The sequence below is a fragment of the Cyprinus carpio genome, chromosome B4 (assembly GCF_018340385.1).
Source record: "Cyprinus carpio isolate SPL01 chromosome B4, ASM1834038v1, whole genome shotgun sequence".
NCBI classification, from domain to species: Eukaryota; Metazoa; Chordata; class Actinopteri; order Cypriniformes; family Cyprinidae; genus Cyprinus; species Cyprinus carpio.
Window position 1 is genome coordinate 20,122,753 of NC_056600.1, and position 72,089 is coordinate 20,194,841.

At 37.2% G+C, this 72,089-nt stretch overlaps 6 protein-coding genes across 6 annotated transcripts in view; 3 read left to right on the plus strand and 3 right to left on the minus strand.

Moving 5' to 3' along the window:
- Positions 1-28,949: 28,949 nt before the first annotated feature.
- Positions 28,950-34,335, minus strand: LOC122137051 (cadherin EGF LAG seven-pass G-type receptor 1-like). The gene has a single exon (XM_042722355.1). It carries the CDS (start codon positions 34,125-34,127, stop codon positions 30,579-30,581), a length of 3,549 nt encoding a protein of 1,182 aa, XP_042578289.1. The 5' UTR covers positions 34,128-34,335; the 3' UTR covers positions 28,950-30,578.
- Positions 34,336-35,355: 1,020 nt separating this feature from the next.
- On the minus strand, positions 35,356-41,210 carry trmu (tRNA 5-methylaminomethyl-2-thiouridylate methyltransferase). The gene is made up of 11 exons (XM_042722357.1): positions 40,988-41,210; positions 40,456-40,621; positions 40,206-40,312; positions 39,522-39,644; positions 38,952-39,124; positions 38,735-38,788; positions 38,104-38,170; positions 37,920-38,020; positions 37,691-37,835; positions 37,159-37,241; positions 35,356-36,209 (listed from the first exon to the last, which is right to left on the minus strand). Exons 1-11 carry the CDS (start codon positions 41,067-41,069, stop codon positions 36,060-36,062), a joined length of 1,251 nt encoding a protein of 416 aa, XP_042578291.1. The 5' UTR covers positions 41,070-41,210; the 3' UTR covers positions 35,356-36,059.
- A 578-nt stretch (positions 41,211-41,788) lies between these two features.
- Positions 41,789-45,842, plus strand: srr (serine racemase). Its single transcript, XM_042722647.1, has 6 exons — positions 41,789-41,936; positions 42,360-42,573; positions 42,653-42,834; positions 42,909-43,039; positions 43,576-43,750; positions 45,052-45,842. The coding sequence occupies exons 2-6, from the start codon at positions 42,396-42,398 to the stop codon at positions 45,364-45,366; spliced, it is 981 nt and encodes a 326-aa protein (XP_042578581.1). The 5' UTR covers positions 41,789-41,936; positions 42,360-42,395; the 3' UTR covers positions 45,367-45,842.
- A 139-nt stretch (positions 45,843-45,981) lies between these two features.
- Positions 45,982-47,553, minus strand: LOC109073122 (EKC/KEOPS complex subunit TPRKB-like). Its single transcript, XM_019089297.2, has 4 exons — positions 47,305-47,553; positions 46,566-46,688; positions 46,302-46,478; positions 45,982-46,208 (listed from the first exon to the last, which is right to left on the minus strand). The coding sequence occupies exons 1-4, from the start codon at positions 47,443-47,445 to the stop codon at positions 46,122-46,124; spliced, it is 528 nt and encodes a 175-aa protein (XP_018944842.1). The 5' UTR covers positions 47,446-47,553; the 3' UTR covers positions 45,982-46,121.
- Positions 47,554-48,271: 718 nt separating this feature from the next.
- On the plus strand, positions 48,272-51,419 carry alg10 (ALG10 alpha-1,2-mannosyltransferase). Its single transcript, XM_019089122.2, has 3 exons — positions 48,272-48,634; positions 48,712-48,909; positions 50,074-51,419. Exons 1-3 carry the CDS (start codon positions 48,470-48,472, stop codon positions 51,127-51,129), a joined length of 1,419 nt encoding a protein of 472 aa, XP_018944667.2. The 5' UTR covers positions 48,272-48,469; the 3' UTR covers positions 51,130-51,419.
- Positions 51,420-70,482: 19,063 nt separating this feature from the next.
- Positions 70,483-72,089, plus strand: part of LOC122137128 — a 2,041-nt gene continuing 434 nt past the window's right edge. Inside the window, exons 1-3 of the mRNA XM_042722648.1 lie at positions 70,483-70,594; positions 70,758-70,888; positions 71,321-72,089. The exon at positions 71,321-72,089 is cut by the window's right edge and continues 434 nt beyond it. Of these exons, the coding sequence (XP_042578582.1) occupies positions 70,775-70,888; positions 71,321-72,089 (883 nt within the window). The 5' untranslated portion in view covers positions 70,483-70,594; positions 70,758-70,774. The remainder of the gene's footprint in view (positions 70,595-70,757; positions 70,889-71,320) is intronic.

The following is a 72,089-nucleotide window of genomic DNA, read 5'->3' on the forward strand; positions in this document are numbered from 1 at the left end:
ACATGTGAACTGAAAGTTAAATAATCAAGGTGTACAGAATTACTTCCAAATTACAGGCAGGTGGGTTACACAAGGGGCTTTTGCACATCGTAGTTCTAGGAACTCAGTTCTAGGAACTAGCCAGCAGGATGGTTCCCAGAAAACCAATTTCCCTCTCAGGCCATTTTCCTGGTTGCATCTGCACTGGCAGCAGGAACTATTTATAGGAAGTAGGTGATATGTTTATGCGCGGCATTTATTTACATCATCAACAATCAGTGAATAGAGGATGCCATGATCGGAGCTGTTTTTGTTATGTGTCATGGGATTTGTGATAACGATGGAATGTAAATGCACAATTAACGTTAAAAATCTGACTAAATTTCCTATGACAACTTGCAGTATAACTTATCATCGAGGCTGAGAAAATACACAACTCTGCAGACAACAGATAGCTGTTTTCCATGTTCGTGGAGTAAATATGTTTACATTGCTTTTTAAAAAATGCCATGTATAGCCGATGTTTTGTATGCGTTTGGCCAATCAGCGTACACTTACGTCACTGTTTAACACGCCAAAAAGTGGATACTTTCGCCAATAGTTCTAAGAACTATGAAAAGGTTCCTCCGGTGTTGTGGAATCTTTTGTTGGTAATTTATTCTGGAGGATGGTGGTGCAGGACTGGATTTTAAGGACCCTGCTATACTGGCCTTATTTCAAAGTTTCAGCCCTGACTTAGTCTCAGCTTTCCATACGGAAGCACTTGACAATCCAAGAGTTCCTCTATGGCACCACCAATTCCGTTACAGAAGATGGACACACAGCTCATGCAGTGTTATATATCAGCCATTATCCAGACAAGATCTGGACAAAGGGTGTTTATGTGTGGCGGGGGAACAGGATGGCAGTCCCTGTGCCTGTAATGACCCCTGATTTCCTTGGGATAATCTTTCTCTTGAAGGGAAATAGACAGATCGAATTCCCTCTAATGTGAGAAAGCCAGAAAAGGATAGATGTTTAGAGACAGGCTGTCAACGCCATCATAATGGATGCAGAATATCTGGAGTTGAACTGTGACCTTTAAAGTACTTAGGGAGATGATTAGAGGGGTAATTGGCCTTGATAAAGAAGGGGGAGGTGGTCAGGAATGGCCGAGGAGCCTCTGAATTGGACGCTGATCAGATATAGTCATCACTGTGCAAGTCCTTCATGTTATATTTTGTCATTTAGACACAAACTTTATTTGACATGGTCAGATCTTTGCTCAAGACTTAATAAGTCTTTCACAGGTGGACACACCATTCCACTTGTTTGTCCACCTGTGACATAGACAACCTTACTGTTGGTTCTGAAGGCAGTGACTCTGGTGGTTCCCATATTTGTGGTTTACCCTAAATGACTGACAGGTCTATTCTCTGGTTCCCTCAGCATTCCTTCAGCTCCTGACAAAACACTGCTCCCTAACCGCAAACCACTCTACCCACTGTAAGTGTACAGACTAAACACACAAATGCAAAAAAACAGTGGTGCTCAATCCTGTTCCTGGAGATCTACCTTCCTGTAGAGTTCCATTCCAACCCTGATTGTACACTCCTGTCTGTAGTCATCAAATGTTTTTAAGATCTTAATTAGCTGATTTGGTTGTGTTTGATCAGGGTTGGAGCTGAACTTTACAGGAAGGTAGATCTCCAGGAACAGGAGTGGGCCCCACTGCCATAAAATGTTTTGCAAACTCACCTGTAAAGTCCTCTAGACACTCGCAGGTGTACCCTCCCTCTCGGCTGCGGCAGCGGCCGTTGTTGCGGCATGGACCTGAGTAGCACAGGTCAATTTCAGTCTCACAGTAGTCGCCGGTAAAACCGGCCGGACAACGGCAGCGCAGGCCATTAATTGGATGGATGGGTCTGAAGAGAACAGTATCAGAGGCTATGAAAGGTGGAGAGCTATCAAACTTTAATACAGAGACGCATTTCATGTAGTTCTCGCAAGGTTCCCGCAGGCAGATGTTGTCATCAAATGGAAGGACATTTTGGCTGGAGATTTTCTGTAACAGAGTTCGGTTCAGGTAGATTTGCTCCTGAAGTTCTTCCGAAGGGAAGTAGCGATCAGGAGCTCCTCCAGGAAGCAAGGCTGAGAAGGTGACATTGAGGATGTTTCCACTGACATCTGTGTTGTTCTGGACGTTGAAGATAAAAACTCCTTCTCGACTAGTTGAGAGGACCGCAGCCACACCTTCAGCAAACAGAGAGAGTAGCGGTGATAGGAAGCGTTCCTGGGACATGTTTTCCAGACGGACAGTGATGCTGTTCGTTAGCATCTCGTCAGTGATGATGGTCACACGGAGGGTTAAGGAGGGCGTTAATTTGTTGGTTACATTTTAAAATTTAAAACCAACCACCTGTTAATAAATCAGTTTTACATTCCATGACAACACAACCTGCCTCTAGTCTTAGAATGCTGGAATTTTGAAATGCTTCAGGTGGAAGTCAGCTGCTTCCGGAAGATAACCGTATTCTCTTTTCACACTAAAAAAGTCTAAATACTGTTTTGGGTTGGAGAAGAAAGCATGTTAACAGACAGGATTACTACAAAGTTGCACCACAATTAGACAGATCATTGGTATCTTGCTTCAGGAAACAAACTCATCTGCTCTGTTGGAACTAATGCTAGAAAAACCTCAGTAATGATGGAAACTTGACAACCGTAAAACACTGTAAATGCTTTCTGCCTCAAAAGTACAAAAAGGTTTGGAATACTTATTATGGGATTGTACATGACTTTAACTGCTGAGTTTCACACTCAATGACAATGTTTAGCAAGTATACGCTTTCAGGATAGGACAGTTGCTTCCACACTGTTGATTTAAAGCGTATATCACTGCGGTCAATGGGCAGCTGAATTGCTTAGCAAAAGACAACAATCCTTTATGCAACACTGGCCATACTTTTGCTACACTTTCAGCAAAAGTGCACAAAAGATTATGTATTTTCTTATTTTGCTTGTAACATAACACTGTAAAACTCACTAATTTCCAAAACAAAGTTAAAGTGATAGTATTCAACCTCGTGTAATTTCAAACCTAAATTACTTTCTTCTGTAAAATAAATAAATAAATAAATAAATAATGTTTCAACTGTTTTTTTTTCTTCACAAAGTGCAGAAATATAATACACAGAATATTAAAGTAATAACATTGCACTACATTACAAAGTTGCCTGGAGTACTGCCTGTGATAATATAGTATATATAAAATAGTCAAGGTCCTATTAAAAGCAGTCTTAAGTTGCATAGCCATACATCTGATCTGAATCTCATAATTTTCACGTGAAGAGGATGGATTTGACAGGAAGCTCCCACAAGTACCACACTGGCTGTTCTGTTTTGCCAAGGGAACAACTGCATAACAGGTGGTATATCCAATTAATACCCCCGGCAAAACAATGTGGCTAAGACCTTTCAAATATGGAGGTGTCGTGTGTCTTTTGGGCTGAGTTATATGCCTCTAAATTATATCACCGCCATAAATCACAAGAGAAGGGGGTGTGGGATAGTCTCCATTCCCAGTAAATGGGTCACATTCCCAACTCTGTCTGGTATGTAGTCCACTGACTGTAGCAAGATGACATAAGCACACTGCACTGACTAGAAGTTGTAGGCTGAACCTTATACAGTTTGTTCATTGATTACATGCCATTTCTAATTCAATCAGATTTATGATTAATGCTAATGCAAGCTTCTGCTGGCACCCAGCCTAACCATACAGTAATATCATATTTACTAGTTTTTGTGCTTTTTTGAGATGAAAGATGGATATAACAAATAGGTCTTTTCTCTCAGGGTGGGGGAATGTGTTTTTAAACAATGTATTATCATCGACATCACCAGCAGCTCTTGCTCTGATTCCAAACTACACAAAAATAATTCACTGTCATCAGAAATTTTCACTAGATTTCTTCTAAAGTATGTTTATCTTCTTACTTAGTTTAACCCACTCGCTACATTAAAATATCCTGTCAGTATTCACAATTTTTGCACAAAAGTACAAAAAAGGAATGTGTTTTTCCTGACTTCTTTTTTTTCCCACCTGACATTGCAGAGTGGTATATATTTAGTCTGTCAGCTGTTCACTTAGTATCAATGTAAAGTTCTGTTGCTGTCAGTAACCAGGCAAAGGCCTGGTTGACTTTAAATGTGATTAAATAACACACTAGATAAACTTTACGGTAGTAAATAAATAAAAATAAGTGTACTTCTTTACAGCATGACAATGTATATTTCTTCATCGTTTATTCTGTCAACTGGTTAATCACAATTAAATCACAGTCTATAAAAGTACTATACATCATTAAACATGATAACACAAATCGAAAATAAGCACTGATTAGTTTATTAACTTTAGGAGGCTGCCTCAGTATGATAACCTTTATTATTATACACACATATCCACAAACATTCAGATAAGCAAAATGAATTTTATTTAATAGTGTTAGTGTGGTGTATGTTGATGTTTAACTTGAAGTTGTTAAGTGCGCAATATGCCTCACACTTCATCTTATCACTGATATTGGATAAAAGCCATGAATATCCCTGCATGCCCGCTGTTGTCAAAATGATTAACAATGGTTTCTTCCTCTTGGACCGGTGTCTTGTGTAACTCAAGCTGACTAATGTAATTACTCGAAGAACATGGGATAACAAACTCTGCCATTAGCATTCCCAGTCATTATCCACACCAGTCAAAAAGCCATGATCTGACACAAACAGGACAGAGGGGCAGTGCAGTGTGTTTCAGAGTGAGTCAGGGGTAGGCTGGCATGAAATGAGTTTTCCTCTTTTGGTAAAGGATGACTAAACAACTGGTATGCAAGATAAGAAAACCCCATTGCTCATCCTAAAAAGCGTTGCTTGATTTGTGGTTTAAAATCGTTCAAAATCAGGGATATTTCTATAGATGTTCCTGTCTTAAATTAGGCATACAAGCAAACAAACGCGGTCTTTCATTACAAGATGCTGCCCAGGGCAACAATGTTAAAAACAAGTCTTTAAACGAGTGTCGCTGTAGCTGTAGTAGCTGAGGTACACATCTTCAGGAGCCAATGAAAATCAGTTTCTGTGCCAATGTGACGTTAGCATTCTACAGCCCTCCCTCAAGTTCAAATGTTTGAATCATAACAAAGGAAGCAAGACTGAGCCAATAACACTTGAGGATCCCGCCCATGAATCCCTCCCATCTCTACAACTCAGTGACCTGTTTTAGGTACGATGAGGCAAAACCATGTGACTTTCTATTGTCTTGCTCTAATATATACACACACACACTCAAACTCAGGGTGTGAATTGTTATGTATCCTGGTGTATGAAATTACAATACTTTTTGTTATTATCTGTTTTATGTGTAATACAATACACCAGTAAATCAATATTTCAATTCACTGCCATGTCTCTGCAATTTTATATAAGATTTATATACATGATTTTTATGTAACACTGCTTGCAAATCGAGATGTTTAAATGTGCAGTCATACGACAATAAATTTTACCATGGTTTTTGTGCCACTGCATATGCTGAGATAACATTGACACTTTTATCAAGCTGTAAAATGAAATGTGCTACAATGCAAAGACAGGCTAGATCAGAGCGGAAGAAAGACATATGGAAAGTATAAGAAATGTTATTTACAGTATGTATGTATTTATTTCATTCTATATATTTTTGTGTAATGACCACTGTTGTCCCAAACAATATTACCTAATTAGCTGAGGTTTTTGCAGACACAAAATCTGACATTTCATGACATGGCACATTATGAGAATTCCTACACTGGAATATTAATTGCTTTCATTAATATAAAAATAGTACCGTTAACAATGAAACAGTGATTTCCAGAAAAGTGGAGAATGTGAGGTGACTTGAAAGATGGTATATAAGATCAGTCTGGACGCAGGTGTGAACAGGTGAAATGCTGACGGTGATCTCCATACGGGCCCCTCAGACTGATCTAAACACCTGCATCTGTCTCTACATACACCGCTGGCATGAGAATCACAATGAGCTATGGGAAACTTTAAACTGATGAATATCTATAAGGTTGTATTCAATGAAGTACTAAGAAAAAGCTAATATTTACTACACAAAGATTGTGCATCCATACTAAAATGTATGTTAAATTATAGTCAAAATGGCCCTTACAGAGACGTACAATTGGGACAGTTGCTAGGCGTAGTAAGTGTGGTAAGGGTTCTCAGTGGTATAAAGCCATGAATGAGACTTGCATGTTTTTCTGTTGGTACTTTGCACAGTATATAGGTGTTTCAAATAAAAACATGCCTCAGAGTCATTGATTAACTTGAATAATGACACTGAGAGAGGGGACAAAACATTCTTGGCCTTCCAGAAAACGACCCTGGCTGTAATTTTCTTTGTCAAGAAAAATTAATCAGTTTTTTGTGATAAGGACTTCACTTGTCATTGCCAAACTTCTATTGACAAAGGGTTAGATGGATGAGGTTGCTTTTAAGCAAGGTTTTTAGGGCCATGTTCAAACATGTTTGTGGTTGTTGTGTTTGGGGTGGTTCTTTCTAACTCACACACACACACACACACACACACACACACTCTCTCTCTCTCTCACACACAGAAACACACACACACAAAACCTTCAATTTCACACCTTAACCCGTCTCTGAACCCCTCTGGCCCTCACTGCAGGGAATATGAGAGCGAGACGTTGTTAGATGTACTCTGTGTTTCCATCGGCCAGATGGGACCAGGCGTTTAATGAATGGGTAAAATGAGATTACAACTCGTTGACATCATCACCACCTCCTCTTGCTTCAAAACCAACAGATGGAGCAGAGTGGAGGACGAATGCATTGAGAATCAAAAGGCTATTGATCGTTGGTGGAGACGCATCTGGAAGTTACAGAGCAATTATAGGACGGTGCATCTCTCAATTGTTCTACAGGCAGTTGTCGGAGAAGTGTGAATGCATTCATTCCAACTAAATTCATGATTCGAATGATCATGAGGCTGTGAATGACACAAGTGCAGTCCATTTATAGGGCCAGATTTGTGAAACATAAGAGGTAAAATTTTTTTTAGTAAATCCTTTGTAAAGTCATTGTTAAATGAACAGCTTCCACAGGAAGCATTTTAAAGTAATTCTGCAATAATTTATCTAACGGTCACTATTTACTATGATTTGTTTTTTACATTTAAATCTTAATTTATTCTGAAACAATTTTCATTAAAATAGTCTTACTAACAATTAATTTAGATTTTTTTTTTCTGTAAGTATGGATTTGCAAACAGTTTACATAGAAACAATGCATTCTAAAATTGTATATAATTTTGGGCTTACGAACTATCTATAACAATTTATATTAACAATTTATTCTGTATTCTGGACTTAATCTAAAAAAAACAGCACTGCACGAGCTTGCAGCACTATCTGCTTGTTAGCCATTGTTCAAACTCCAAAGCACGAGGAAAATCTGTGTTTAAACAGTGATACTATTCAGTACAGCTCACTTTTATGAATTTTTTACAAGGCATGTGAAAACACGATACGTGCGACAAACATCTTCACAAAAATTTGTAATGAGAAACATTTATACAAAAAAAAAAAAAACTTTGAAGCACTTTTTCTTTGAAAAGCAAGACAAAACAGTAAAACAATTTTTGGATAAGTGAAAAACCATGTTCAGTATTCGGCCTTTGGCCCAGTGTTTCATTTTGTTTGGTTTTGGCTTTGGCTAAGAATATTCATTTCAGTGCATCCCTTAAATTTATGCAGTTTATGTTTTACAACAACTGCTTGTCTTTTCTTAAATAAAGCTTAAAATGGTGTAATGTTGTGTGCCAATGTAGTGTTAGTCTTTCAAAAGGTGAAACAGTGAAACATGTTCCAAAAAAATCTAAAATTCAAAAAAAAAAAAAAATAATAAAATAAAAAAAGAAAACATTTTTAAAACATAAACTGTGCAATTTCAGTTGTTCATTTGCATCTCCCTAAACATTTAAGAACCGCTGCCATTTAACATATCAGGGTAATCCAGCACCGATAAGGGCGTCTGGGTGTAGATGTCTGCTATGACAGCTCTAAGGAGAGAGGGATGAAAGATAGACAGTGGAGGAAAGAGATGATGAGCCAGAATAAAGTGCAGGCGCCTACAGTAGCCACAAGCAGGCTCAGTTCCCAGAGAGGCACACTTGAGTTTTGAGAGAGTGCTTCACGCTGACTTTGAAAACTCTCTTGTTTGTACATCAAGAGTGGGTGATAGTAGGCACACATTGCTGCCAAAGGTAGTCTTGTCCAACTCAACATCCTCGAAACACAGCAAGGGCAGCTGGAGTCATGGTGTCTTTTCCTGTTCCACTCACCACTGAAAGCGATGCATGCCTTTGCTTGGCTTGCTGGGATTAGTCAGCTCTCACATGGACACACTTTAGAGAAGGGCCGCATACACACAAAAGACTTTATTCATCTTATGGAAGAGGGAGGAGGTGGGCAGACTGCAGGGGTACATCTCTCCAGCCTGTAACAGGTGGAATTACAATACAGAGGCGCAGTGGGAACAGTCCTGGAGTGCAGGGGGTGGGCTGATTTCAAAGTAGACTCTGTTTACTGTACATACTACTTAAATGGATTTTCCCTAGTTAGTCTAGTGTTCAGATTGCTAACTGGATTTTCAGTAGTTAACAGTGTTCAGAATACTAAACTAAATTTTATTAACAAGGTATGTGTTCAGACTGCTTAAACCGCTTCAGTATTTAATTTAGCATTCAGAATACTGACATAATTTTTCCGTAATTAAACTAGGGTTCAGTGAAATTTATATTTAGTAGTTAGATTTCAGATTACTGAAATTAATTTTTACTGGTTATTGTTCAAACTACTAAGATGGATTTTCAGTTTAGACTACAAAAAGAAGTTTTACTGAAATTAATTTTGCAATATAGTTGTCAGACTGAACTGAATTTTCAGTAGTTAATCCAGTTCCCAGACTACTAAAAATAGATTTTTACTTGTTAGCCTATTGTACAAACATGTAGTTATCTTGACATTTAGATGATAAAAGTAATTTTCAGTAGTTTGCTGTGCCTTCAGACTACTGAAACTGGTTCAATACTTCAGTGGTCAGAAATAAATTTTCAGTACTTAATCTAGCATTCAGTTTTGCTGCCAGATTACTGAAATTGATTTCCACCAGTTAGTCTAGTGTTCAGACTACTAAACTAAATTTTAGTAGCTAGTTACATGTACAGACTGCTATATCTTATTCAGTATTCAATTTAGCATTCAGAATATTGACATTAACCTAGGGTTCAGTTAAATTTATATTTAGTAGTTAATTTAGCTTTCAAACTGCTGAAATTAAAATTTTCAGGTTTTATTCTAATGTTCAGTTCTGCAGACTGACTATTGAAATGGATTTTGGATGAACTGAATCTTTAGTAGTTGGTATACATTTTTTTCTTAATTTTCAGTATTCTGTCTAGAGTTAGTTAAGCTTTCAGACTTCTGAAGTTGATTTAGTAGTTAATTTAGTATTCAGACTGCTAAACTGAATTTTAACCTGAACTGATTTTTTTTTAGTAGTCACTTTAGCTTCCAAACTACTGAAATGGATTTGTAGTCTGACAGACAACTGGAATGGGTTTTCAGTAGTCAGTCTATCTTTGAAACAGGCTCATTATACTTATGGTACACTGAACCAACCTGTTTTGTTTTCAACATGTTCAGCATGTTATGACAACACGATACAACCCTTCAGATAAGTATTTCTCACGGAATAACGTTACTCATTCCCAAAAAAGACAATCAAACAGCACTTCACTTTTTACACTTTTTTCACTTTCACAGACAACTTTTACTGCTCCTGTTAAACTGCAGTCAGATTCTCAGTCTCTTTAAGCATGCAATGAGAAGATGAAAGGTACTGCTGGGTCCCATTTAATGGGTCACTTTAAGGAACCAATAGTTTGATTGCTTCTAGATTCTTCATCTGTCCCTGTGTCATTGTTGACAGACTGTGCTTACTGAGCTGTTCCTCTGGACAACAGATCACATCAAGAGGCGCACAGTGCTGCCCTTTGTGCATTAGTGGAAAGGTTTTAGAGGACTGGGAATTGGAAATGCCATCTTTATTGAGTTAACAGAGAGTGTCATGTTCATTTTCTATTGAATCAGACCAAGTTTGATGGTGAGCGGCATACAGTCTTCATCTAATGAGGGCTGAACAACAGTCCCGATCCATATTATAGATATATTTTAAATGATTCATTCTCTAAACACATCACAAAATCAGATGGAGAAAAATAATCAAAATTCGCATCAAGAGACAAATGCATGAAAAAATGTGAATGAAATGTTCAGTGAGACCCAAACTAAACATAATAATGTAATACACAATTAAATGTTTGAATTAACATTGAATCCAGTAACAGTGCTGTCTTGGTCAAGCAATTGTATTCTATCCATTAACATCTTGTCACTTCCAATTCAGAGGTATCTACAAAAAAGTTATTTTCACCTAACCAAGCAGAACAAACTCGGATTAAAAAGGGCCAGAGGTCAACGACCAGCAACATGATAATAGTCACCGGAGACTGATTCCAGTAAGAAACTATATGCCATTTTCATATATACCATCTTATTCAGCTCTTAAGTATCAAGAACTATCCTGACTCATTTTACTGCTAAAACATTATCTCCAAATCACGCCAACACAGTCACCTACCATGAACACATTGCTCCTGCAAGTTTCCTGTTATAATCTTCTGGCCTCTGCTCAGGCAAAGAACCCTACAGATTACTGGAATGCTGACGGTGATTTGAAATCAGATATTGAAAAATCAAATACGCAGCTGGCCTGTTGAAACGCTCAGCAGGTGATACAGTAGGCTGGCATGCATTGATACAAACATGCCCTCAGGCAATAAAGTCATCGATGTGACACTGAGGTAAAAGCACCAGACTGAATCATAACAACGCAACACATATGTCAACATAAAAGCGTCAGTGAGGCCTATCAGTATTTCAGTAAGGGAAATACGCTTTCTGGGACTGGAAACAAGATAAGACATAAACTAAGTCAAGTAATGAGAGCTTTTTTTGCCTATTGTAAAGTTGTAAACATTGGCAATAATAATTTCCATTATACTATATAGGGGAAAAGTGATACAGAGGGATTCTCATGTCTAAATGTTATTTAGCAGCCAGGTACTTGTGTTTATCAGAGCGTCCGTCTGCAGTCGAGTGCTCAGACACTGACAGGGCTCTGGCTCAGTCTGCAATGGACATGAACACGCTTCTTTGTTCCTGTGAGCTCTGTGGGCAGGTAACCGATAATAACCCATGTATCATGGGATGCTTACGAGAGTTTGAGTAAGGAATATGCAAAAGATGAAAATGACAATGTCAGAAGAAACCAGCAACTGTAATTCAAATTACAACAAAAATATATTACTGTACAACATGATCAAATATTGAGACGTGATATGAAGACCTGCATACTAAAATATAATTATTATGCCAATAATTAGGGTCAAACGTATTAGTACTGCAGTACCAAATGGATACTAAAATAAATAAAATAAAATAAAAGTTATTTTACTAAAAGGTTTTTTTTTTTTTTTACTTGGCTTGGCTTGGCTAGCAAGTTTAATTGCCATTTTCAGCTTTTGGCTGAAAGACAAACAAGGTGAGATGAAGAGCTGCTATAATATCCATTAACTTGTCAGTTTTTATATCTATAGAGTAGGCTATAGATAGATGTGAGCCTAGATCTCTGTGAAGTTGTTTAGAAAAACGTTTCTTATATTTACAGTATGCTCTGCAGTATTGAAATCTACTGCCAAAGACACTCCTTTGTTAAGCAAGGGGGTTTTTGCACAGTAAATCTTTAACCTGCAAAGAGTTGGCGGTGATAACTGCAATAACTGTGAGAAGATTTCTTGTCGTTTTAGTTCACACCCAATGTCTTCAGGAAATTCATTCGCTCCCATTTGAAGAAACTCCTCACACAGGTAGAAGACAACATGTGGCAACACGGCCCAACTTCAAGAGCATTTTACAATGAACAGAGGCAATAATTCACCTCAAAAGAAATTCACCGTCTTTTTGTCTTTCAGTGCTTTACTATGAAGTGACAGAGCAAAAGTCTTCAAACCTTAACTGGGCCAAACACTTGAGTGATTTATAGCACTACTCAAAGAATCCACCAGTTAAAGAGAAGGTAGAAAGGAGTGTATTAGAAGTGTAAGGAATGCTCTCATCTTCCTGGTCCTCAACAGAGAGCGGTGCCCCTAATAAGAACAAAAGCCAGACAGACCTCATAAATGAGTGAATGATGGCAAGTTCCTGATGGATTTTTGTGATACTTCCTGAATTCTTTCTTCAATTAAGAAAAGCAACAGTTCTCCTGCCTTAGGGAGAAGAAGTACGGGAGCCTTGGATATCTTTGCTCCTGCTACGCTGAACTGATTCACTTTTACACAGCAATAAAGCATTTTACAAGCATCATATCATCGTTTGTTTGTGTATTTAAGTGCTACTTTAAAACTAAAATTGTAGTTGTAACTGTAGTCGTCCAAAAAATGTTCCTTTTGCCAATCTAATTTTGCCCATTTAATCGTCTTTAAAATCCCTGTTTCCATCTGGTATTAAGATGTGTTTTCATTAATCCAATCACAAGTAATAAGGGCTGCATACTGTTTCTACCCGGTATTAAAATGCACTTCAAATGCATCTTCTGTGACCACTTCTGTTTGGATTTACTCCCCTCTTAAGCCCAAAGCATACTATGTTTTTTATGCATATGCTATGGTATGTGTACAGTGTCCAGCATGACAAAATTTAGCAACACTGCCAGAAACCAATTAGAAAAACAACAACAACAAATTACTGGTGATGACAACAACAATAGATGACTATGTTGATGTTTGTGAGCGTTTGGGAAAGAAAGTGAATTAAAAGTATAAAAAACAGCAGTGTAAATTTCAATTACTTGTGGAATCGCATGGTGAATTGTTTACAGTCCAACCAAAATTTATTCAGACACCTTCAACATTTCTCACATTATCAGTTTATTCGCTATAGTTTAGAAAATGATGATAAAATATGACAAGATCATAGAGTTCAACTGTGTCAGAACAAATTCATCTTGATAATGTCAGATAACTTCTATAGAAAGGTATGTAATGAATTAGTCTGAATAGCTTTCAGCTGTTAAATTTAAGTACACAAATAGATAAAAATTTAGGTCAACCAATTACCAAGCAATGCTTAATTTTGTTCAGTTTGTGGTGTAAAAAGGTCACATTAGAAAAATTAAAGAAAAAACACTTAAGTAAAACAATGGTCAGGTCAAAGTGTCTGAATAATTTTTGGTCCCAAATTTGGATCAATTTTACTGGTAGTCCACTGTATGAAATCAATTACAGTGTCCTGCACCCACTAGTAAAAAAAATATAAAAATGATATCTGGTGTCTGAATATTTTTTTGGTCTTAAAAGGGCTAGTAAGAAGGCAACTACATAAATTCTTGCTTTTTATTACTGAAATCACAAATCACCCTCCAGTGCCTCCAACATGTCACTACTGGGCCTAATTAACAAGCTAGTCTTCCAGTAAAAGCATCCAACTGGCCCAATAAATTCTCAGGAACGAGCAGCATATGTATGCAAGCAAAGAATCTTTAGCACTTCACTGTGGTCTGGTGAAAAATAAAATGCACCTGGCTTGCCCTGCAGAGCCTCTTCTTGGCCTTAATCCCCCCAGATCCCCCCACTCGAAACCACTGTGTTGAAATCTTTGTTCTCCTCTCAGAGGGGTGGTAAAACTACGGGTGTGGGGGGCTCAGATGGATGTCTGCTGCCATGATGGTGAATTGGGTTTACGGCTCGCACCACATGAGTAAAGCACCAGATAAAATAGAGAAAGAGGCCAAGCCAAAACTCAATTAAAACATCAAAACCTGAAAGTGAGCCGCAGGACAATAGTTATAAGACCACTTCTGGGACTTTTTCAGATATCTGATAAATATACATTCAAAGAAGAATATGCACACAAAAATATAAAAAAGTCTGTTTTGGAATTATTAATGATGTTCATTACTTGTAAAAACCATTAATTATTAGGTAAACAGATATGACATAGGCCTACTTCAAATTGTGTGTGTGTGTGTGTGTGTAATGAGAAGAGATGGCCTATTACTTTTCTAAGCAATTATATGTATATGGCTAGGTATTGATAAAGACTCCGCAAAGCCCTAGCAGCAATTACTAACACTGTGTCTACTTCGGATGCGTGACAAAATCAAAGAAACCCATTATAATCAGTAGTACTCTCTACACCGGATGTGGCACAGTGCAACACATCAAGACATAAACAGTAAACTGATGCCCCGTTGTATTTCTGATGCACTCCACATGCTTGTGCTACTTCCGACAACAGTACAAATGGATTTGGAACTTTCGCTTTGACACTTTCAGTGTAGACAGCCTCAAGCTGTTGTTGCATGGTCCGATGAATTCTGATGTATTTCCTGATTGCTACATTTAGATATTTCAGCTCAATCCCTGCCTAGACAAAATAAAACGTTTGCAGCAGAAACTCAGAAGTAGGGAGAAGTCTTCTAATTGCGGGTATGCGAACAGTGGTAACTGCTGATGCTGTGACTAATTCGGCATGAAAACTATTATGAACACACTCATGCAGTCAGTGGTTCATATTTTACATAGTTCCGAGGAGGACAACAGATGTTATGTAAGGAATGAGAGGTATATAAAGTTACTTCTGCATCTAGACCAAAAAGAACAAATTATACATAGCACAACAAGCCCAAATCATGATATTCTGTAAGCATATTCATCAGAAACAACCAATAACACTGAATGTCTCTCATGGCAGCACTCCCACTGCTTCTAATAAAGAAGTCAGCTGTGGATGAAGTACATCATTAAACAGTTTATGGGCGGTGTTTTTCACAACAGGCCGAGGGGCAAGCGAATAACAGAGAGCCAATAATAATCGTGTGCTCGTAACGGCTATGGAAATGTCTCCACATTGCCTACTGATTCGGCTGCGTTTTTTCAAATGTACACAAGTTCCTGCTTTCCCCTGGCAACGCTTTTTTCTCCTTTTGAAAAGAGCCAACCATCCGGGGGCTGGTAACTAAGCACCCTGTTTATCAGTAACCAGGCTTAACAATGTCCGTAACCAAACACCACTGTGGCAAGAGAGAGAGAATTTGAAAGAGAAAAGGAGAGAGAGAGAGAGAGAGAGAGAGATCTTATGACATCGCAACCGATACACTTGGCACTAAGAGTCATGAGGAGGTACATGGGTGGGTGACTTTGAAGACGAAACTTAACTATCTGTAAACTACTAGGCAGGAAATGTTCTATATGTACACTACACATCAACATATTGTAATGTAAGCAAAATCCCAAAGTACACACTTGTGCGTTTTTTAGTTACGGTGGTGGTAATAAACTTAAATACTCAAGGAGGCAATAGATTTATCTTGTATATCAAATATCTGTGCCATTATAACATTGTTATTATTATTCAGGTATATAGCTTAGTATTTAGCTAGCTATTATTGTGTTTCTTAACTAACTTAACTAACTTGTTCAGAAAGATTATTCTCAAACTGTTGACTGTAGTTGACCTAGATCTCTTTCTATTTGTAGCTCTCCCAATTGTAAGTCGCTTTGGATAAAAGCGTCTGCAAAAACTATATGCAAATGTAAATGTTTCTCAAACTGTTGACTGTAGCTGACCTAGATCTCTAAAATTAGTCATTAATGTCTCATGTCGCAAAAAAAACTCATCTTCGGAACACAAATGTATTTTAGATTTAGTGACCTGATGAACGTTATACTGTCCACGTCCATAAAAGAGGGTGTTACTTTTTTGAAGCAAAAAGTACATTTTGCAAGTATTCAGCACCCCTGTGTGGTCACATCCGGTTCGCCAAACGAATCACTGAGTAAATGAACCAACCACACGAAATGAACGTTTGTGTAGCATTTCCACAAATGACTTAAGCAATCTGACACACTGAGTTCAGTAAAAAAAGTATGCGGTATAGCACCCCTTGTGGTAATTGTGGGATTTGTGTAGTTACTGTTTCGAAAATTTGTTTAATGTGCCTCTTTTCTATCGCACTGTGAATAAAACTGGGCAACCGATAAGGATCGTGCTTCTGCTCATGTTCCTGGAGACCCTGCTACTGCATAAAAACTATGCTTTGGTGGCGCTCTACTATTACTATATTACTATTACTATTTTGCTGCGCGACTTGAATTAGCAGAGGGAAAACCCGAACCTGGCTGTCTTTCTCTGTACTCTTGTATTTACCATTGCTTTATGATAAAAAAAGAAGAAGAATGTTCTGTAACAGTTTGTATGTAGTATTTTATTTGTTGTTTTGTTTTTGATGTTGATTTGTGGTAATATAAGAAGAAGAATGTTATCTAAACAATAATGAAAAACGATCAGGCACGGGTTTGTCAACGTAATTAATTACGTGAAAACCCGATCTGAAAGAACAGGAAAGGAGGACTAAGAAGTTCTGTTTCAAATGCCTCTTTTTCTATCGCCACTGTGAAATAAAAACTGGCAGTGCTTTCATGTTCCTGCTACAAGTGCCTGCACTATATTCATAGTCCAGTGAATTCCATCTATCGCTGTTCTTCTCCATACCGTTGAGAAAGAAGTTGACAACAGGATGTGATTACAGATTTTATGTTGGTAACACAGTGTTAATAAATGGAATGGCGTGTGAAAGAACGGAAAGGGGACTTTTTCGTACGCGTTTGGCCAAATCAATGTCTACTTACGTCACGTTGGTAGTACACAGTTTTAAATATTGGCTGGTTAGACGCGTTGGCCAATCCTCTTACGTCACGGGTAGTACCAGTTGGGCTGGTTAGACCCTCGATAAAGGCAGTCCGTACTAAATCGCACCCAGTTCCGGTGGTGTGAAAATGCCAAAAAGTGGGTAGTTCCACAATTAGTTCTGGTACTATGAAAAGGTTCCCGTCGTGCGAAAAGCCCTACTGTACTACTCTGAGTGGGTGCTTTGGTTTGGGCCATATGAGTGTAGCGTCATAGTGACCATGTGGTCACAGTTCACCAATGCTAACTTCTACTGAATGAGCAGGTTAACTCCTTCCCTGCTGCCCTCTCCTCCTTAGGGATCTAATATCCCTCCATACCCTCATTCACTGCTCACCCTCACCCGATCTCTTTCTATTTTTATCCCATACGACAGGAATAACCGGATTTCCACATGAATATAACTCACTTGTATTTGTTGTATTCCAGTTTTCCTGCAAGAAAATTTTACATGACAGAGTTTACTGGGATAAAAATAGATCGGTGTAAATTATGTTTAGTTGATAAAGCTGGAATAAACACATTTGCACTTAACATAACCAATAGAGAACTAAAAATATCAACATCATTTAAAACAGTGATAAACAGACAGATTTAACCAAACGTGTGCATGGATATCTTGACAGATGTGACAGATAATATAAAGTTTAGCAATTTAGACAGTGTGGCAGATATAACAAGATAGGCCTAGAAGCTAGATATGCATCAGCAAAAAGCCATTTCAATCGAATTCTTTAAATCTGTTTATTAAAACAAAATTTCCACATAAACCAGTTGACTAAAACAAACTAGCTTCCAACACTTGATTACAAGAACACAGGTTCACATAAATCCTTATGAGTCAATGTAACATTTTCTCACAACAGATAGTGAGTTAACCGTTGACACTTTCTGTTGTCAAGAACTGCATGGCAACATTTTTACTTCAGTGTGTTACAGAGCCAACACAGAGCCACTGAGCCAAATGACTATGAGAGCACAGCAGTCACCATGACACTGTCCCGAGAGTCAGTGTGTGTGTGTGTGGGCGGGTTTGTAATAAGGATAACAGGATGCTGACACATGCTACTTTTAGTTTAGGGAAGAACAACAAAGACAAGCTTATGGTATGCAGTATTCAGTGCTGTCATCACAGTAATAATAGTGTAGTTATACTTGCGTATATCTAAATAATAATAATAAAAAAAAAATGTTAAGCATCAATTACACATAAGCACACACCGCAATCGCACCCAAAAAGATCTGAATAAACCCACAGACAACTCCAAGACTTGCGGTAAACAGGAACATAACATGAATGTAAATACATAAAAAAGACATAAGACCAAAGTCCACTGGTGTATTGTGGGTAAATAATCCCAAGACAAACAGCACACCCTCTGCTCAAACAGAGTTTCTCCCATGCTGTGACACTGTGGCATCCCGTATGAAAGGAAAAGGACCCTTTGCTTGCAACAATGAGTAAATCTGTTGCCCACAATGATGTCTGAGAGACAGTCTCACAGGAAAGAAAATCACAAATGAGATCTCTTAAATATCTCAATGGCTTCTGCAACACATCAATTAGATTAAATGGAGTACAAAAGGGGTCTTCTGCTTCTCAGATGTTTCACTTGAGAAAAAAAAACTGTGATCTTACATGTCTCCTACAATAATAGATGTCAACAATGTATCAAACCATGCTCAAAATGATAATATGTAATATGCACTCAGAATTCTTGCATCAAATTCTTTCAAAACTAAATGGTTTGAGTATATCCACTTTATTTCTTATACTATTCTTGTATCTCAACAATGGACTTTTGGATTTTTATTTCTTTATAGGAATTTTGGTGGAAAAACTTGAGACATACAGATGACACATACAGTAAATAATACAACTGAGAACGCTGAGTCTCCAGAAAAAAAGAATGCATTCATGTAGAAAACATGTTTAGAATGCATCTGTTGCATCTGTCCCTGAACAGAAAACGAATTCCCAACATCACAGAGATGACTGAGAGGGCTGTTAAACCTCTCCGACTGACCAGACATGGGGACACATGCTATAGGCATCTGCTTGTGGTAAAGGGCAGGATAAAGAAAGTACACAGATATAACATCTGAAAGAACATCTATGGCAGTATTCAGACGACACAAAAAAAGAAAAAGTTTTTGTGTGGAGAATATTGTGCACTGAATGATTGTGTGCAATAGGACCAGACAATTAGAAAATAAATAAAGTACATTTAATTTCCTGTTGACCTTAACAGGCATAAAGACATCTGTCAGTCTTGAGCCCAAACTGCATAGTTCACATTAAACCTAACATTTAACAACAAATGATTAACAACAAACAGTGATTCTATTTAACATACGAAAGGAGAACCTGCAGACAGTCAACAAAACTTCCGACACCCCAAAGTTCATGGCCAATTTAAATGTACCAGGACCACAGAAACCCTCGCGGGCTGATGCTTTGTCTGTCAGTCCATTAAAGGCTTTGTGAACTGAGACACCCTGACGAATCCGAAACACCTAGGACCAGTGTTTACAATGGGTCGGACCCTTACACTAGCGCTGACGACGCCACATTCATTCAAGAGAAGCCTTTTGACATGGAAAACCCCCTTGAACCTCCCCCTCTCCTTTTTATAGGAGTATTTGCATTGAAGAGAAGCCCAAGGGACACTTCCGTAACGTGAACACAGAATTGTAAATAAAAAAATTGGCAAAGGTAAAACAGCACAACCAAGAAGGAGCTTAACTGGACAGTTAATGAGAAATAGAGACTAATATAGTAATGAAAATCATAAAGTCTAAATTTAATTCAATACAATACAACAAATACCGCTATGACGTATAAATACTTCACAATTCAAAATTATATATAATAATAACTTGTACAGTACAGTAACTTATTGGAGTACATTTTTTCTGACTTTTTTTTTTTTAAGTAATTCAAATTAGGGGTTAAATTTGTTGTGATAACTGTGATAAACACAACACTTTTTAATGCCTTAAAAATAGGGTTTATTTTATTTATGCACAATTTCATATTTGAATATTGTTTTTAGGGTTAAATATGACCTGGATAATGTATTTTTATGAACATATCTTTATTTTTTAACTTAAGAAACTGTAGTCATTATATTATTTTTTTTTTCATTTCCTATTTATTCTCATTTTCACTTTCATTCAGATGCTGTTATTGCCATGCTAGTTGTTTTTTTTACAATTTATGTGCTTAATTTTTCAGTTTTATATTCTGACCAGTAAACCTAATTTTAATGTATGAAAGGTGCCATGCAACTAAAACGGATTATTATTTTTTACAGGTTTTTGTAAGAATCATTATTTTAATATAAAAGCTACAATTAATAGGGGGGAAACATTCAAAGTGTAAATGTTTTGCTTTTATTCAAGATTTCTTCACTTTTTTGAGCAAACAGTGTGTGTGTGTGTGTGTGTGTGTGTGTGTGTGTGTGTGTGTGTGTGTGTGTGTGTGTGTGTGTGTGTGTGTGTTCTGAAAGCACAGATGACCTCTCTTAAGAGCTTGAGTGTCAGTACTGATAAGGCTCTACACTGGCACTATAGTCATTAAACTGAACTGGTCAAGCCAGATGTGACCTTCTGACCTTTTTAAGTAAATGTCATTGAGCAGAAAGGAGATTATTACCCATGATCTGTTTAACCCAAAAACCCTAAAGCAGACCCAGAGCATAAATCACATAAACAGCACACCACTAGGAAACAAGTAAGGATGACAGATCTGTAATATGCAGGACGTCCTGTTACAACACATCCATCTGACTACAAAAATAAATAAATCAAAAAGTAAATTATTAAAACTGAAAGACTACAGAAATATGTTTATAATGTAATGTAATAACTTTCTTTACTGCTGATATAACAGATGGCGTGTTTGTTGGACATAATAATGACAACCAACAATATTATAGCCTAACACCCACATTTTTATCTATAGAAATGTCATCATAAGTTACATTAGTTGCAAACAGAAATGCATATGTTTTGGTTCAGATATAATAGTAATTATATATATATATATATATATATATATCTATATATATATATATATATATATATATAATATAATATATATATATATAGATATATAATGAGATAAAACTATTATTAATTATCTTTTATTTTTATTGCAAATTTAATTTTTAATAAATAATATTTAATATATTTAATATAATGATATATAATGATAATATTTAATAATATTTAATATTCTCCTGCAGCCCCCGCTAAACTTCAAGCTTACTAAATCCGCTTATCATTAGGGACAAGAGATAAATAAAATACTGAGCCTGGCCAAGGTTACCGTGGCACACAGATCATTTTTCCAAATAACACAGATTATGAACAGAACAGAGAATAGCATTGTGTGAGAATATCTGCCTCCATCATGAAACAGAACCTGCTTTAATGTAAATGTAATTTGAGAGGACATCCTAATGTTAAGCTGTGAAAATTCAGCTTTGTTTTTAAGCGTCGTTGTGAGGTGATAAAGGTTGTGAATGAAATGGTTATATTGGTTAGATAATCAGGGGGAGGTGAAACCATTCCCCCTGAAAGAAGTGACACCATTTTTAAAACATAGGCTTGACACCTCTAAACGACAGGACAAATTCAGTATATCTAAGTTAGTTAAGCTTGGCCTGAAGGTTCAAAAAGTACAAAGTGCATCTCAAAATGAAGACTAAAAAATGCAAAACGCCCTGCAAGCCTCTCGTGACTTTGGTTAACCAACAACTTTCTCTTGTTAGTGGTCACATTTTCTGTAGGCATATTCAAGTACTCCCATGTTGTCTTGCCCAGATTTTTGTCAGGCTGACAACATTTAATTTGACATGGACGAAAAGGAGGCTATGAATGTTAGTTGTACTGTCTGTTCGATGCTTTGTACAGTTGTACACATTGGTATTGATCATTAAAGGGATACTCCACCCCAAAATAAAAATTTTGTCATTAATCACTTATCCCCATGTCGTTCCAAACCCGTAAAAGCTTCGTTCGTCTTCAGAACACAATTTAAAATATTTTGGATGAAAACCGGGAGGCTTGTGACTGTCCCATAGACTGCCAAGTGAAATACACTGTCGAGGTCCAGAAAAATATGAAAAGCATCATCAGAATAGTCCATCTGCCATCAGTGGTTCAACTGTTATGTTATGAAGCCACGACAATACTTTCTGTATGTGAATAAAACAAAAATAACGACTTTAGTGGCTGACACAGAAGAATCAGATTCACCAAAGGCTGACGTCAGATTCACCATAGGGCTACATTGATGTGGAGTGACACAGATGAGACCAATTGTTGAAGTCGTTATTTTTGTTTTATTCGCATACAAAAAGTATTGTTGTCGCTTCAGAATGTTACGGTTAAACCACTGATGGCAGATGGAGTATTCTGACGATGTCTTTCATACTTTTCTGGACATTGATAGTGTAACTTACTTGGCAGTCTATGGGACATTCACAATCCTCCCTGTTTTCATCCAAAATATCTTAAATTGTGTTTAGACGAACAAAGCTTTTACGGGTTTGGAACGACATGGGGGTAAGTGATTAACGACAACATTTTCATTTTGGGGTGGAGTATCCCTTTAAGCCAACAAAACACAAAAATATGTACAACATACTGGTTCAAGTGTCCAAATTAACTTCATTGCTTATACGCCAAAAGCGGTTGGTAGAATTTGACCAACCAGTTTGAATTTTTACGTCATTTTTTGGGCTGCATTTTTACGACAAATAAACAACAATGTAAGCAAGTTGTACTATTTATGAAATATAATTACTTTCTAAAATAATCATATTACAGATACATAAAAATTTTATTTTTAAGAACACAGGCTATACATTTGGCGATTTCTTGACAACACGTATGTTTATCGGAGTAATGTAATATACCCCACAATGCACAGCTTAAAACATGTTGGATAGCCACCCGGGTATCGCATTTCTCGACGACCAAAACACCCCAACAGCAAAAGCATGTCGCTCAAGAACAGCCAAGACGCAAGTATTTGTTATCAAACACATGCTTCTATTATATAGTGGCATTGTCATACATCAGTATTGATAATAATATTAAATTACAGACCAGCCATTATAGAAAAGCATGTGCTAGTTCATGCATGCTGAGCGAAAACAGGAAAGTCTTTGAAAGCAAAAGTGGCTTTAATTTCCCTCATAATTCCTAAATGCTGTGCATTGATGGCATTTGGAGTATATTTCTCCAAACGCGGAGTCGGTCACCACTGGACACATGTAATGTCACACTTTTTGGCCGTTGGCTGAAATAGATGCTTTTCTAGCTCCTTAGTGTTAAGGACAAAGACATCTTTTATGTACGGCAGAATAGGGTCGGGATAGAGCGGAAAATGTGTCATGTTACACGCAAACAGGTTCCCCTTCCGACTTCCAGCCAGGGGAATCACAGATCTGGATTACGTCTGAAAGTCTGGACTAAATCTAGCCCCTGAGAATGGGACCTCCAATTCACCCGAGCTCACAGGTCAGGCCTACACAGTTAAAAAACGCACCTTGATGACTACCCAACCTGAGATCTGTCTTAACAAACCGCCATTTAATCCTGGGTAAGAGTTCATGGTATTCTTAAAGAGGCTTAGAAAATCTACAAAGAGGCGGACAGTTTATATATCGTTCTTCACTGAATGCCGCCATTCAGAGATTCTATGCTTTGTAGGATTTCCTGCCACTTCAGGAGCGCTTCATATTTCTGTTGAGTTAGAGGAAGTTGTTTTTAAGATTGAATGAAGACTATTAATTTTCTGGATGGGCAAAAGTTCATCTTCACAGAAGGTATTCAATGTAAAGGGCTGTAGAACATCATCAAACATCTCTTGACATTTCTGGAGACCACAGGTGCAGTGAACTGTGGTTCAGATCTCAGTAGTGTTGCCTAAGGGAGATGCCATTTTCAGAAGCACCCAGAAAGCGGTTCTTGAAAAAAGGCCTGTAATTTATTTTCCAAGTTGTCTCCACTGGGGTAAAAACCAGGTATTTGATTTGTACATATTTTGATTTATATGCACAATATGTTTAAGAACACCAAAAAGGGGCATAACTATCCACAAAGTACTGTTTACATTAAGCAAACTCCACCCAAATGAATTGTGTTCAGAACAGCCCAGAACAGTATAGTCCCACTGCTACCAGGACGATTTAAACAACTTTATAGATTAAATAACACACGTTTTTGCTCTTCAGCAGAAATATGGGCTGCATATTTTGCTTTAAGTCCCTTGGAATGACTTACACTTCCATTTTAAGTAACTGTAAACATAACTTTTGTTTTGAAAATCAGAGCGAGTGAAAAATGTTTTCTGTGGCAGAGCAACCAGAAAATTCCTTTAAAATTTACAAAAAAGGGTAAGAATATTCATTATCATTTCCCAGCAGTCAAGGGCAAATGAGGCCTGAAAACTTTATAGCTCAAACAAAACTATTTAAAGGCGCACAAAGGCTCTTCTTTAAACACAATGCTGACCCATATTTTCATGTAAACTACCCTCGAATGACCCAAAGCTTGAGCGGTTATTGTTTGCCCCTCTTGGCACTGGTTGGAGACCACATCACTGTCTCTGTCTTCTCTCTCCACCTTCAAATGAGTTTGCAAGATTAAACATGAATCAAATGCCTTTCCTGCTCTTTTAACAGAGATGCAGACAGCTCGCACTGTTATTTTAGCTTAATTAATGTTCAGGTTTCCCTGGTCTCAGGCTGTATTCTGCTTTTAGAGTGCAGGAATTTGAGGAGGAGGATGATCTTCATCCTTTTATCAATACATTTTCATCAATAAATTTTGTAGATTTTTACCATTAGAAATTCTAAAGAATTATGCGGTTAACCAAAATCGCTAGTATCAAATACAGTAGAGGTCATTTGTCTGTCTGTTAATAACGAACAATGTTCAAGAGGAACTGCACCAAATAAAGACTGGTAAGAAAAGAGTGCTGACACTGTTTGCCTTAAGTAATCTAATAAGAGAGTTTCAACAGACACTGGGGACGGATATAGCAATGAAAGTAAACTTTCAATAAAGTTTCAATAAAACTAAGTTTGTTTAGAGTACACAGACCTTGAGTCTTTTTTGTTATGTCTACCAAACTTCAGCAATGGAGCAGTGTTTGCGTCTAGAGACACTCTCTCACAGCAGTTTTACCTTTTGGTGAATTTGTTTAAATTTGTACAATCACATTAGTTTAGGGGTGGACTCTTATGCTTATTTCTAAAAACTGTATGTTTTCACTCATACGAGTTCATACAAAATCCCCACCAATTCACCAAAATGTAAAACAGTTTTATTTTCTCATGACATCAGGTTGGAATATTAAAGATTTTGGGTGGTGGACTTAGGGAACTGAATAACCACCCAAACCAGTGTTACTAATATCATGAGCTAAATGAAATCAATTTCATAAATCTTAGAAGTACTAAAGAATATTTTTTTGTATATTAAGTACAAAACTGGTGTGTGAAAATAGAGCACTTTTAAGTATTTTTAAGGATCACACCTTCTTCATAAAACACTGTAAAAGTATTGGTACGGATTATTTCACCCCACTTTCTTTCACTATTTTCAGTCCTATTTACGAACTATATTCCGGTTGAGTGAGATTGGTCATTTTAAACAAAGGATGTTTAACAGAGTGACACCCACAGCATATGTCTGTGATGTCAGAGGTCAGAGGGTCATGTGTAGACGAGGTAGAAGGACAGTCACACCTGGACTGAAGATCTCCTCTGTTAATGACATGCAGATGACAGGGGACAGGCAGTGCAGGGCTCAGGGCAGTTTCACAGTGATTAAAGTCTCTGTCTGTCTCTGTTACAGCTGCTGTGTGCATGTCAGAAAGCAGATCTGAGGACACAGCTGGCCAGCCCTAGCCTGACCCACACACAAAACAGCTTCTATAACTTAAGACAATTCACAGTCTTTCTAGTAAACAGTTTATCCTTGTGAAAAAAAAAAAGGTTTTCGGCCACATTATTTATAATACCAGCTCTATGAGGTAGTTCAAAGGGTTTTACATTTAACCTACATACTGTATCATGGCATAACATTCATAACAGTCATTAACAAATAACTCGGCTCATTACTCCATTGACTCATAGGTAGACCCGAGGGGAATCTACAGCTGCAGAGCTCCACAGATACAGAAATCCATATCACTCACTGAAAGACTTTGAGTTCTACACATCCGCTGCCTCTCATTTTGTCGTTTCAAAATATTTGATCGACACATTTAATTTAATTCAAAAAGTCAGAATGTTACAGATGCCTCCTTTATAGGGCAGAAGTAGGATTATGATTTTATCCAACTATATCTTAAATAAGAGCACACCTCAAATTAGCAATGATATAAATTGTGACACTGCCTGTGAAAACCCAGCTAAACCCTTTTTTTTATTTATTTACTTTTTTTATACATAAAATCATCCATCATAATGTAAAGTACATTCTGTGAAAATGGAACCTTGATATGTTTAATATTGACTTTAATATTGACCATGGCAAAGATTAAAATCATAGTGAAATGAATGTTTGGTTATCTCTTAATTCGATTTTTAGACTTTAGTCGTGGATTTTATAGACAGGGTCACATTTATTTTATAGTGATTATTAATATGGTATTGAACAGTTTCCCCTTTATATTGTGCTTATTATTTTAGTTGTCAGGAATTAAATAAGTTTAGGACAAAATCTATGAAGTATCTATGTTATTGTTGTAAAGGCTTATTATGTTTCACTGGTTTTTATTTTTTATTATTTTTATTTGTGGACTTTGAATTATTGACAGCATAGTTTAGTCCCGCCCCCGGAATTTTTTGTTTTTTTTTTTTTTTTTTTTTGTTTTTGGATTTTTGATTATTTATTGCGAGTTCTTTCACAATTCTGACATTTTTCTTAGAATTGCGAGTTTATTTCGCAATTCTGAGTTTTTTTTCTCGCAATTGCTACTTTATATCTCGCATTTCTGAATTTCTTTTTTCTTACAGTTGTGAATTCATATCTCACAATTCCGACTTTTTTTTCTCAGTATTGTGAGTAATAAAGTCAGAATTGCGAGATATGAACTCACAATTCTGAGAAATAAAATCAGAACTGTGAGATAAAAAGTCGCAATTACCTTGTTTTATTTTTTATTAAGTGGCAGAAATGGGCTTTCATAGCATTGTGTATGTCAGCTGGCTTAAAACTTTATTAAAAACAGTAATTGGACTCATGGACTTCTGTGCATTCTTACCGATGCACCGTGACGATCCCAACTAAACCAAACCAGTCCAAAAATCATACTTAATTAATAATTAATATACTTTGGTCAATTGATATATTTCTGTAGTCTTTAGCTACATATTTAGATGAAATTGTGTTCATTACACATTTTTAACTTAGTAACAAATTAACAATTATAATTTTAAATTTGGCGTGTTTTAGCTGCCCTCAGTCTCTTATATAAGTTTTGCAGAATTGGAGTACTTTTAACAAGAAGATACTATTTCTTTCTACAATTTCAAAGTAAATTGTTTCAGTGAAAAAAATAAAGTGTAATTTCCATGTGGAATCATTTATCTATAAACTTCAATCACCTGACAATTAGAAGATCTTTTTGAAAGATATGAAGCTATGTCTTCAAGTCCCAACTGAAATACAAGTTCAGAGAGTTTGGTAATGCAATGTAGAACAGTGCAGGTATGTGAGTCCTGCAGCACTGAGTGGGCTACAGTCAAGTACATGAGACAGAGACGCAGTGGCTCACGGGCAGAAGCTCAACCTGCTTAAAAAGTCTGCATGTATTGGCAGGCTCATTTGCTGACAGCAGGGGTAAAAAATGAAGAAAATGGCTAGAAGTGATTAATTACCTCCCCTCTTCTCTTTAGATGTGACATGGATCAAAATCAAAAGATGAAGACATCAAATAAGTGCAATTTCACCAGTATAAATGATGGCTGGCTCCATCTTTCTTGAGGCTTCGACAGATGGCTTATCACCCGTATTGATCCGGCGAAACAAAGCACAAAGGTGCAGGGCTAAAAAAGCGGCATCATTTTGCGGAGGACACCCCTCAAATCAGGAAAAGGCTTGTTGAATGTTAGCAGACATAGATAAGAGAGATTAGGTTACTGTTCAAACACACAGCCCTCACTGTTGTGTTTGCTGTGCAAACCGGTGTTGTTTTAGGCTAGAATGGCCTTTGTTTTGACTAGAATGTTAACTCGTTTTATCAGGGACATATCTGGGACTTCTTGTGTGTCCCCAAGTACTTATATAAATAATTAAAGCTAAGTCGATAAGAAAAACACCTGTTGAGGAGCGAAAGATAACAGTGTCTTCATAGTGTTCCATTTGTGAGCTAAAAATGTGAGCCATGTGGTAACACTTAAAGAACCAGGTTTTATAGTAGTCTAATATATTGTTGTTTGTCATTTATTGCTGTGAACTGATTATTGTATTTCTGTTTTTATTATAGAAACCACACACACATTTACAAACCCAAACACAATCATAGCTGCATTGTATAGAAGCCCGTTTCTGCAATTGAATACATGACCGCCTTAAGATGAGATTTTTGAGGGTGGGATCAGGTAGGAAATTATAACAAATGGCACATTTTCACTTTTTTCGCAGTCTCAAATATGAATAATAATGTTTTATTGCTTTGCATTTAAGTGTGGAGTATGGTACATTTGAAATTAAATGAAAAGGAATATTGCTTAAAAACTGAAGAAATCAGGTAAAAAAATAAATAAAATAAAAATGTATTAAAGTATATTTTTACATTTGGTGAAGACAATGTGAGTGGTGCTAGCCCAAACAAAACTCACCACCGTGATTATAGTTAGCGATGCACAATAAATATCGGCATGATATTAATGCGCATCTCATCAGTAAAGACGGTTCTGTAATCAGCGGTAAATCTCTACACGTGCGTGCTTTCACGTGGAGCAGCATTTACTACACAGAGCCGTTGTTCACTGACAAGCTGCGCAAAACATGCGCAAAATATGATCAATATGATTTACCGCTGATTACAGAACCGGCTTCACTGACGAGATGCGCATTAATATTGTGCCGATATTTATCGTGCATCTCTAATTATAGTAGGTGGCTCAGTGGTGGTTGCTAGTGCGCTACTATGCATTTGTTTTGACTGGGTTTTAACATGTTGCTATGTGGTTTCTAGGGTGTTCTGTGTGGCTGCTTTCAGCCCCAAATCAAAAGAGCCTATCACCAAGTCTCTATGATATTTTGGTTCCTAGATGTGGCTCAGGCCACTCGGGTTGAATATTTAATTAATTTTGCATTATTTTGCCTGTTTTATTGTTTGCCAGGTTAAAATGATAAGTCAGATTAGTTAAAAGTAAGATCAGTTTTAAATACTTAGGTTTGATGGTTTAAACAAAACCCCTAACCTTAAGTATAACCAATATAAACAGCAAATAGTAATGCATTTATGCAGTTTCTAAATGTATTTAACTTAATATAGCAAATACCTGATGGAAAACAAAACAATTGAACTTAATTATTTCTGTCTAATCGATCTTCTTTCAGCTCTGCTAAGACTCAAAAATTGCATGATCAAAAAACATTAGCTACATTTTAGAGGAAGGCTGAATTTGAGACACCTCATTAGCAGTTAAAAGCATTAAATTCACTCACAGACCAGTGTAGACATTAAAATCTAGCTAAGAGCTCTGTCACATGTTTTCCTTTTAGGTGCTGTTTCCTTCTCCCTGGGCTGGAGGTGAAGAGGTCACATTAGCAGTGTTAATGGTTACCTAACATCTGACATGTGGGTATGTCCAAGGAATAAAATGTATTAGTTTATCAGACCAAAAAGAAAGGGTATAAAAGAGGGTGGGAAGTAAAATGGCAATGGAAACCAATGTGTCTTTGTCATGAATGAGAGAGCATGGCATGAATGCAGCTCATTACAACCCCAACAATGACCATGAGCATGCACATTCAGATGAGGACCGGCAATCAGACCAACAAAGACATAGCCATAAAGCCACAAAGTACAGACAAGAGAGCTGTATTCTGTGTAATGTATTTGAATTGCAAGTTGCAAATTAACAGGAAAAGCGGTATGTGGGAGGAAAAGAGAGATAGGAAAGGAGGACAGAAACAGGGAAGGAAAAGCATGAGATATGAGAAGCTGATGCTATTTGAAAAGGCAGGTTGCATTTGTGAGCACCAGATCACTTTTGTGATCTTAAAAAGATAAACTGAGTGATCTGGCAGTAAGGAGTAAGTCTCCAAAAGTTCATAGTAATTACAATACAAATATAATATGTTGCTCATCTCAAACATATCATAACAGAACACTGGCGGGGATTTCGATTTAACAGAAGTTAAATAATCCTCTAAAAGTGAACCGAGACTTCATTCTCACGCACAAACGGTTCTTGGCTTCGTCAACATTTCTCACAAACACTTCATAAGCAGAAGAACAGGATTGTGGTTCAGCCTGCAGCAAACAGCCTGAAATCATGCAGCCCTTCAGAGCAGCAGATCCATCATTGACATTGACAAACCAACATATTCAAATTAATCATATTTTTATACGCTGATTTTTTTTTTCTGCTTACCCTACACTGCAAAATCTCAAATTTAGAGACATTTCAAGCAAATACAGATCATTCAAGAGATACAGAGAAAAGTTAACTGACCTGTGACAGAAACTTTCATGGTGGCCTCCAGAGGTCTGTTGTTGTCCAGATCTTTGCCGAGTTTGAGCTCTCCGGTATTTGGGTTAAGAATTAGCAAATTCAGCTCATTTCCTTCAATGAAACTATACTTGAGCTTATCTGACACGTCTGGGTCATAGGCAGGTACCTTTCCTATAATCCCAGACGGAAAACTGTTGGATTTGTTGGTGACGTAGTTATTGAAGATAATCTCGAAATTCTGCAGGACAGGATCGTTGTCATTGACATCAATCAGACGAATGTGGACGGTTGCTCTGCTGACCAAAGGTGCGGAAGTGGCCTGTACGACTAGGACGTACTCCATTTTGGTCTCGTAGTCCAAATCCACGAGTGCTTTTAAGTCTCCAGTGAATATATCCAAATCAAAGACCTCTGGGATATTTCCTTCCACAATCTGGTACAATATCTGAGCGTTGGTTCCTTCATCGGGATCCATGGCGTTGATCCGGGCAACCACTGAATCGACAGGACTGTTTTCTTTGATGTAGATAAACAGCTCATCCTTCTCAAAAACAGGAGCATTGTCATTGATGTCCAGCACAGAAATCTGGATCTCCACCGCTGCTTTGAGAGGAGGAACTCCTCTATCTACTGCATAGGCCTTCAGGTTATACACTGGAACGTTCTCTCTGTCCAGCTTCCTTTGTGTTCTTATAATTCCAGAGGATTGTTCAATCATGAAGTCTCCTTCCCCGTCATCGCCACCTTGAAAGGTGTAGCTCACACGCCCATTAGACCCCGAGTCCCTGTCTGAAGCAGATATCTGGAGCACACTGGTGAACACAGGTGCGTCTTCAAACACAGTGCCCTGATATTTGTCCCTCCCAAACTGTGGCACATTATCATTGGCATCCAGGACAATGATTTCCACATAAGTAGTGTCAGACTTCTGAGGGATTCCATTGTCACGAGCAATGATGGCCAACGTGTAGGAGGCTTGATCTTCATAGTCAATCTCCATCTGCGTGGTGATGGCACCTGTGTCCGGATCAATCTTGAACTGTGGAACATTGTCCTCCATGATATAGGTAATACGTGCGTTCTCACCTGTGTCTTCATCTGTGGCACTGATTACCACAACAGTTGATCCAATGGGTCGGTCCTCGCTGAAGGTCTGATGGTAGCTGGCGCTCTGGAACACGGGTCTGTGAGTGTTAGCATCAGTTACATTGATGAACACCTGCGCGGTGTCGAAGCGTGTACCATCCGAGGCGGTGACAGTCAGAACGTACTGGCGTTCCTGTTTGTAATCTAAAGGCAGTGCCAGCGTGATGAGTCCACCTCCGCTTTGACTATTGATGGCAAATCGGTTCCGCGTATTACCACTAGAGATCTGATAGGTGACCACACTGTTTACATCACAGTCCAGAGCTGTAACAGTTAACACACTGGTCCCTACAACAGCATCTTCATTGATTTTTAGTGAGTATAGCTTTTCGGTGAAAGTAGGGATGTTGTCATTCACATCTAGGACGGTGATGCTAACGCTAGCTGAGGACGACATAACCGGAACACCATTGTCTCTGGCTTCTACTCCAAAGGTGTAATATTCAGTGGTTTCCCTGTCCAGCTCAGTACTGACAGTTATCCATCCAGTGCTGTTATTGATGGTGAAGGGAAAGCCTGGAGTGGTGTCTGTGAGGCTGTAATCCAAACGAGCATTTTCTCCAGAATCAGAATCAATGGCCTGAATGTGAATCACGGAATATCCAATAGGTACATTCTCTAAAACTGTGGCTTGGAAAGGAGTGCTTACAAACATAGGAGCATTGTCGTTCACATCCACAACTTGGATGACAACAATGCCTGTTCCGTTAATGAGAGGAGGCCTGCCTCCATCCTGTGCCTTTATGCGCAGGTTATATTCTCTGATCATTTCGTAGTCTAGAGGGTTTATGACATCAATGGCTCCGGTTGGGGTGTGAATGAAGAACTGACCTTTTACATTGCCGCTGATTATGCTGTAATGAACCTTAGCGTTATTGCCCTCATCTCGGTCAGTGGCTTCTACCTGAGCCACTTTAGTGTTAACAGCCACATTTTCTGGCACCTGAACTACATATCTTTTCTCACTAAACTGAGGATAATTGTCATTTTCATCTTCAACTGTGATGTGCAGTGTCGCGGTAGCACTGCGGGGCCCAGGGTCCCTTCCTTGGTCATTGGCCTCTACTATCAGCTGATACTGTGTCATAGTTTCTCTATCTGGACGCACACGTATCTTGACCAGTCCGTTCCGAGAATCAATTTCAAACCCAGAATTAACACCCTCGCCATTCACAATCTTGTATATCATGTTTGCATTGGATTGTGCATCTCCATCTGTCGCCCGGACGGTAATCACCTCAAAACCAACTTCCACATTTTCTCGTATCCTTAACCTGTATTCATTCTGTTCAAAAACGGGACCGTGGTCGTTGGTGTCACTGACTGTAACTGTAAGTAACGACGTGGCAGTGCGTCGCGGTGCGCCATTATCAGTTGCTGTGACTTTAAATACGTGCGTGTCTTTAACTTCTCTGTCTAAGGGCTGGACAGTCTCAATGCTGCCGGTTTGAGGGTCTATCCGGAAGAAGTCGTTAGAACGTCTGTCGAGTAACGCTTCCATGCCATACTCGATCTTCCCCGCCTCTCCAGGGTCGCTGTCAGTCGCTTTGAGGGTGATGACTCTCGTACCCTCGGGCTCGTTTTCTGGAACAGCAACCTGGTAGTTTGGTAACTGAAACTGAGGCGCTGAATTCACGGCTCGCTGTATTCTCGGTTTCCATTGATTTGATACGTGTTGAGCAGAATGTAATAATGATGTTTGGACTGAGGCGAATCGTAATTTGAGGCACAGAGAAAGGGGCTCACCGTTTGAATCATGGAACGAACACCGGATAGTCTCTTTGAAGTCCGTCTCCAAACAGTACGCGTCCTTCACGAGTAATGTCCCGTTACGCACAAACACATTCAGGTGGTCTGAGGTGCAAGAAGTAATAAAAACACCAGAGTTTCTTGTGAAGACAGGCAAATAGTCCTTAAAACTAATGAGTAAATCACCTGGAGAAAAGCAGGAAGTTAGTCCTAAATTATAAATGCAATCCACGCTGATATCAGGCTTTGTCACTCTCTTCCTTTTATATTTGAACACGCAATTTCGTCCGTGCACAAATACATTGAAATGTGCGTTAACTAGTCCTTCGGTTGTTAATGATTGGATTTTAAAATAAAGAGGCAGCGCGCTGTGAGGGGCGCGCGCACAATCCACCTTTCCATTTAAACGCACTACTCCATCTCTCCAGTCCACTTTAATAAAGTTGCCAATGTACTCTGAAGTTAAAGCCCTGTCTATTTTATACGTCCAACCTGGTCCCAGTGACAAATTGGCCAAAACAGCTCCAGAACGTAAAGTCTCCGAGAGGTGCAAGTCGAAACATCCCATGAGAGGAGCGCAGAGGAGAAGGTGAACCCATAATAACCAACACATTACAAGATCCATGGTGTGAAACTCCACAAAACATGCAGAAAAACAGGTCAACTCTCCTTCTGCCGGCACGTCGACTTTCTTTTATCCTTCATTGTAGCTTTTTAGCAGGAGAAAAAACAGTTTATCAGGCTGGTATCCATGGAACCAAGTGACATTACCCACGTTAAGTTTAAAGTGAGGACAAAATGGCTCCGTGCGTGCGCGTCTCTCCCCAAGCACACACACACACACACACATACACACACACACAGTCATTAACATAAACCTGCACGCACCTCCTCTCAGGACTAAAGAGTAACTCTCATGGAAATTCAACTATTGTTATTCACATCTGCATTTATTCTTTGGTTCTTTTGGCGACTTTTACACCCTAACGCGAGCGACGCGGCGCGTCAAACTTGAAAAAAATGAAGCTACGAGATTTAAGTTTCACGCAACTCTCCGCATGCAGATTTCTGGACATAAATGCTTCCATTATAAATAAACGCCTTTCATTTATTATAATATGCCCGTTCTAGTTAGGCTATGGATAAAGTTTTCTGCTTTTTGTCTCCTAAAGTGACATGAAAGCGCAACACGTGTTTAAATCTCTGTTTACAGCGGCTGTAAAGTAATAAAGAGTTATCAATACTGGATTCCCGAACTGTTATTCGCTATGAGTGGAGTAAAACTAAATTTTAGCCTTCATTATTATTTATTCTCTATACAAACAATTACAAAAATACCATGCTAGCCATTATTTACAGGGGGAAAATTTTATTAAACAGTGGTAACAGCTAGTCAGTGAAAATTACGGAAATATTTTGAAACTTTTTTTAGCCCCTTGAGACCTTGCAAAATGTGTTTAAGCATTAAAATTTGGTTTGGTGCAAAAAATCATTACGAGGATGTTTTTACTTATCTTTGGAAATAGAAAGCTTGAGTTTTGAGTTCTTTTTAAATTTATTTTCATATACTTATAGGCCTACTTCTTTTTTATCGTGTATTTATAGGAACTTGTATTACTATAATTGTAAGTGAGAACAAAACGGTTTTATAGGATATAAACATATGTGGATTTCTTTTACGTTCAATTAGTGTCTCCTCAACAGAGTCACTATGTTCCTAATATAAGACATAAAAAACAATGGATTTCTTGTGGGAAAAAAAAATCTTTGAAAATATTTTTTTCTTAAGAAGTTTATCTACAAACAAATATATATAATACGAATTATATTTACAAAGCAATACACCTACACTCTTACAAACAAAGGTTCTTTATTGGCATTGGTGAGGAACCTTTAACAATCATTTCCAATACACAAGAGGTTCTTAAAAATGGATGAAGGTTATTCCGAAGTTATTTTAGAGACTGTTCGCTGAAAGGTTCTTTAAGGAACCAAAAGAGTTCTATGTCATAGCTTACAACCCATCAACCCATCTAAACCCCAATGTCTTAACATGTTATATTTTAATTGTCTAACTATATATAATTTAAATAAGTTAATATACTATTGTGTATAACATAGTTGTCATTAATTGAAATTGAGGAAGATGTCCAAAGGCACTATAGACATACAGTCAGTGATGCACTCCCGCCCTCTACTGGCAGAGAAAGGAACTCAGTAACGGTACTCAAGAAGAACAACCTGTGAACCTGTAGCTTAATATTTGTCTGAAAGATTGCATAGGTCAGGATCGGTGCACCATAAAGGCACTATAACCGCTTACATTTATAAAATCTTTACAAAATAAAAGCAATACAGCAATCACTACGTATACATATATTACAAATAAATTACAATTCCCAAGTTAATTACAATTAAGAAAAAACACAGAAAACATACAACTCACATTAAGGATTCCCTCATCCTAAATGTCTGTGAATACTAAGAGCCTCCTAAGTTCTTGTTATTGTCCCTTAAATAAAACACAAGAGGTGTGCTGGTTTGTGCTGCATGTGTCTCAGCTGAAAGGCTCTGGATGTTGTTGGTTTGTGTCTTTAGGTGGGCAGCTCAGGCAGTCTTGACCTTTCTGAAGAGTGAATTTTGTGGGTCCCAGACGAATGATCTTCCCACTTCCCAAACACTCATCTCCCTTATATAGGACAGCAAACTGCAGTGCAAACACAATGTAGTCAGGTTTGAATGAAAAATCAAAAAGAAGTCACAGAAGGTCATAATACCTGATTTTAACACCGTAATACAGTTCATTAATCTAACTATGGGCCAATCAACCTAGCAAGCTTGAAATGTGCATCTGAATTTTTTTGTTTTATAATACTACTTAAAGGGATACTCCCCCCAAAATGAAAATGTTGTATTAATCACTTACCCCCATGTCGTTCCAAACCCATAAAAGCTCTGTTCGTCTTCAGAACACAATTTAAGATTTTTTGGATGAAAACCAGGAGGCTTGTGACTGTCCCATAGACTGCCAAGTAAATAACAGTGTCAAGGTCCATAAAAGGGATGAAAGGCGCCACAAAGATACACTGTTTCTACGTGTATTTAGCTTTGATTTGAAAGAAAACAGCACATCCTTGTAGCACGTCTGATACAGAAGAGCATACACAGCATACGGTGATATGGAGAGACACAGAGGAGACTGCTGACAAAGGAATTGTTGAATAGTCATTATTTTTGTTTTCTTTCATTACAAAAAGTGTTCCCATCGCTTCATATAACCCAGATTGCACATCTGATGGCAGATGGAGTATTCTGATGATGACTTTCATACCTTTTATGGACCTTGACACTGCTATTTACTTGGCAGTCTATGGAACAGTCACAATCCTCCCAGTTTTCATCCAAAATATCTTAAATTGTGTTCTGAAGACAAACGAAGCTTTTACGGGTTTGGAACGACATGGGGGTACGTGATTAATGACAAAATTTTCATTTTGGGGTGAAGTATCCCTTTAAAAAGGAGAATACCTCTAGTAAAAGGTTTCTGAAGTCCATTTCCCCCCAAAGTCAAGTGTAAATGATTTATAATGACACATCAGGAATTTAGTTAAACATTCAAGATACATTCTTCAGCGGTGCAGATATTTCTGGATTACCTGCCCAGGTGTCAATGCTCTTATTGGCTCTCTCAACATTACCCACACTGACCCATCTAGATTCAAGGTTACAGTGCATGGAGCTGAAAGAAATGAGAAGTTGATATCAGGACTGTTTACAACAGAACAATTTTGTAGACTAGTCTTAATATTGTTAACTAAAACTGAAAATAAAACTATTATTAAATAAAACTATTCAAAAAAAAAAATTATTTGAATATTACACTTCAAAAAAAGAACATTTTGACAGTTGAATTTTAGCATTTTTGAATTTTAGTTGAAGTACTAAAATGACTAAACTGAAAAAAAAAAAAAAATACAGCTAAACAGAAATACAACAAAAAAATTAATTAAAATGACAAACGAAAAAGAAAATTGAAATAAATGCTTATTCAAAATTCCAATAAAATCCTATAATAATAATAAAATATAAATAATGCTAAAATAAACTATTGTAGACAAAACAGAAAAAAGATCAACTGACCTGTTCTCTAACAATTTCCAGCTAAAATGGGAAACAAAGAAAACTTACTTAAAGGCATCCGGTTATTGAAACGGAAGAGACATTCCATCATCTGAGTTCGGACAAGTTCAGCAGGCGGGTCTTCGGCTATCCAGTGGAAGCGGTCCGTCTGGATCGTGTCTCGGAACAGAGCTGGGTGGTTAGTGGTTGGACCCTACAAGAGATGCCATATTTTATAAATCAATCGACCTGAAAAGTCATTTGTGGCTTTTTTAGTTCAATAAATGATGTAACTCACCACAAATACATCACCAGTTGTGATATCTTTATCAACTACAAACCAGGGATCTACCTGTCCTCCGATTCTAGCCCTCTGACCCAGTGTTAAAGTGAACCAGCCTGGGACAAAACACAGTAATTAGTCTTACATTATCACAGACACTACGGAGGAGAATAGGAACAATTATTAAATTAATAGCCACCTTTATGCTGCCCCATGATCTTCCCGTCTTCAATGGAGACAAAGTTTCCCGGTTTGGGCTCTATGTACTTTAATAAATTTGACATAGAATTGAAACAGTGCTAAATTAAGAGACTGCAGTATATATTGAATAATGACCAAAACACAGTCTGAAAATTAGGCTTTTAACTTGCAAAAAAAAGTTGATCAATTATATGATGTTTGGCAATTTCTGCAACCCTGTTATCAAAATGTGAAATACAGTTTATATATCCGAGTAAAAATATATAAATAAAATATCAGAATAGGTAACAGGGTTGCAAATTGAATCTATAGGCAGGGATGGATAGTTTAGGGCCAAATGTTGGTTTGTTGTTGATGATCTAATATTTATAAAAGAGTTTGATCATTTTATTTCTTACAATATCCTTGGTAACAGGGTTGAGCTTTTGATATATATAGCCTATATATTTTAAACCTGCTAAATTCAGTCAACAATTCAATTTGTGCGACACTTGAAAAACTTATAATAATAACATTTTGTTTAACATTTAAAAAAGCTTTCAGTTTTCAAAAGAAAGAAGATGATATTTGTTTTTATTGCTTTAAAAAAAAATAACAGGACACCAGTTTGTACCCTGCATCATACATACCTCAAGGATAAAGTTCTCAAAATCTCTCTCTCCAATGAAACAGATCCCCATGCTCTTTCAGAGAAAAGATTGCATTTACATTAGATTTAGTCAATGACTAAACACTTTTGTATCAATTAATTAGTGGAATATGTTACATGTTAATATGTTAATAGTGTCACATTTCTTATGCCAAAAATATTGGGTCTTGTGTAAAAGACTTTGCTTAATTTAGTACCTCTTTTTTCTTTAGAACATGCTGGAAGCCGGCTTCAGCAGCTATTTTCTTCACAAAGTCTTTGGTCAGCCCAGCTAGGGGAAATATTGTGTGTCGCAGAGCATCCTGGGAAATCTGACTGAGAAAGAATGTCTGGTCCTTCAAGCGATCAGCACCCTGATAGAGCCGCGCAGCTAACGAAATCCAGAAGAAGAGAAAAGGTCAACATACAAACAAATCCCAGAAGGAACATCATTTGAAATCTCTTAAACCTCACAAAAACTGCCAAGAGAGGTCCATGTCCATATTTCAACCCAAAGAAGAAAAAATAACATATTTTCATTTTAACCCAAAAAAATTCAAAACAATGAATATAACATATTTTGACCCAAAAAAATTCAAAACAATGAATATAACGTATTTTGTATGAAGAAAAACATGTATATATATATATATGTGTCTTCACGATTTTCATTACTTGTTCAGATATTTTGATTTGGTACTGAAAATTATATATTATATATATAATCCTCCTGTAAACACAATTTATTTTCCTGTCATCTACGTTGCATGGACAGATGTTATACGTACGCTTTCTTATTTCAAACCGATCTCTGAAGAGGGTTCTGGGAGGTGGAACGTGCTTCTGTTGAAAAACCTCTTCGTCCTCCTGGGACGTCCGGGCATAGTGTCCCGTTGCCATGGCATCAGCACCTGTTTTCAAATAAGACTGTGATGATGCTAAATATGCAAGACACCACATACAAACATTATATATATATATATATATGTGTGTGTGTGTATATGTAAAACTTTCTTTTTTCTAAACTTTCTTTAATTTGTTTTAATGTCAGTTGTATCTGTGGTTTGTTTCTAAATTGATCTTTACTCTTTTTCTGAATCTTAGAACTTGTTTTTGCTCAACAAGCCCTAAAGAGAGATTCCGAAGTAAAACCGTCGTCTAGTTGCATTAAAAATCTACACAGTAATAAAAGCACACAAATAAGAGCTTTAAACTGTATTTATTTAAATAGAGTTGTAAAATCACAGCTCATGCAATATTTCATTTTAACCTTTCAAAAGTGGACAAATAACATTTTCAGCATTTTAAGTTGTGGACCCTTAAACACAATTAACACTATAACAAATAGGCAAATTTCTGCACCTCCTTTCACTTATTATTTGTTTAAAAACATAAAAAAGTATGAGTCAAGTCCTGTTTTGTATGTCTTTTCCTGGAAAACACTACAAGTTCATCAATCCCACTTAACTTACCTAAAGTATTAACTGCATACTGATAGAAGTGCTTAAACTTGATGTGTTTGTTACACATTATGTCTGGATTTGGTGTTCTGCCCTTCTCATATTCCCTAAGAAGATTACTGCAAGCGAAAGAAAGAAAGAAAGAAAGAAAGAAAGAAAGAAAGAAAGAAAGAAAGAAAGAAAGAAAGAAAGAATATGAGCAAATTGTGTACAACCTTTTGAATTCCATGATCTTTCAAATATTAACTACTGTAACATTTACCTAAATACTTCATGCCAGTATTCTTTAACATATGAGACCTGGTGGAAAGGCATATCCAGCCTCTTACAGACTTTATAAGCATCCTCACAGTCTCTCTCTGATGAACAGACCCCTCTCTCATCCTGAGAGTCCCAGTTCTTCATGAACACACCAGTCACGTGATAGCCTGACAGCAGAGAAACACATATCGTATCTTCAAACCAATGATTCAATTTAAAACAAAAAGTTGACCTGACATTCATACATAGGTCACAGTGATTTAAGTTTCCAAATACTTTATTGTTGTTGCAATACAATCTAGAATTGAGTATAATAAACACATTATAGTATTTAATAAACAACTTGTACATTACATTAGGCTATAATTATATTAATATATAATATTATAGTATAGAATTATAGCATGCTATTTTATACATTCACACAAAGCACAACGGAGTTTATGTGCCCAGTGAATGGGACTGTTAATTCATAAGTTAATTTCATAAAAATGTGTAAAATTGTAATGAATTTTAAGTACACTATATCTTACCCATTCTTTTGAGTAACAGTGCACTGACAGAACTGTCAACCCCTCCAGACATGGCACACACAACATGTCTAACTACACCCATGACATCTGTTTTAATATGCGCTCCGATACATTTATTCAGACAATTAAAGAGAAATTAAGAGCCATTTCACGCCTCCGCTATGAAGGTCGCCATAATTACAGTTCTTTTCAAAATATTGACCGATCGGAAACAAAAGACCAGCACTGACGAAAGAATGGTTCCGGGCATTGCTCTTGGTGGAACTCCTTAAACGGTAACACTGCGAGAAGTGTGGCGTTTAAAGTCCACAGAAATATAATAAGCAGTAGAATGGTAATCAGAATAAAAAAAAAAAAAAAAAAAAAAAGATTAAATAGGCGTGACTTTAAGATCCGAAGGTTATTTCCAATTGGTTTGCGAAACCATATTATTATCTTGTTTTCATTTAAATTAAACATTGAATGTTTTGTATGAAGGTTAATTTATATATTAATAAATCTAACATCTGACAAATGATATCGCATAACAAATTATGTATAAAAGCTGCCGAACTTTGTATTTATTCGATTTTCAATTATTATACATTAGCGAAAAGTTCCAAATACATCAAGTATTAAACAGCACGTAGGCCTACCTATCAGCATGATATATATTAAATGATAAAGTATTTATTTATATAATACTATATTTGTTGCATAAATTAAGTCCAGACTGGATTCTTTTTTCTTTTCTTTTTTTCTGAGCCATCGAGCTCCCCCTGCAGGAATAAACGGGTTATGCCTCATAACGATTATTACTGACTGGTAATCTGCCACCAAATGATTTTCATATTCATCAGCGGGTCTTTCACCGTTGCTTGGTCGTGATAACCACAAATGAAGTTGCTTGCTTAATTTGGAAAAGCAGCTTTCTAATATAATTTTGGATCGCGCTTTCGGTTTTACGGTAAAACTATCATCCAGAAATATTGTTTGTTAAAGCAGCAGTAAAGTGCAACTGAAAACTTTCGGGCTGTTATGTAGAAGTTTTATGGTTGGGATATACCAAAATAAACTATTATTTGGCACCATTCGTTTCTGAAAATCTACATTAATGTTGTATAGTAAGATTTGTTTATTTATTTATTTTTTTCCTTTAGCCACCTCATACAAGACCATGTTCAGTGCATTAATCAAAACTAGTTTAGTTACATTTGTTAATGACAACAACAAGACACAATAATTATTTATAATAATTTTGAATAATTATAAAACATTATAAAATATAAAAATAATAATAAAATAAATATAACTATAAATATATTTAATCACAGCTACTTATATTTATAACATTAAATTTATATGTATCTTTTATTTTTATTTTTATTTTTTTTTCATCTAACAAAGTTTCACTGATTGAGCGAGAACGATGGGAGATGTCTCAGCAGACAGCATTACTATCGAGATGCTCAGAGAGGCACGTGGGACTGTGAGATGCAGTCCTCTGGATGTGATCAACACACCAATGATCCCATGGTCCCAAACCACACTTCCACTCAACAGCTCCTGCAACATTCACATCAAACTGGAAAACATGCAGCGGACCGGTCAGTTTGTGTTCATTCTGTTTGCTCTGGTTATGCAGTGTATTATATCTTGATTCGTTTTCTTTGCCTCTGCCACCAGGTTCATTTAAGATAAGAGGTGTTGCAAACCAGTTTGCCCGGAGACTCAAAGGGGGCTATTTTGTGACCATTTCTGCTGGGAATTATGGAAAGTCTTTTGCATATGCATGTAAGCATTATGGATCCAAAGGCAAAGTGGTGATGCCAGAAACCGCCCCCATCTCCAGATCTGTTCTGATACAAGTATGACACTCTCACGCTGATACGGTTACATGTCGTAATTAAATGTTTTAACAAAATGTGCCAACCCTTTGTAGAGTTTGGGAGTTGAGGTTGAAAGAGCGCCGACTCCTCGTCTCATGGATGTTGTTAACCGAAGTGTTCAAGAGCACAGCATGACTTTCCTTCATCCCTTTGATGATCCGGATCTTATCGCTGGACATGCCAGGTTTAAGTATATGTCTGGGATAGATCACCCAAAGCAAGGAAACCCTGTCATTATTTACTCACCCTCATGTCGTTCCAATCCTGCGTGACAGGAGATATTTTGAAGAATGCTCACATGATTTTGCTCATATAATGAAAGTGAATTGTGACTGTTTAGCTCCTAAAAGAACATAAAGCACTTTAAAGGCATTGTAAATGTAGTGCAAATTTTCTTGCAAAAACATACAACTTCAAATAACATTAAAGTTGGTAAATGACAATAGAATTTTCATTTTGGGTGAAATATTCCTTTAAAAATGGACTCATCAACACGCCCTGAACCTCCAAAAAAGGAAAAGAATCTGTCACTAGGGGAGTTGTCTTTCAAAAGGTACACTTTTGCACCGTATTTAGCCCCAAAGCTTATATATTAGTACCCTGAAGGTAATAGTAGTATCTTTTTTTTTGGCTCGTAGTGCATCATCAATTTAACTTATGCATCAGTAATGGAATGTATTATAATTGGTTGACTCATACCAGTGTCTTTTGGAATGGTAGCTTAGGTTTTGAGATCCTGGAAGTTGTACCCTATCCAGATGTTGTGGTTGTTTGCTGTGGTGGAGGAGGGTTACTTGCTGGTGTGGCAGCTGCCATCAAACTGTCTGGTTGTGAGAACACAAAGATCTATGGAGTGGAACCAGAAGGAGGTGAATATTCAAATTCTTTTTGTACAGTAAGGTCTAATTTGGTACATTAGTTGTCAATGAGCAATGTATTTCTTACAACATTCATTAATTGTTGTCAGTGCTAGATAATAAAAATGCAATTGTTCATTGTTTATTAATGTTAGTTAAAAGATACAACCATAAGTAAAAAACTAACAGCATTTAGTAATCTTAGTTAATGTTAACTAATGTAGTTAACCAATAAATGGATCTCTCTTGTAAAGTGTTCCTGAAAAAGGTTAACAAAGAACCTTCATATTAAGGGAATTATGAAGAGCAGAATTAAACTTTCATTTCACTTCACTGTGTCTCGTGATTTGTGCCAGGAACAAAATACATAATGGAAGATAATGAGTTTGACAAAGCTGATATAATTGCACCATAAAAGATGGAAGCTAAAATTTACTTGTTTGAACCATGTGGTTATTTTGTATCGTGTCACACCCTTAATTATGATGTCAGATCAAATCATTATATGTAAGATTGAATTTCACAGCATGACAGGGTTGAACAGAAAGTGCTGACAAATCATTTTAGCAAAAAAAAAAAGAAAATTATATAAACTGTGAAAGCATGTTTTAACCATAGACTGTATAAAAACATGGACGTAGTGTCCGTGACGTCACCCGTAGATTCCTGAAAAGCGTTTTTGAAGCGCAAAATGGGCGGAGTGGGCCGTCGCCATCTTGGCCACTCGTCACTGCGCGTGTTTCGTGTTTAATGGATAATGGGAAATGGGGAGGGAGGTGGTTGCTGATTGCTGAGGCCACCTAGCACAACGGCAGTCAGCAGCGGCAATCCACCTGTCACTCAAGTGGCCACGCCCTTAATTATGCAGGACTTTAAATTTAAACAGATTAGTTATAAAAAAAATTCACCCCCCTCAAAGTTGTCATGAAGGGCAAAATTAGCAATATAGACCAAAATAATTTTTTGTACCAGGCCGTAAATGTTTTTTTATTGCTGTAAAGCATTTTAACATGGGGAGTCTATGGGATTGACTCCCTTTTGGAGCCAGCCTCATGCGGACAGTCAGTGAATTGCAGTTTTAGTCACTTCCTTGTTGGCTTCATGAGAGAGAGCGGGAGGTTGCCGCTCGGTTTTAACTCGGCCTCATGTTGTTCCAAACCCGTAAGACTTTAACTCATCATAAAAACACAAATGAAGATATTTTTATTATTCTCTCATCATTTTTGTGCATCCATAGGTAATCAACGTGGACTAACTCATTAATGGTGAATAATGAGTAATAGATTTTCTGACAAAAAGTAAATGTGGGATCAGGTATGAATTCTATTTTGAATAAAACTTTACGGAAGTGTTCATTATAACTTTACATTATTTGTGCTTCTTGAAACTTGTATATTGGGATTCACCCTCAGGTTCTTTGCCATATGAGCTGTGTCAGAAGTATGTGGAGAACATTGCGCTGGTGACCGACGAGGAGATCAAATCTGCAGTTTCCATACTTTACAGAGCTGGACTCGTGGTTGAACCTTCAGGCACTGCGGCTTTCGCTGCCGTCACGAATAACAAAATCCCAGATATCAATGGCAAGAATGTGGTGGTCATCCTCAGCGGAGGAAACATTGGCAAAGATGAGCTAAGCAACTTTCCTGACTAAGTTAATTGCTTATTTAGATAATAATAACAATAAATAATGTTTCTATACAGTCAAAGCATATATGGGTTGTGAAGTTCCATAAAATAACGCGATAACTAAATTTTGCCAAGTTTTTTTATGGGTTTATATATATTTAGTCATAATCTCTAGTTTTTATGACTTAATTGTAAAACACTAAAATGATAATGTATCCTTTTTAGAAGTGAAAATACTTTAAATAAATAAAGTTATGAAACATCTCAACAGCCCTGCTGCTTTAAATGTGCCATTCAACAAAAAATAGGCCTACACAGATTGTGTTGTTTGTTAGGTGACTAACATAACAGCTGTGCTAAACTGTACACTACTGCAACTTGTTTTAATTATATAAATGTTGAGGACACTATTTTCTTTTCAACATTCATTACATTATTCATATTGACTACAGTCTTGCATATTTCTCATGCTGGAGAGCTGGGTGATTTTGCAACTTATTCAAACCTTCCAGAGGGAAATCTAGATATGTTCAGACTGCAGGCAAATTGGATATTTCTGCACTATTAATTGCAAGTGAATTTCCATTGGAAATCTGACCCTAGTTGAAAACTGTAAAAACACTGAATACACATCACAAGATCCTATTTTTATTTTATTTGTTTATAAAAAAGTGGGATATATATACAATATTTTTTCACATGTTCCACTATAGGAGATCTGACAAGTAGAAATAAACTGTGGGTTTATTTAAAATAGAAACATATCAACGTATTGATTAGCTATGCGACATCTTTCATGGCCATCCTGCAAACAACAGCATCCAAAAAACTGCCACACTCTTCCTCCTGTGGTGCGACTTTGTAAAGCTGTAATGAGAGACAGATGTATTTTTCAAACAAATGCAAAAAACGAGAGACCCTGAATTGTTCTTCATCAGTACTGTGTAAAAAGAGACATGCCTTTTTAATCTTGGCGACATCGGTGAAATCAGACACTCGATCAACGGCAACCTGTTGTCCGTCCACCTTTGAGATGATGTCATCGACGCTGAGGGTCTCGTCTTTGTTGTGTACTAACACAATGAGAACCGCACTGTCACTGTCTGAGATCCCAAACCTTTTGAATGCTTCAGATATCTGCCAGACATTAAACTCTGTTAAAACGGCACACTGTAAACAAATAAAGATTTCGGCTGTGTTCCTGTACTGAAATATATAACTCACATTGTTTGTGGGTGAAAGATTAAAAATGATTTCCGAGTAAAGGCTTCGGGTTTTCATTTTTCCAGTTTTATGTAGGTGAACTGCTTTATTTGCTGCCACCAAGATCTGGAATGCATCTACAACCTTTAAAGGGAAAATGAAACTAGTAAATATATGGCAAATATGGAAAGACCATTACAGTTTTCCAAAGAAACCACTTAATTTATTTGAGTCATAATGGTTTCTACTGGTGTCCAGTAGATACCACTAGAAGTTTCCAAAGGTGTTCTGTTGGTCCTTAATGGTATCCAATAGACAATACATGCCACCAATAGAAGAAAGCAAATTACCAATAGAGACCAACAGAGACCATTACAGTGTCCATTAAAACCATTAGAATTCCCACTTAGAACCATTAAAACCATTACAAATTCTGTAATGGTTTCTATTGTTTTTTTCAGCAGGGTGATTAAACTAGTAAATATATGGCAAATAAATTATATTTTAAAATACATTAACGCTTACAATATTACTGCGTTTATGGTAATATCATATAAATGCAGCCTTGGTGAGCATTAGAGACTTCTTTCAAAACATTTAAAAACTTTATTATTTATAACTTTTGACAGGTAACGTTAGTGTGTGTACATCCAAAGCAGGGTATTACCATGGTACTTTTTTACTAGGGATGTAGAATTTCTGTATATATAGTATATAGCCATAAATGAGTTTGTACATGATTTGATGAGTGCTCTCTTACCATTGATGGATTGATCAAGGCGCCTTTTATTTCGCCATTCACTGCCATTTTTCTCAACTCCGTCGCATTTTTTACGTCTTTGAAGAGCAGCTGAATCACCGTGTATTCGGGAAACAGTTCTAAGTCTTGCGTAAGATGCATTATTAATACTTTAAAGTCCTCAGTACAACATGAACTTTATCTAGACAGCATGCGGTACCCAGTGTGCCCACACACGGAACAATAATAATGTGACACCTCATTTGCTGAAAGGAATGTTCCGACTTGACACATTTTAGTCGATGAAATTGTGTAGGTGATATTAAATTTAATACAAAGCCCTACATTAAATAATATACAGTCATGTTTTAGTTTATAAAGTATATGAAAACTACAGAAACAAATAACTCGCGCAGTGGTTATTATGCGACAGTTGTCTGAAATGGGCGGGGCTTATCGGCTCAGAAGTCGTTTCTGATTGGTCGACAAGCTATGATCGACGTACATAATAATACTTGTTTTTTTTTTAAACTCCTTTTTGTGTATTTTTAATTCAGTACATGTTTTTTGGAGGGCACTTAACAGATGACAAATTTAGTAAATTAATTAATATACTTGTAAAGTTGAAGTAGATTGCATGGGCACATCGCTTCTGTTACTTTCTGTTATTTATTAATTTATTTCTTTTAAATTCCGTTGATTTGAGATTGCAGGGTCGGATTTATGTGCCAGGCACTAATCTTTGTACATGATGTTTTTACATGGTTATGTAATTATTCTTACTAGAGAAGAAATCATTATGATTTTTTAAATAAAGAATTTTCTAAGGAACATATCATAGTATAGGTGATGTGCGTATTTCAATCTGACTACATTATTACTTACAGCAGATTTATTACTATTTTAATAGTCTGAGACAACATCGGGGTGGAACTGATTGTTCACGCTTTCGGTTTAGACACGGACGCTAGTATGTGACGCACCGATAAGCTGTCAAAAAAAAAAAATCAAAACTTAAAAATGCGCTTTTTGCAAATTTGAGATTGTGCACATTTTTGACACTCTGAAGCAAGCTCGATTACAAGGAATGAATGCGTCGCATACTATCTTACTCATCCTCGTATATCATTCATTTCCATAAGTGTATTATCAAAGATCGAGTGTTTTTGTGTTTCTTCGAATAAGGATGGAGAGATTTGAGGTTTATATCTTCACTGCTCTGTGCAGCATTAACTTTCTCATATCCTGCCTTCTGTTCTCCAAAATCACACGGGAGCAGAGAGATCCGTACATGGATGAGATATTCCATGTTCCTCAAGCCCAGAAGTACTGTGAGGGGAAGTTTCATGAGGTAGGATTGTTAATGATGATTGAATTTCTCAGTGTGTGTGTTTTTGGACATTAATGCCCATGTGTCGATTTCCACAGTGGGATCCGATGATCACCACTCTTCCCGGGTTGTATCTGGCATCAGTGGGTCTGATCAGGCCGGTGGTGTGGCTGGCGGATCTGAAGGGCAGTGTGGTCTGCTCTACTGCCATGCTGAGATTCATCAATCTGCTCTTTAACAGTGGGAATCTCTACATACTCTATCTGATCATCTGCAGACTGCACATGAAAGATAAGGTTTCTGATTTATTTGATTTTTCTTTAAGTTTAGTTGGGATTTTCCATTACAGGCTCATAATTTAATTGCCTTTTTAAAAAATATTGAAAAATGCCCTAAATAATCTGGTTGATCAAAGTGTAAAATGTGTCGTTTTCATATTGTTTGCGATGTTAATGACGTTTTATAACAATTTATAACGTAATGTTTATAAAAAGGGTTGTTATCATGGTAATAACAGCCGATTTGACTAAATTTCTAATTAAAAATCAAATTTTCTTGATTTTAATGCGCTTCACAATAATAATAATTTATTATTGAGGGGATGTGTGTGTAGGAGGCAAGCCAAAAACATAGAAAAACTGACAATTTTATTATTATTTAATCTTATCACACTAGTAGGCATGGAACAAGTTTTTTTTTGTAAATGTAACATAGAAAAAAAAATGTGTGTGTGTATATATACACACACACACACACACACACATTTTTTGTACTTTTTTATGTATATTAATAGTAAATCTATTTTTTCACCGATTATCTGAAGTAACGGTGACTGTTATTTACTGATTTACAACTCATAATTGTTGGGTGTTGGTGGTTGCTAAGATGTGAAGTTATGTAAAAAAAAAATAAAAAAAAAAAAAAAAAAAATAAGCATAATAATTTTATTATATATTAAAAAAAAAAAGATAAACCATAACCAAATCATTTGTTACAGTTATATAATATATAATACATATATAAGCATATATAATATATTATATACACACATATATATATATTAATTATATATATACACACACACACACACACACACACACACAGATATATATATATATATATAATTACCATACAGGACAGAATTTTCAATAAATATAATAGTCATTTCATAGTAAATACACAGTAACTAAATATTGTCATTAACCATAGAAACTGTTGCTTGCACATTTTTTATGTGGTTGCTAAGATTGGGTTGGATTGCAGTCTATTTTATTTTTAGCCTTTTTTTAATTGTCCACCAGGTGAAAATTAGAAAATGCAGAGCTTCAACAAAGGCACCTGGCAACCACCCAAAACAACTTAGCAATTGTATAGTCTTGTATTTAAGTTGAGTGACGCCTTCAGATCAACTGTAAAGTGTAATATACTATGGTGTTATATTTCCCTCTTTCCCTCTCTAGTCCCGTTCTGCCGCTCGTCGAATATTCTCTGCCCTGGCCCTGTCCACGTTTCCAGTGCTGTACTTTTTCACCTTCCTGTATTACACTGACGCTGGCTCCACATTCTTCACCCTCTTCATGTATCTCATGACGCTGTATGGAAGCCACAAAGCAGCGGCGCTTCTCGGCGTCTGCGCAGTCCTCTTCCGCCAGACCAACATCATCTGGGTGGCGTTCTGCGCTGGCACCATGGTGGCTCAAAAAATGGACGAGAGCTGGCGGACTGAATCGAAGAAGCGAGACGAAAAATCACCTTCTCAGGTCCCTCTAACCATCAATGGGGCAATGAGAGTGATGCGTTTCCTGTTGGAATTCTTCAAAACGCCCAGTAATATAAAAGCAGTGGTCTTGTCGACATGGCCATATATTGCCGTAGCTGTTGTTTTTGCAGTTTTCGTCGTGTTGAACGATGGAATTGTGGTTGGAGATCGTAGTAGTCACGAAGCATGTCTGAACTTTCCTCAGATTTTCTATTTCCTGTCATTTACTCTTCTATTTTCTCTTCCTACCTCACTGAGTTACCAAAGAGTAGTCAGGTTTCTGCAGTCTTTAAGAAAGCAGCCTTTAATTTATGCCGTACTGATGATGTTCTCCCTGTTTTTAGTCTGGAAATTCACATTTGTTCACAAATACCTGCTTGCAGACAACAGACACTTTCCATTTTATGTATGGAAGAGGATTTTCCAGAGACACGAGTTTGTCCGTTTCCTGTTAGTCCCTGGATACGTGTTTGCAGCATGGAACTTTCTTGATACTTTGAGGTCCAAGTCGTTGTTCTGGTTCCTGTGTTTCGCCGTGTGTCTGGTGGCGGCTACTGTTCCACAGAAACTCCTGGAGTTCCGATATTTTATCCTTCCGTATCTGTTGTATCGCGTCCACATCCCTGTACCGTCTTTACCCAGACTTCTGCTTGAGTTCGGCCTCTTCACCGCAGTTAACGCAGCTACAGTTTACATATTCATCTATAAAACATTTCAGTGGCCCTACAGTACGGCTGCACAAAGATTCATGTGGTGACAGAAATATGAATTACAATTCTTATACTCACGTTTTCTATCCACAGAGGAAAAGTAGCGATGTTTTCACTATTTACCAATTTAAATGTGATCCCACGACTTTGAAATACCATTGAGCCATGCTCCAGCTTTGTTTTGCTGTTATTGTTATGTTAATTAGTTTGTTATAAACCACTGATGATATTATTTGTAAATGTATAAGCAGGATTTCGTTTTCGTTTACTGTATGCTATAATACATATATGTGTATGCAGTTACTGTTAAATTAAACCATTCCACTGACCAACCCAATCAGAATTCATTTTTGTTGTGATTTTGCCTAATATTATGTTATGTTTGTTTATTAAATGCTGTTTGAGTTCATTTAATTAGGATAATGATTATGGTGGCTGTTGTTGATTGTGTTCATTGTTGTGTAATTTTATTTTGTCTTATTTTTTATGGTAGACATCAGGTTTCACATTTTTGAATGTTAATTTCTCATTGTAATTGATTTGTGTCTGTGTTTTTCAAATTCTTATTTGTCTTTCCTCTCATTCTTTGTTTGGGATATTAAAGTCATTTTGATACATAAACATGGCTAAATACATTCATTATCTCCGTAACTTTAAGTTTTTTATTAGGATTTCTGGTTTAGTAAAGCCTGCAACTGATGCAATGATGCATTAATAAAATGATAATATTGTTTGAATTAATGACGATTTGAGAGAAGAGAGTTACACATTACCTAACAGTTTTATTCATTAGCCCAGAGACACATTGAACAAACTGTAACTTGTAAATTTACTCTTGGTGCCCCTGATCCAGTCTCATATTCTTGAAAATACAGAGATGTTTTACTTTCATAAAAACATTTAGGAAAGCTAGCACTGAAGCAGTTGGATGATAGCCCATATGACGATTCACAATAACTTTAACTGTGTTTAAATCACTCATGGGTAGGTTTATCTAAGATATAATAAAGTATTCATTGCTTTATATTAGATTTAATTATTCTCAGCAATGTCACTGCATTGAAATGTACTTCTAAATAATAGTATATTATAATGTTGTAGCGTATCAGACCCGAACCAGACAAATTAAAGATTCGATCAGGACCATGGTTGAAACATGAGGAGCCAAATTCCTCAGAAAGGCAACAGGATGTTGTAAATCAATTCCTAGTGCAACAAGTCAGAAGCAAGTCCACTAACCAGCCAACTCTTTCACAGAACAGCTTTCAACATTAACACCATTAGAACAATTATTGACAATTTAAATTCGGAAAAGAGATTGTCAAATTTGGGGCAAGTAATCAAGATTGATGGTCAAAGAGATGCACAGCCTGACCATCACATGTAAACCCATGAGAGTAGACAAGATCGTTGGATTGACTTCCCCCCACCTAGCAGAACCAGACTGAAATTCCTAAGGGGACCCTTTTAACCCTCTGGGAGTCTGAGGGTATTTTTGGGGCCTGGAGAAGTTTTGTCATGCCCTGACATTTGTGCTTTTTTCAGTTTCTTATAAATATCTAAATGGCTAAAGTCTAATCTCACTGTAATCAGCACAAACTAGGCTATAATAATATGTGAGCAGCATGTATGTACATGATTGTGTTTTTTGAGAAAAAAAATGTTATGCGTGGTTAGTGAAAACTAAAAATGTTAAATCACTTGAATAAGGCAATAAAACACATACAGAAAATTGGTTCCCGGGAATTTTGAGAACTGGAGCTTGTAGCCTAGAATTTTTTTTTTTCTAAATGTTGTGAAAATCATCTTGTTTACTCACTTCCATATATTGTTTTAATTTTCTAAGACACTTTTTGTTGGTAAAAGTCATATGCGAGTAGGCGTCAATTATCATGAATTCACACCTGAGAAGACAAAGACCTGCATAATGAGCTGCATAATGAGCCATTCAGTCAGCTGTGTCACTGAGAGGGATGAGTTACAAGAAAGAATCTGAGGACAAAATAAATGTACATAATTTTATGTTTGTAGTTTATTTAGAATATATTTAATTATCCCACAACATAATTTAATATTCACTTGTGAGTGCAGTTAAACAGTTTATTAGGAAAAATCAAAGCTGACTTTCAAACTGAATTTCTTGCATCATTACTCCAGTCACACAATCCTTCAGAAATCCTTTTAACAATCTTATTTTCTACAAAAAACATTTATTGTTATTATTATCATTATTATTATTATTATTATTATTATTATTAATGTTGAAAAGAGCTGAGAATATTTTTTTTAGGTTTTTTAGGGGGGATAATTGAAAGAACAGCAATGATTTTTTTATTTATATTATTTACATCAAGCTTTTGAATGGTATAGTAGTGTATATTGTTATTGAAACTTAATAATATTTCACTTGATTATACATTTAGTCAGGAATTATAGTTTTGGAAAAAGTCTTTGGAAAAAGTCTAACTAGTAAAATGTTTACACGTTATGTGAAAACTAGTACAAGTATATAAATAAATAAAAAGAGACTTACTCATGTTTATGATCTCTGCTGAATAAAGTGCTTTATTCTTTTTTCTGAGGAAATCCAAATCTCAAATCCTCAACCACATCACATCTTTTTGCGGTGAATCATGTCTTATTCCTCTCATCGCGAAGCAAACAGTAAAATAAAAAAAAACTTCAGGCACAATCTTGCTGCGTTGTCTTCTGTTGTGTGGGCGTATTCAAAAGCCGCGCGCTTCAGTGAAACATTTGAATCTCAATAGCGCGCTCGGCGCGGAGGCGTGGTCGCATTAGAAGATAATGAAGGCAGACGTGAAAAACGGACATCGCGTTGTTTTCATATGGATTACTTTATCACAGAATATTTGTTTTCAGCAGCACTTGTTTAGTTTAAAAGTAGACATGTCAGGCTTTCTATAGATATCTCTCTCATGTCTCTTCGTTGAGTATTCACTGAGTTACAGTTCATTTTAATGACGCATTTGTAACTGAAGATCAGCGCAGACAAAGGCTGCAGACAGCACTCCTTGTTTGTTATCTTTATTTTATAAGTGCACAAAGTTTTGTTGTTTATTATGTCTGTATACAAAAAAAAGTAGACCCTTTACAGATTCGATTGATGTATTGCTCTTATCTGTACGATCAAAACTGAAAGTGTAATTTAAGTTCTTTTCGGGGTTATCAGGAGAAAATACCCCAAAACGCGTATACGCGTTAATCGACTTCAGAGGGTTAACCTGTGCTCTCCACAGAACATCCTTATGTCAAAGAAAAGCAGAGAAACTGTCTTTAACAGATGAACACAAAAAGACTTCTAAAGGAATATCAGTCCATTGCTTAACTCCATATCATTAATGAAACCCACACATTTGACTATCATGTTTCTAATCACTTATTGTGTATGTCTTTTTAATAACTATTGAATAGCTTAAGTATTCATATTCATGTTTAGTATGTGTGTGTTCGAATCTTCTTGCTTGAAACGTTTCTGACCATCAGTTATATGTCAAATGTATCATATTCTTATCAAAGGAATCATGTCCAAAATTATATCCTGCAAGAGCGGGAAAATTCGGACCACGTGATTGATAAGATAACATATGATTTATGAATGGGTAGGACAAAAATCGCAACACCCCGAGCAAAGACAATATCTAATTGGTCAAGACAACATTTGAGGTGTGGCCAAATGGCCAGTTTAAATACTCAGGACACCATCAAATTTAGCTTTTTAGCCTGCTTTTAGCTATGGCTTTTCAGCTGATGCTTTTAGTCATCACTTTTAGCGTTCTTTGAGCACTGTTCCAGTGTGCTTCGGCCTGCACGTCTGCTGCTACTTAGCCACGATGAGAAGAAACACCACCTAGTCTTGTCAAACTTTACTTCTATTCTTTTACTTTAGTTATTTTTCTTTTCCGTTTGAGAGTTTCGTGTCGGCCGTGTCTCCGAGTCTGACCTCGAGTGTCCGTTCAACTTCAACCAGCCATGTGGTTCTTTAGATGTCACGTTTAAGACTACTGAACTTCCAGCCAATCAGCAACCTCGGGAAACCCCCTTTTCAAGGACAACAAAGGGAACCCCCTTTACACAGGCAACACAAGTAACGTGCCTCCAGACTAAGCTGAACTGGTGTATCTAATATAATTTTAACCTCATTGAGGAACTCAGTGCGAGGGTTAATTAAGTGATTAATGGCTGTTCATGTCTATGCAATTTCACGTATTGCTGTAAACTTGGGATTTCACATTTTCATTCTTAAACCCACTCTTTCCTAACTTTCTATCTTCCTGCAACTTGTGTGAATGTGAGTGCGTATGCTTATGTGTTAGATTAGTTTATATGTCTTAGATTTATCTAATAAAGCCTTATTCATATTGAAAAAAGAAGTATCTTGTGTTTTGTGCTTACAAGTTAATGTCTTAAACTGCCGATCTTGTTACTGTGCTAATTAAGTGTTTTCACTATACTTTGGATATTAATATCTATTGCAGAGTTGATGTTATACGGCTTGTCCAACGAATCGCTGGCCGTTTCAGTGATCAGCCGTGAAACAGTGATTCTGTTCAAATTCCCTTTAAAATCTTAAATGATTCCCTTTGAGCTAAATTGACCTGTTTCCCTTACAATGTTATTATATGATGGAATGCTAGTATTTGTCACATATCACATGTTAGAGGAGGAGCACTTCTCTCTTCTATAAAACGTCTGCTGGCTTCATCTGTAACCTGAGATCCTGCAAACAAGGATAAAGTAAGTAAAACCTTCAGTTTTTTTCCCCTTACCAATATGATTTTTTTTTAAAAAAGCTAGTTTTCTACTTCATAATTCACATAATATTTGATATTGAAGGTGTTTAATCATTTGAGAATATCTGAAAAAAGATTTTTTAAACCTAATACGCAATTCTAAAATTTCCAGACTTTTCTCAGACTACAATGACAACGTCTGAAAACCATTCGCACAAAGAGTAGAAAGCAGAATGCTCTGCTATCAAGAAACAATCTGGGATGGAGAATGAGGAGGAAAAAAGGAGCCAGGAAATTCCAGCCTTGACCAGCTTGAAACTGAGATCAGTAAACTCAGCATTAAGGTAATGGTAGAACAATGCATACTCTATGGTTGTAACAAGTAGACTCAGAGACAGAAGGTCAGTATAAACTGGAACGTTTTATTATCACAGGTGAGCTCAGAGAAGATATGAGAGGTAAACAGGTGAGCAGATCCGTGAATGATATAATTACTTTGAGGTGGAATGGGTGAGTGACGATCTCTTCTCTCTTACAGGAGTATAGGATGAATGACTGGTAGAACGGGAGGAGCACACACCTCAGTGGAGACGCTGGACCTTTCCTTGGAAGGATAACGGAGGAGATATTCGCTGGAGAAGGGGAGAGGAGGTAAGTAGACAGGTAAGGTGTGTGCTTATGTATGGTGGCTGAGTGGTGAGTGGATTACGATCAGGTGCCGGTGATTAATACTCGGGAGATGGGGTGTGCTGGGATTGGCTGGGGAATGAGCCTGACCGATCTGTGACAGTACCCCCTCCTCCACGGCCCGCTCCTGAGGGCCGAATACCCCGAAGACGTGGTGGTCTTCCTCTACCCCGCGGGGCTGGATGATCGGGATGTGTCGTGTGGAACTCTTCCAGAAGTACGGGGTCTAGGATATCGTCTCTGGGGACCCAGGAGCGTTCTTCGGGGCCATAGCCTTCCTAGTCGACTAAGTATTCCAATCTACCACCACGGCGCCGGGATTCCAGAATTTCCTTGACCTTATAAACCGATCCTTCTTCCAGGAGCAATGGGAGAGGGTTTTCCTCTGTCTGGTTAGGCTCTGTGGACACAGAAGAATGAAAGGGTTTAAGGAGTGATACGTGAAAGGTGGGGTGAATTTTATATTGTGGTGGGAGTTGCAGTTTGTAAGTGACTGGATTGATCTGTTCCAGGATGGTGAAGGGACCGACAAATCTGGGACTTAACTTCTTGCAGGGCAGACGCAGTCTGATGTCACGGGTGGACAGCCAGACCTTCTGACCTGGCTGGTAAGTGGGGGCTGTGGCTCTGCGAAGGTTGGCTGTCATCTTCTGCCTGCACACTGCCTGTTGTAGGTGGTAGTGAGCATCGTCCCAGACTCTCTCGCTCTCCCGGAACCAGTAATCAACGGCGGGAACGTCGGAGGGCTCTCCTGACCAGGGAAATAGTGGGGGCTGGTAACCGAGCACACACTGGAATGGCGTCAGACCAGTTGATGGTTGACGTAGAGAGTTCTGGGCGTACTCAGCCCAGCCCAGGAACTGGTTCCAGGAGTCTTGGTGGCCATGGCAGAAGGTTCGTAGGAAACGTCCAACTTCTTGTATCTTTCGTTCGGTTTGTCCATTAGATTGGGGATGATAGCCGAAGGAGAGACTTACTGACCGTAGGAGCTTGAAGAAGGATTTCCATACTCTGGATATAAATTGTGGACCATGATCTGACACGATGTCCTCTGGAATGCCATACTGTCTGAAGACCCAGTTGAATAGGAGTTCTGCTGTCTCCAGAGCTGTAGGTAGACCCTTGAGGGGAATGAGGCGACAGAACTTGGAGAATCGATCGATTATGACTAGAATGCAGGTGTTACCGTCAGAGGGGGGGGGGGCGGTAATGAAGTCAACTCCAAGGTGTGACCATGGATGGTTAGGTATGGGTAACAGGAACAATTTGCCGGCAGGGAGGTGACGGGAACTTTTGGAGATGGCACACTCTGGACAACCTTGCACGAACCTTCTCACATCCTTTGCCATGTTGGGCCACCAGAAGCGGTCTTTTAGCAGTGAGAGAGTGGCGTCAGCCCCGGGGTGGCCAGTGCCCAAGGAGGAGTGCGTGGTGTGGATGAGAGGAGTGTGCTTTGTCTGTGGTACATATCGGTGTCCTGGGGGGCAGCCCGGCGGAGTGGCGGGAGCATCTTTGGTGGTGACTGGAGGAGTTATCCACTGGATGGGACTGGAAATGAGATTAGTGGGGATTATTTTTTCTGGTTCCTCAACTGCATCCTCTGAGGCATGGTTACAGGACAAGGCGTCGGTTTTGATATTACTGGGACCTGGTCTATAGGAAATAGTGAACTTGAACCTGGTGAAGAACAAGGCCCACCTGGCCTGGCGGGGATTCAAGCGTTTTGCGTCACGGAGGTATTGTAGAGTCTTGTGATCAGTTAATACTAAAAAAGGATGAGCCGCTCCCTCCAACCAATGTCTCCGTTTTTCTAGAGCCAGTTTGATTGCCAATAGTTCTCAGTTGCTGATGTCATAAGTCTTCTCCACCGGGCTGAGCTTAATTGAGAAGAAGGCACATGGGTGGAGTTTCGGTGGATTCCCCTGCCGCTGGGAGAGAACAGCTCCCACTCCTGTTGTAGAGGCATCAACTTCGACCACAAAAGGGAGCTCAGGGTTAGGGTAAACAAGGAGTGGAGCACTGGTGAAGGCTCTTTTAAGGGCAGCGAATGCTTCGGTGGCAGCTGGTGTCCAGGACAGAGACTCGGGCTTGCCTCTAAGAAGGTTGGTTAATGGACTAGTGATGGAGCTGTAGTTCTGTATGAAGCGGCGATAGAAATTGGAGAATCCTAGAAAACGTTGAAGTTCCTTGATAGTTGTGGGTAATGGCCAGGATGAAATTGGCTCTATCTTCCTCTCGTCCATGTGGATGCCAGTGTTGTCTATTACATATCCCAGGAACTGTACAGAGGGGTGGTGGAAGGTACATTTTTCGGCTTTCAGGAAGATTTGAAATTGTCTTTATCGCTTTAGGACTTCAGTGACGTGTTGGCGGTGTTCAGCCAAGCTCCGGAAGTAGATGAGTATGTCATCTATATAAACGATGATGAAACGGTGAAGGAACTCCCGGAGTACCTCATGCATGAAATCCTGAAAGACAGAAGGGGCATTGACAAGGCCATACGGCATTACCCGATATTCGTAGTGGTCAGTAGGGCTCACAAAAGCTGTCTTACATTCATCTCCCTTGCGTATTCGGATGAGGTTATATGCGCTGCGGAGATCTAATTTGGTGAAAATGGTGGCCCCACGGAGTTGTTCTAATGCTGCTGGGACGAGGGGAAGAGGATAACGGAATTTGATTGTGATGTTGTTCAGTGCCCGGTAATCAATGCAGGGCCGCAAGCCTCCATCCTTCTTTGCCACAAAGAAAAAAACTGGACGCAGCAGGGGAGGTGGATGGGACTATATAGCCTTGTTTGAGGGCTTCCTCCACATACTCCTCCATGGCCTTCTGTTTGGGCAGTGACAGAGGATAGATCTTACCTCAGGGCACTGGCTCACCAGGAATCAGATCAATCGCACAATCCCAGGGACGGTGAGGCGGTAATTGGGATGCTTTCTTGGGACAGAATACATCATGGAACAAATTATAGCAAGGTGGTATCTTGATCGAGCGCTTCTCCAGAGGACTTTCTATGGATGTGGTATTCACTATAAGGGTCTCATGGGTCTTGGCAGGAGGAATGGGAAGATCTGGGAAGCACCCGGGAAAACACTCATCACACCACCGTAGGATTTCTCCTGTGGTCCAGGAAAGAACAGGGTTATGCTGAACCAGCCAGGGGCGACCCAAAATGATGTCTGAAGTGGAACCCTCCAGGACCAAGAAACAGATGGATTCATGATGAAGTAGATCCAAGGAAAGCTGCACGGAACCCACGCTGTGTTTGACATGTCGACTACTGAGTGGCTTTCCCATAATTGTCGCGACTTGGTAGAGGGTTTTGATGGCGGTCGTCGACAGATGGAGTTGGCGGCAGAGGTTTCCAGAGATTAAATTTCCCGCTGACCCAGAGTCGAGGAGAATGGTAACTGGAATAGTAACGTGGGCAGCAGTAAGTTGAGCAGTAGTAGTGAGTGGATTCATTTTTATGGGAGATGGTTTAACCCTCTGTAGACGGCTAATGCGGATATGCGTTTTGAGGCAAATTCTCATGATAAGACCGAAAAGAACTTAAATTACACTTTCAGTTTTGATCGTACTGATAAAAGCAATAAATCAATCGAATCTGTAAAGGGTCTACTTTTATTTGTATGCACACATGATAACAACAAAACTTTGTGCATTTATAAAATAAAGAAAACAAACAGAGTGCGCTGTCTGCAGCCTTGGTCTGCGGTGATCTTTATTTAGAAATGTGTCAATAAAATGAACTGTAACTAAATGAATATTCAACACAGAGACATGAGAGATATATCTATAGAAAGCTTGACATGTCTACTTTTAAACTAAGCAAGTGCTACCAAAAACAAATATTCTGTGATAAAGTAATCCACATGAAAACTACGCGATGTCCGTCTTTCACATCTCCCTTCATTATATCTAATGCGACCACGCCCACGCGCCGAGCACGCTATTGTTATTATAAGCGTCCAAATGAAGCTCACGGCGGGTAACCGCCCTCATCAGAGCAAACAAAGCAACGAGACTGTACTTCACGTTTTTTAAATGTTACTGTTCGCTTCGCGCTGAGAGGAATAAGACATAATTCACCTCAATAAGACCGCTGAGAGGAATAAGATTTGGATTACCTCAGAAAGAAGAATGAAGCGGCTGACCCAGCACAGATAAACATGAGTAAGTCTTTTTTATTATTAATCTACTTGTATTAGTTTTCATATAACTTGTTTCACTAGTTAGTCTTTTTCCAGACTATTATTCCTGACTAAATGTATAATCAGGTGAAACATTATGAAGTTTCATTTACATTATCTCAATGTTTCACGATGCCAGGATTTTTTTTCATTATTTTTTTATGTTCTATAACATAGACAGCTCTGGTGTAAATATTTTTAATGTGTTATACCCCGTCATTGGTGTTTGCAATCGTCTGAGGTAAAAAAAAAAAAATGTGTATCAAGTAAGCTGTAAATATCACTGACAATAAATGTGCTATGTGGTAATTGTGTTCTTTTTTCCTATAAATTACTAATAGTATCAGTGACCATCACAATAATGTTAATAATGCAATTTATTTGCGTAAACAGCATGCTTAGTTTTTATTTCAGATAAATAATAACCTGTTGCAAAGCGAGCCAATGCAAATAAGCAGCCCACTCAGGAACCTGGAACACAGCTAAGACCAAGCGAGGCACACGCTCCCATCTCTTCAACGTCTCTTCAAAAAAGTATGTCTTTCAGAGCACATAAACAATATGCATTTTTGAAATGCCAGGTATGTGATGTTCATTTATATATTTCAACATGACACATTAGCCTGCATTTATTTGATCCAAAATACAGAAAGTTGCACTTTGCTAAAGCAGTAATATTGTGAAATATTTTTACTATTTAAGATAACTGCTTTCTATTTGAATATATTTTAAAATTTAATTTATTCCTGTGATCATAGCTAAATTTTCAGCATCATTACTCCAGTCTTACTCCAAGTGTAACAATATACACTATACCATTTAAAAGTTGGGAGTCAGTATATATATATATATATATATATATATATATATATATATAAAACTTTTCAGAGCACATAAGTGATGTTAATTTTGGTAATGATGTTTGTGTGGATTTTGTTTTTTTATTTAATAATGAAAAAACGCTTCAAAATTAATAATAATAAATGTTTTTTGTTTTTTTTTTGAGTAGCAAATCAGAGTATTAGAATGATTTCTAAAAGATTGTGTGACTGGAGTAAATGATGCTAAAAAAATCAGCTTTGATTGTTCCTAATATACTATTTAACTGCAATCACAAGTGAATCTAAAATTATTTTGTGGGATAATTAAATATATTCTAAATAAACTACAAACCTGAAAATATATACATTTATTTTGTCCTCACATTCTTTCTTGTAACTCTTGGTCACATACCTGACTGAAAGGCTCATTATGTTGGTCTTTGTCTTCTCAGGTGTGAATCATACAAATATTCATGATAGTTGACGCCTACTCGCATATGCCTATTTGAAACAAAAAGTGTCTGAGAAATCTTAAATTAATCTATTGTTTTCTGTGAGTGAGTAAACAAGATGATTTTCACATCATTTTGAAGCAAAAATTCTAGGCTACAAGCTAACCCTAACCAGGTTTGACAGTCTTGTGAACAAATGTTCTCTTAGGTGTTTTATGACCTTATATCAGTGACTTCAAAGTTGTAGTTTTTTTACTAACCACACATAAACGTTGTTTTCTCAAAAACACAATCATGTACATACATGCTATTTACATATTGTAGCCCAGTTTGTACTGATTACAGTGTTATTAGACTTTAGCCATGTATCTATTTATAAGCAACTGAAAAAAAAACAAAAAAAAACAACACAAAAGTCAGGGGACTTCTCCAGGCCCCCAAAACCCCCTAGACCTCAGAGGGTTACTGACACTCACCACCGGGCGTGAGGGACGAAGTGGGCAGGCCAGGATCATATGCCCACTTGAACCGCAATACAAACAGAGACCCTGGGTCAGCCTTCTCTGCCACTCAGCGGGTGTCAACCGATAGGTGTCTGTCTGCATGGGTTCGTGTTCGGGCTCAGGAGGGTTATTGATATCTGGACGGCGGATACGGGGAGTGGGATTGGCTGTAGAGCGGTCCTGGAGGCAAGATTGAACACGGTTGGAACAACGGATAGCTAGTTGGATGAAACGCTCTAGCCCATTGGAGTCATCATAAGCCGCTAGTTGGAGTCGGAGTTTGGGTTCCAGACCCTGACGAAAAGCCATTAGGAGCGAGGCCTCATTCCACCCACTGGAAGTGGCTAGGGTTCTGAACTGGAGAGAGTATTGATGAATGTCATCTTGCTTTGCTTAAGATTGTATAACTGCTCACCAATGGATGAATCTCCTTCAGTGCTCCCAAAAACCTCCCTGAAATGGGCTACAAAGTTCTCCAGAGATCACGTAGCAGGACCGGCTTGCGTCCAAATGGTTTCAGCCCATCTCAGAGCAGGACCTGTGAGTGAAGATATAATGAAGGCAATTTTAGAGTGTTCAGTAGGATACAGTTGTGATTGAGTTTCTAGGGCTAGTGAACATTGCAGCAAGAACCCGTTGCATTCTTCCGCCGTGCCAGAGAAGGGCGCTGGTCTGACCACAGGGCTAGAGAACACTACCGGAGAGGGAGTGCTATGAGCAGTAGTGGTGGCTTTAGAGGGGTTTGCTCTAGCAGGCGAGACTGGAGGAGCTAGTGGAGCCGATGGATGTTGTAATACTCTCCGAAGTGAGTCAACGAGCTCTTGGAAGGGGTCAGGTTTGCTCATCCTGTGAGTCCTGTTGTGGTCCGATCTTCTGTAACAAGTAGACTGAAGGTCAGTATAAACTGGAACGATTTATTATCACAGGTGAGCTCAGAGAAGATATGAGAGGTAAACAGATGAGCAGATCCATGAATGATATAATTACATTGAGGTGGAATGGGTGAGTGACGATCTCTTCTCTCTTACAGGAGTATAGGAAGAATGACTGGTAGAATGGGAGGAGCACACACCTCAGTGGAGACGCTGGAGCTTTTCTTGGAAGGATAACGAAGGAGATATTCACTGGAGAAGGGAAGAGGAGGTAAGTAGACAGGTAAGTCAATACAGTCAATGCTAGTAACTAGACCAGAGGTAGTTTCCACTGTGTCATCACGAGATCGGACAGTGAATGAAGCTGAGGTGTGTGCTTATGTATGGTGGCTGAGTGGTGAGTGGATTACAATCAGGTGCCGGTGATTAATACTCGGGAGATGGGGTGCGCTTGGGATTGGCTGGGGAATGAGCCTGACCGATCTGTGACAATGGTAGATGCCTATACATTTTTCTAGTATATTACATGGAACAGTTCACTTAAAAATTTAAATTCCGCCATGGTTTACTCACTCTTATTTCACCCCAAACCTATATTACTTAGAGTAAGCTTCTTCTAGTTAACATTAATGTAATATTTATTTAATGAACAATACTTTACAGAATTTATTAGTACAAGCTGATGTTGATTGATTGTTGATTGACTAAAAGAAAACTTATAAACATCAAAATCAACCTAGATTCTTATTATTAGTAGTATAATACGTATATTAAGTGCTGTAAAAAGTTGGATGGGGATCAGGGCTATAGTTGAATAAAGGTTGTGTGAACTGTTTATCTCTTTCTAGGACTCATTTGACAGAAAAGGTATCAGAGTCAAATTTTTGATCAATGTTCCAGTGGGAGTGACACCTGAAATGAGCACAAATGCTGAATCACATAGTAAGAAGTTTCTTGATCTGAAAAGTCAAGATTTCAGGGAAGAGGACAGGTTCTGTTATGAGGACATTGCTGTCATTTTTGGCCTTAATGGAAAAGAATCAGATGAAGAAATTATAAAAACTGAATTGAGAAAAACTGTTGAAAGGGAAATCACTTTTAAAAAATGGGGCTTTAAATGGCCAGAAAAGTACAAACCTGATGGAGGTGACACTCTTCCTGAGCGTTTCACTAATACAAAATCTAAAGAAATTAACATCTCCTGTTTTGATAAGACAAGTATAATGATTTGAGGGTTTCTCTGCTGTGTTTGCAAACAAAAACCCAATTATTACACATGATTCAAGACAAAAATATAGTCACACCAAACGATGGACCTGGGCAATTAGCGCTTATACACATGGAGAGCTTGAAGTTACTGAGAAATATAAAAGGGAAAAATATGGAGAAGCACATGAAAAAGACAAGTGTAAGGCAAATGGTTTGTATACATCTTTGTTAATGGGTCTTTTAAAATCAGATGAAGAGGCTCAGAGGATAGTGCAGGAAAAACCTTTTGAGGGACCTGGTGCAGGTCAAGTTTTCAAGGCAGCTGAAGCTGTTCGGCAGTATCTTAAGGACCCAGAACAAGAAGATCCAGAACAGCAAGAAGATCCAGAACAGCAAGAAGATCCAGAACAGCAAGAAGATCCAGAAGACCAACCCTTACCAAAAAGTAGTATATTTCAAGTTTATTTTATTAAGTATACTTAAGTAAAGTTCAAGTATATTTAGACTTTTTGTAAGTATAAGTCAAGTATACTTAAATGTCATTTTAAGTATATTTCTGAGGAGTACATAAAGCCCATTTCTGAGAAGTACATAAAAAGTAAACTAAAAGCATACTTTCCTATTTTTAGTTTAAAAGAAGTATACTAATAGCACACTTGAATAAACTTTTTTTTCGTAAGGGAAGACATGCTAGAAGAGCTTATAGAGCTAAAGTGTGATTGCTAGTAGGTTGGAAGTTTACTTGATTTTACACAGATTGATGTATGATTGAGATGATTTCTGTGCATGTTTTAACATGAAAACAACAGAATATGTTTGCTGTTAATCATGATATTTCTATTAATCAAATCACTTTCAGAAAGAAAGCCACCAAATAAACCTAATTTCTAGACCATCTGAAATTATTTCACTAACAGTTTAGTTTAGAGCAGCAGAAATAGAAAGAATTTATTTTAATATTTGTGATTATCTTTAGTGTACATCATAATCAGTCAAATTAGTAATGAATCACATAATCAACTTTGCAAGACAATTATGTAAAGAGAAAAATAGCTTTGGCTCTTTGTTGCTATGTTTTATGGTGTGGTATGCTTGTTTATTGTTTATTTTCTGTACATTAGCACTTAGTCATTACTAATGTACAGTAATTAGTAATGTTTTTGACATCAATAGCATGTAATAAAAAATTAAATAAAAACTCTAAAATACAATTGATATTTTGTTTTTGTACATTCCCCAGTGACAAGTCTTTCACTAGCAAGTATGCACTAAATAAAGAAAATATAAGTAGAAAGAATTGGTTTACAGGCAGACATGATATATTATTAATTAATTTGTTGCTTGAAAAAATATTTTATATTGTCAGAATACACAACACTTTCTGAATGGGCAAATATTTGCACCACTTTGAGTGTCAGGCATTTTGGTGAGTAGTGGATTATCTAGTGCACTCCAATGAATCACAATAAGAAGTTTATATGCTACACATCCCTCTCAGACACCTCATCTAGATAGATAGATAGATAGATACAGTAGATAGATAGATAGATAGATAGATAGATAGATAGATAGATAGATAGATAGATAGATAGATAGATAGATAGATAGTCTTTATTCACTTATTTTTATTATTTTTTTATTATTTAATGTAGTGGACATCCATCTTATCTTCCACCAGATGGCAGTGTCTGTTTTTTTTTTTTTTTTGTGTTAGATAGATTTTTTTTGTGTGTGTGTGTGTACAATATCCAACTAAAGAGCTATTGGTGGTCATATAATTTCAAAAAGCAATCATGTTGTCATATTTCATATTTTTAACACCTTTAGTTTTTGAATTATTTTTCATACAATTGTTATGCAACTAATGTGGAGCCACACATCTGAATTGATGCAAGTGTGGTCTCTGAGCGAAGATGATAATTATTATCCTAACACACACTGCTGTTATATCCATTTAAGTTATAACAGCAGATATTTGTACATCTTTCAGTGAGATTTTGTTTTGTTTGACTTCTATTTTAGTTTACTATAAATAATACATTTACTATATATGAGTGTTCAGAGTTGCATTAAAAGAAACCATTCTTCTGACTGATCCAATCAGAATATTTTATTTATTTATTTATTTGTGGTAGTTTTGTCTTATGTTCAGTACAAGCAAGCTTCAGTCATTTAAATTATGTTTGTGTATTAAATTTGAGTCTGTTAAATTAGGCTAATTATAGTGGTGACTTGTTTATTGTGTGTGATTATTGTCTTTTTTTCCCTTTTTTCCCCCTTTTTTTGGTAAACATTTGAAATCTCTTGTAATTTTGAATGTACATTTCTCATTGTAGTTGGTTTGTTTGTTTGTTTTTAGTGTTTTTATTGTTCTTTTTGATTTTTTTTGTTTTTTTTGTTTCTTCTGATCTTTGTGATAGTAAATTTGTTTTGATACACAAATATGACTGAATACAATAATTATCTCCAAGTGTTTAATAAGATATTTCTGGTTTCCTAGAACTGTTTAGTTCAGTAAAGCCCGCAGTTGATTTACATATTCTACATTTCAATCCTTGTTCTTTTTTCCTGAAATGAGTGCTATAGAGTATGAATATTCTCAGCATTAGATCATATTTGCCTTCATTGTATGTAAAAGGTGTTGAGAAACAGCTCCTGAGTCAGCAAATCATGGTCATTGTCTTCATGTTCACCTGAAAACTACAGGAGTGGTAAAGCTGGACTGAAAGACAAGTGAATGACAAAACTAAGATACAAACCAGAAGAGTTTCATACTTTGATTGTTCAGATGGCCACACCCAATACATTTCAAAAACACCTGACATGCAGAGAAATCAAACTCTTTTCTTTGAAATGAAAACTGGACATGCAGGCCTAATTAACATATTTGCGTTTGATGGGAGGCAAACAAGTTAGAACTTAAGCGTATAGCGTTAGTTCTGGCAGGTTACGTGAGTCTAGCTTGCATCAGCTGACTCTCAGCTGATCACATCTACTTACAGGAATAGCGTCAGCTGTCTTTGAGTTGATAAATTATATTTATTGGTGTCTGTTTGAGTTCATTTAATTAGGATAGTCATCATAGTGACTGTTGTTCATTGTTGTGTAATTTTATATTTCCTTTTTTTATTTTTTATTGTTGTCTCATATTTTTTATGGTAGACATCAGGGGCATGTTCAAATACAATGTTTTGCTACAGTTTCCGGGTTGAATGACATGTTTCCTGGAAACGGTGTGCAACGGTGTTTGAGATACGTTTTCTCTTGTTTGGTGGTTGTGTCAAAAATGTCATCCCAATCAGCAGCAACATGTAAATAAACCCTGTGGTATTAAAGAGACAATGTAATTTGCACAATGTAATTAACATCTAAATACAAACCCATTTCCAAAAAAGTTGGGACACTGTACAAATTGTGAATAAAAACAGAATGCAATGATGTGGAAGTTTCAAATTTCAATATTTATTCAGAATACAACATAGATGACATATCAAATGTTTAAACTGAGAAAATGTATAATTTTAAGGGAAAAAATAAGTTTTTTAAATTTCATGGCATCAAACACATCTCAAAAAAGTTGGGACAAGACCATGTTTACCACTGTGTGGCATCCCCTCTTCTTTTTTTATAACAGTCTGCAAACGTCTGGGACTGAGGAGACCAGTTGCTCAACAGGAATAGGAATGTTGTCCCATTCTTGTCTAATAAGGCTTCTAGTTGCTCAACTGTCTTAGGTCTTCTTTGATATCTTCCTCTTAATCTGCACCAAATGTTTTCTATGAGAAAGATCTGGACTGCAGGCTGATATTTCAGTACCCGGATCCTTCTTCTATGCAGCCATGATGGGTAATTGATGCAGTATGTGGGCCTGGCATTGTCATTTGGAGAAATCCAAGGTCTTCCCTGAAAGGACGACATATGTTGCATGTCGCCAGTTGTTCTAGAAGTTGGATATACCTTTCCTCCATTGATGGTTCCTTTCCAGATACATGTAAGCTGCCCATCCACATGCACTCATAACCCCATACCATCAGAGATGCCAGGCTTCTGAACTGAGCGCTGATAACAACTTGAGTTGTCCTTGTCCTCTTTAGTCCGGATGAACATGGCATCCCAGTTTTCCAAAAAGAACTTAAAATTTTGATTCTCTATTTAGTCCAGATAGTTTTCCACTTTGCCACAGTCCATTTTAAATGCTATTGCCCAGAGAAAACCCCTGCGCTTCTGGATCATGTTTATATGACTTCTTTTTTGACCTATAGAGTTTTAGCCGGCAAATTCGAATGCACGGTGGATTGGTGTTCACCGACAATGTTTTGTGGAAGTATTCCTGAGCCCCAACTTTGATTTCCATTACAGTAGCATTCCTGTAATGCAGTGCCGTCAAGAGCCAGAACTATTCACGGGCATCCATTATGTTTTCCGGCCTTAAACCCTTACGCACAGAGATAATTCCAGATTCTCTGAATCTTTGGATGATATTATGCACTGTAGATGAGATAACTTCAAACTCTTTGCAAATTTTTCTCTGAGAAACTCCTTTCTGATATTGCTCCACTATTTTATTTCACCGCAGCATTGGGGGAATTGGTGATCCTCTGCCCATCTTGACTTCTGAGAGACACTTCCACTCTGAGAGGCTCTTTTTATACCCAATCATGCCGCCAGTTGACCTAATAAGTTTCTGAATCCTCCACTGTTCCTTATATGTACATTTAAATTTTCCGGCCTGAATTGCTACCTGTCCCAACTTTTTTGGATGTGTAGCTCTCATGAAATCCAAAATGAGCCAATTTTCATGACTCAAAATGTCTCACTTTCAACATTTGATATGATCTATATTCTATTGTGAAAAATTATAAGTTTATCCATTTATAAATTATTCAATTCCTTTTTTACTCACAATTTGTACAGTGTCCCAACTTTTTTGGAATCGGGTTTGTAAATTCACAAGAGAAAGTATATTGTTTGCTCATGTTTATTTACATTAAAGGCAAAATAACTGAAATAATAGCACAAGTATAGATCTGGAACTTAGGAAGGTGTGCTAGACACTGATTAATGTAACAAAAATATTATTTAAAGGCAAAATAACTGAAATAATAGCACAAGTATAGATCTGGAACTTAGGAAGGATACTCCACTGATTATCTAATGGTAAATAAACTGAAATATCATAGCACAACATTTTGATCAGCAATAATCATGAACCTAGGCCAGAAGAAAAATCATAAGGTCTTGAAGGTAAGAAGTGGATTATCCTTCACCTGAAATGTTTGTCTTTTCATCCTGAAATGCGAGGCAAATGTTGGATCATGATAATTAGAAACCACAGTTTCCACAAATCCCTTCACTCGATTGGGATGTTCTCTTTTATTCTGGACGGCAAGGGCAGTGTAACATCGAGCATATTTTGCAGTATTAACATGTATCAGTATTTGATACATATACGTGACTAAAAACAATTATTATCTCCATAACTTTAAGTGTTTTATTAGGGTTTCTGGTTTAGTAAAGCCTGCATTATGATGCATGGTACAATGATGCATTAATAAAATGATAATATTGTTTGAATTAATGACGAGAGTTACACATTACCTAACAGTTTAATTCATTAGCCCAGAGACACACTGAACAAACTGTAACTTGTAAATTTACTCTTGGTATTCTTGAAAATACAGAGATGTTTTACTTTAATAAAACCATTTATGAAAGCTAGCACTGAAGCAGTTTCTGCTGAATGATAGCCCATATGACAATTCACAATAACTTTAACTGTGTTTAAATCACTCATGGGTAGGTTTATCTAAAATATAATAAATTATTCATTGCTTTATATTAGATTTAATTATTCTCAGGAATGTGGAGCCACCGCGTTGAAATGTACTTCTAAATAATGATATTTAATGATGTAATGCTAGTATTTGTCACATATCACATGTTAGAGGAGGAGCACTTCTCTCTTCTATAAAACGTCTGCTGGCTTCATCTGTAACCTGAGATCCTGCAAACAAGGATAAAGTAAGTAAAACACTCATTGTTGTTTTTCCTTACCAGTTTGAATTTAAAGAAATTATAGTTTTCTACTTCATAATTCATATATTATTTGATATTGAAGGTGTTTAATCATTTGAGAATATCTGAAATATTTTTTAAACATAATACGTATTTCTAAAATTTCCAGACTTTTCTCAGACTACAATGTCAATGTCTGACAACATCAAGAAACAATCTGGGATGGAGAATGAGGAGAAGAAAAAGGAAAATTCCAGCCTTGACCAGCTTGAAACTGAGATCAGTAAACTCAGCATAAAGGTAATGGTAGAACAATGCATACTGTATGATAGATGCCTATACATTTTTCTAGTAAATTACATGGAACAGTTCACTTAAAAATAAAAATTCTGCCATGGTTTACTAACTAATTATTTCACCCCAAACCTATATTACTTAGAGTAAGCTTCTTCTAGTTAACATTAATGTAATATTTATAATACTTTTACAGAATTTATTAGTACGAGGTGATGTTGATTGATTGTTGATTGACTAAAAGAAAACTTATAAACATCAAAATCAACCTAGATTCTTCTTCTTCTTCTTCTTTTTATTATTATTATTTTTTTTTATTTATTATTATTATCATTATTATTATTATTATTATACAGATATTAAGTGCTGTAAAAAGTTGGATGGGGATCAGGGGCTATAGTTGAATAAATGTTGAGTAAACGGTTTATCTCTTTCTAGGACTCATCTGACAGAAAAGATATCAGAGTCAAATTTTTGATCAATGTTGCAGTGGGAGTGACACCTGAAATGAGCACAAATGCTGAATCACATTGTCAGAAGTTTCTTGATCTTCTGAAAAGTCAAGCCTTCAGGGATGAGGATGGGTTACGTTATGAGGACATTGCTGTCGTTTTTGGCCTTAATGGAAAAGAATCAGATAAAGAAATTATAAAAACTGAGTTGAGAAAAACTGTTGAAAGTGAAATCACTTTTAAAAAATGGGGCTTTCTATGGTCAGATGATAACAAAATCCCATATCGACTAATAAGAGAGGAAAATAAACAATCTGAGCACACCAAGGAATTTGTAAGAAATTTCAGGGAGAACAACCCTGAAGTTCCAATCTACTTCTGCTTTTTTGATGCAGACACAGTTGGTTTTAATGAGGTGTTGAGTTCTTACATAGATGTAATCAGTGAGCACAACTACCCAACAGTAATGTCAACTGGTTTTCTGTTCCCTGAAGACAGTGAGTTCAGAATACAGAGTGACCATGACCGAGAAGTGCGCATAATAACAGCTGAGCACTTTCCTCTGGGCACTTACTACCCAGAGCCTAACTTCTGCGTGCTTCTACCTGATGGATGTGACACTCTTCCTGAGTGTTTTAATGGTGCAGAAGATACACAAATGAACATGGAATCTCCTGTTTTGATAAGACAAGTAAAACAACGCAAGGGTTTCTCTGCTGTGTTTGCAAACAAAAAACCAATTATTACATGTGATT

Coding starts and splice junctions, on each gene's coding strand:
- LOC122137051 (XM_042722355.1), bottom strand. CDS start 34,127: ATGGATCTTGTAATGTGTTGGTTATTATGGGTTCACCTTCTCCTCTGC.
- trmu (XM_042722357.1), bottom strand. CDS start 41,069: ATGGGTGTAGTTAGACATGTTGTGTGTGCCATGTCTGGAGGGGTTGAC. Junction 39,125..39,521: donor TCGGTTTGAAATAAGAAAGC/GTACGTATAACA, acceptor GGATTTCGTTAG/CTGCGCGGCTCTATCAGGGT. Junction 37,242..37,690: donor CAATAACCGGATGCCTTTAA/GTAAGTTTTCTT, acceptor CATTTCTTTCAG/CTCCATGCACTGTAACCTTG.
- srr (XM_042722647.1), top strand. CDS start 42,396: ATGGGAGATGTCTCAGCAGACAGCATTACTATCGAGATGCTCAGAGAG. Junction 42,835..42,908: donor CCAGATCTGTTCTGATACAA/GTATGACACTCT, acceptor AACCCTTTGTAG/AGTTTGGGAGTTGAGGTTGA. Junction 43,040..43,575: donor CTTATCGCTGGACATGCCAG/GTTTAAGTATAT, acceptor TTGGAATGGTAG/CTTAGGTTTTGAGATCCTGG.
- LOC109073122 (XM_019089297.2), bottom strand. CDS start 47,445: ATGCATCTTACGCAAGACTTAGAACTGTTTCCCGAATACACGGTGATT. Junction 46,689..47,304: donor CCTTGATCAATCCATCAATG/GTAAGAGAGCAC, acceptor TTCCCTTTAAAG/GTTGTAGATGCATTCCAGAT. Junction 46,209..46,301: donor ATGTCGCCAAGATTAAAAAG/GCATGTCTCTTT, acceptor CTCTCATTACAG/CTTTACAAAGTCGCACCACA.
- alg10 (XM_019089122.2), top strand. CDS start 48,470: ATGGAGAGATTTGAGGTTTATATCTTCACTGCTCTGTGCAGCATTAAC. Junction 48,635..48,711: donor GTGAGGGGAAGTTTCATGAG/GTAGGATTGTTA, acceptor CGATTTCCACAG/TGGGATCCGATGATCACCAC. Junction 48,910..50,073: donor GACTGCACATGAAAGATAAG/GTTTCTGATTTA, acceptor TTCCCTCTCTAG/TCCCGTTCTGCCGCTCGTCG.